Genomic DNA, 60948 nt, shown 5'->3' with positions numbered 1-60948 from the left:
TAAATGTGAATCAAACTCTATTTATCGATACAAGTGTTCAATTTAAATACTTCTCATAATAATTACTTAACTTTTAAGAAGTTCCAAAAGTTAAGTATTTTTGTCAATAAGGAGCGTTTGATTTACACTTTGATAAATACTTATTTCAAAAAGTAATTTTAAATTTTTTATAAAAATATATAATTTTTGAAAAGGTATATTTTTTTAAATAATAAGTATTTAATTGAGAAAATACTTATACTAAATAAATAAAAAAAAATTTTTAAATAAATATTTTTTAGATATTTTTTTAAAAAATATTTTTTATATAAGTAGTTTCAAATAATCTCTAAGGGTAGTATGACTTTATTAAAAAAAAAAAAAATCCTAGATCTTCCTCCCGAATTACTTTTACTAAATATAGAGTTGTAAGATAGCGTCTCTAATCAATAATCATCTTGTTAGGTCTTTTTTCACCTTGGATCAAATACGGGTCACAACCCATTACTACCCACCCGGTTTTTGACCCGAATGAACCCGTCCAAACCCCTCGCTTGCATCGGAAACGGCTAAACCCTCGTCGGAACACACCGTACAGGCCTGCTCGCTCAGCATCCCCACACACCCAAATCACGATTGCACAGTAGCGCACAGAGAAGCGTACGTGAAACTCTCCAAGCCCCAAGCATTTTCGGCGCATATCCTTTCTGAGCAGGGCAAAAATGTGAGTTTCTGTCTCCTATTTTGTTCTGTTTTCTTATTTTCTTATTTCTTTTGGGGGAAAGTTTGAAAATGGATTTGTTTGTTTGGCGAGAAACTGTTGGGAAGAAATTTAATTGAACTCTCTGTTTTTTTTAGGCTTGTAGTAATTGAGATATTGATTCAGCAAGTTCTCCGTTAATTGGGAGCTAAAACGGCTTAGAAGGATAACATTTAGCAAATTGTTTTTTTTTTTTTTTTAGGGCAGCTGAACAGCGGGTTTTTTTGTTTTGTTTTGTTTTGTTTGTTTTGTATGAGCAATTTTATGTGTATGTTTGTTTATTTTTTGCATGAATGAAGGTCTCGTATTTGCGTGAAGAATTTGCCGAAGTATGTGGCGGAGGATCGTCTCCGGGAAGTTTTTTCTCGGAAAGGAGAAATAACAGATGTCAAGCTCATGCGCACCAAGTAATCATACTGCTTTCTTCTGAAAATATGGCTCTTAGTTGTAATTATGAAGGTTTTTCATTTTTTTTTTTTGGGGTTATCAGCCTGTGCTTTTAAATTTGTGGGCTTGTTTCAGAGATGGGAAAAGCAGACAATTTGCCTTTATTGGGTTCCGCACTGAGCATGAAGCTGAAGAGGCTCTCAAATTCTTCAACAAGTCTTATCTCGATACTTGCAGACTTACTTGTGAGGTGTGCAGTTTGATTTCACAAATAAAGAAATAAATCATTTTTCTGTGTAATTTCTCTTATTATTATTATTATTATTATTATTATTGATTGTAAGTGGATGGGAAACACTATGTTGCAGTATCTTCTTAGATTGTACCGAGAGCCCAATAGACGATGACATGAACGTGAACTGAAGATAATGATTTAGTTTTTAACGAGAAGTTTACCCACTTGCTTACATTTTGATTCCTTGTAATATCGATTGTACCTGCACTTCTGCACTCCCAGTGAAGCTCACATTTGTAGATATTCCCAGGGGCAATGTGTTTAGCTGGTTATTTGAGGGTTAATAATTCCATTGGCTTATTTTTGTTGTATATTAAAGCTGATAACTACAGATGAAGAGAGATAATGACTTTTGAGATCAAATTGGGGACCAGTGGAAAATATGTTCTCTAGAAGGCAGTAAAATATCAATAGTGGATAGCACACAGTGATGTCCATAAATGTGCATGCAAGAGCAAGACTATGGCTTTAGCTTGAAACTAGGAACTTGTAAATTCTATTGCTTTCTTGCAGATTGCTCGCAAAATTGGGGATCCGAATATTCCTCGTCCGTGGAGTCGGCATTCCTTGAAGAAAGAAGGGAAGTTGATTGAAGAGGGGAAGAACATCGATAGTGGCAAAAGTTCAAGCCGGGCAGCCTCCAAAGGCGAGAAAATGAGTCTTAAAAAGGGCAACGAGAATGATGATCCTCGACTTCAAGAGTTTCTTCAGGTTATGCAGCCAAGGAGCAAGACAAAATTTTGGGCAAATGATGATACATTAGTACCTCCCCCTCTTGATCAGCAGAAAACTCAATCAAAGATTGTAAGGGAAGAACCAGCTCCTCTGAAGGCTGATTCAAATGAAATTGATGAAAATGAAAATGTATTAGACGATAATCGCGGGGCTCAAGTGTCACGCAATCTTGCTCATGATGATGTCATCTCAGATATGGATTACTTCAAGAGTAGAGTGAAGAAAGAGTGGTCAGACTCTGAGAGTAGTGGGGAGGATGATCATAATGAGGATAATAATAATGTCGATGACTCTGAGGTGGACGATGATGACAACAACGATGACGACGATGACAACAACGATGATGACGATGACGAAACTTTGAAGGAAAGCCTTGAGATAGAGCAGAAAGTAGATTCAAAGCGTGATATAAAAGATTTCCCCGACAAGATGGTTGAGATGGATGGAAAATTTAGTGGTGAAGTGATAGACTCAGGAAGCCCATCATCTAGCGAAGTCCAGAAAGATGTTCTTGAAACTGGGCGTCTTTTCATTCGCAACCTGCCATATACTGCCACGTAATCATTTTTCTCCTAATTTAAGTGGTATTCTGCTTTGTGTTTTCTGCCGACATATAAGAGGAATACTGTTGAGTTTCCCTAGTAATATGGCTCATTAGTTTTAAAAACTTGTTTTTTTGCTTTTAACCGTTTCTGATTGCTTTTACAATTTTCTTTAAATGTAATTTAGGGAGGATGAGCTGGAAGAGCTCTTTAGCAAATTTGGCGATGTTTCACAGGCCCATCTTGTTGTTGATAAAGAGACTAAACGATCCAAAGGAATTGCATATGTTCTTTACACTCTTCCAGAAGCTGCAGCAAGGTGCCTTTTTTTTGGCTTAAAATATAAATGAGTACTTTTGATATGGAGCCATTTTAGTAACATGTGGGATGAACTTTTTGTGTCATGAATTCCAAATTTGCACCTTGAGACCTGCTTTGAATTGAGGCCTTTAATGTAAAATATTTACATGCTCAATCTGTTGTTTACCATGGATTGACTACTTGCCTTGAGCTCTCTTTATATCTGATTTGAAATGAGCTAGGTTTCTCACCTAGGCACTATCTATTCACAACCTCTTCTTCTTATTCTTCTTCTGTTTTAACAAAATTGTGAACTAATGTAGAGGAGTTACATTTGAATATTTTATTTTTCCTTGAACCCTATAGTTTTCACAGCATGGCAGAATGTAGGTAGGATTCCTTCCTTTTTTCCCCTGAATCTTCTTTGCCTTATGTTTCTAATGTTACGTTGGTAACTTGGTAGTAAGGGAAGGAAAGGAAAGGGAGGGGAAGGAAGAAGTGCAATGGGGGAAAGGGAAGGAAGGAAAGTGCCCTTTCCATTTTATTTTTGTTTGATTGCAGGAAAATAGAAGGTAAGAACATATTAAAAGGTTATAGCAGTAATTTTAATCAACCAGATTAATGTGCAAATTGCTTTCCTTCAATTTTACTCCTGCTTTTGGAGGAATTTATTTTGAGAGGGAGAATTGCTTTTGTTATGCTTTCCTTCCTCAGTTCTTCACCATATCATGGACAAATGAAAGACTTACCATTCACTTTTCTTTCCTCCTAAATAGAATGTACATTATTGCCTTCTGGAATGTATGATGCTGCTAAAGCATGTCTTGGGTGTTGTGATTTTATGACTGATTTTCTTGAAAATGCTCTTTATGAAAATTAAAGTTCATTTGGTTTTTAATCAGGGCATTGGAAGAATTAGACAATACAATTTTTCAAGGCAGATTATTGCATATTATGCCAGCAAAGCAAAAAGGCTCTTCTGAGAAACAAGAGTAAGTAGGACTAAAATTTTATTACTGCCCTTTGCCTTCCAAGTATTATTTTTTTACATGGTTTCATAGCTCCAACTAATGTGATGATAAATTTTTATTTGTTTTTGTTCATGCTACAGGGCCAATACTTCTGTAATCCAATCATCAAAAACTTTTAGGCAAAAAAGGGAGGAAGAGAGGAAAGCATCTGAAGCTAGTGGAGATACAAGAGCATGGAACAGCTTATTTATGCGCCCTGATACAGTACGTATTAAGTCAGTAATGATAATATATAATCTTCTTTGCTTCTAATAATGATTAATTGTTCCCCCTATACACATTCCAGAGCAATATGAGAAGTAATTTTTCTTTTGTGATAAATCAGTACAACAACAACAACAAAACCAAGCCTTAAGTCCCACTAAGTGGGGTTGGCCATATGAATCATTTTTCACCAATTTATGTGATCATGAACCATTTTTTTTGACAGATTCAGGACTACTAAATCCTTACTCACTATATCATTCTAAGTTATTTTAGGTCTACTCCTACTCCTTCTATTGTCCCCCACAGTATCTAACTCACTCTTCCTCACTGGCGCCCTACAATGACTACTGGCAATTTTCTTTACGTAGGAATACGTTTCTAACAAGTTCAAGGTGTTTGGTACTGTTGGCAATTTTCTTGACAGTAGTAATATGTTTTTCTTACGGTTAATTGTTTGGATAGGGTGGATTTTATTTGGTTTGTCAACTGTTGGCAATATTCTTGATGGCAGGAACATGTTCGTATGGTTAATTTTTTGCGTAAGGTGGATTTTGTTTGGTTTGTCATATTTGTATTGATTTTCTTGCTATATTGTGTATGTTCTATAATCTTCAAAATGAAGAGTGTTGGCTATAATTATCTAAAAAAGTATAGAGTATAAAATTGGTCCTGCATTTGTATGGATGGCATATTTTCTTACGAGGGTGAGCCTTCACCCAAGGATAAGGGTGTTACAACCAAATTTGAAAGGTCAAATTATCTATCCAAGTGTGGTGGAGGTAAGACTGCATACAACACGTCCTCCCACAGCCCGACTTGCAATGGATCCTTGTGCACTAGGTGGTACATTTTCTTATTTCATATCAAATTAGAAAAATAGATGAACCTTCTTCTTAAATATTGCTTTGCATGTGAGGAATTGGTGTTGCAATAGGAGAAAATTGATAGTTAAAATCAAAAGCTACTCCTTCCATCTTGGCTAGTCAAAATATGTCTATCATTTTCTCATTACCATGATGTAGGACAAATGGTGATGGTGTCTAATGGTGTAAACCATGGCCAAAAGAATGGTTTTCTTGTATTCTGCAGCCAATGTAGTACCAATACTAGGAAAATGCAATTCAAATAAGAATAGGAGTGTTGAAAGCATGAAAGTTTTATACGATCAGCGTATGAAAATTTGTCCTTCATTATGTTTTGGACCATATGGTTATTAATATTTGTCCTTTTGGCTTCCAGAAAGGAAGGGCAGCTGAAAATCCATGATACAGTTAAAGGAGGAGCAAATAGCATAAGAGTACGGAAAAGTAAAAAGCCGTTTCCCAAAAATATTAAAATATTAACAATTGAGGAAATAGATGGCAAAGAGCAAAGAAGAATAAATTTTAGGGTCTGTTTGGTTAAGATTTTGGATTCAATTTTCTGTATCTCGGAAATGCGGGACATAGATAGATCACAAAATTTTTTGTGTTTGGTCAAGTGTTTTCTATAAATCATTTTGGTAAATGTGTCAAAAAATTACCCTAAAAAATGCAGGTTTTCAAGAAACCTTTTAAAGCTGTTCTCTATGTTTTCAGATATAGTTTTCTGGATACAATGAGGACATGGGTAACCCATTTCTTAAATAATAATAGTAATAATGATGATTGTTATTACTGTTATTATATTATTGTTAACAAATTGTCACTTGGATCAATGTTCAACCAAATGTAATTCCACTTTTTTCATTTTTGAGAACAATTTCGAGAACAGCAAAGCAAATGCACTTTTGAGTAAAAGAAAAAATACGTAAATCTTTTTTTTACATTTTCAAAACACAACAATATGTAACTCGTTATAATCCTTAACTAAGCGGGCTTTATGTTTCTTGTATATGGAGTTAAGTAATTGAGCCATAGGGAGTTGGTTCAAACTTTTTAATATTTGAAGTTGAAGACCCCCAATCCCACCATCTTGCCTTTGTCTCTGTTGCATATATGCATGCTTTCTGTCCAATTTTCTTTATTGGGTGATGGGGTGAAGATGTGGCACTCATATTTGTACTGTGGCGTACCATAGTTCTGCTTACATTTGTCCCTCTGGTGATCCACTATAACAACCTGCTTACCTTCATCATTGACTGCATCCTGGTTTTTTTATGATGTAGTGTCTGTTGTAAGTCTAACATTTATTTTCATTATAAGTAGATTAGTAGAGAGGCATTTTTTGGGTTCACTGCTTGTTTTAGCTATAAAATATCGGGATTATCACATTTGTAGAACATCATGAGAACTTGCCTGATCACCTCTAGGAGCCTTTCCTTGATATTTTGTGTTCCATGTTTTGTCTGGTAGTGGCAGCTACAAAGTGCTCTTTGCGAGTATTTCTGTCTGTTTAAGGCATGTTTTGAAATTTGGCCCTCATTTCTGCTGCTTCTATGTCAATAGGTTGTTGAAAATATTGCTAGGAAACATGGTGTAAGTAAAAGTGACTTACTTGACCGAGAGGCTGATGATCTTGCTGTGCGAATTGCTTTGGGAGAAACTCAAGTAATTGCAGAAACAAAAAATGCTCTTGTAAATGCTGGAGTAAATGTGGGCTCGTTAGAAAAATTTGCCGCTGGAAAAACTGATGGTATGAAAAGAAGCAACCACATTCTATTAGTGAAGAACTTGCCTTATGGTTCATCTGAAGGTGAATTAGCTAAAATGTTTGGGAACTTTGGAAGTTTGGACAAAATTATTCTCCCTTCAACAAAAGCATTGGCGTTGGTATGCATCACTTTTCCATTCTTTTGGTTGATTTTTGTTGAAATGCAAATGTGCAGCAGTTGATTTTAGCTCAGATTGATCATTATTCACAACTTTCTATTTTAAATTCCTTCTTCTTGGGCTAAACATCGTTTATCTTCCTGACGTTAGTGTATGTTTGAAGTTAAAGATCCTCCTACTAACTGGAATTTAAGATTGTCAAACTAAAACTGCAAATTATTTTCATGAAATGATCATGAGCTTGAAGTTGGTGCTCCTTTCGATCCTGAGTTCTAATATAGTTGAAATGATTTTGATAGATATCAGCCTTCATGAATGCTGCCATAAGGCTCTATGTGGCCATTGGATCTTGAGTCAAAGAGCATATTGGGGTGTAACAAATTGTCTGGTCTTTCTGTGCCTGTCATTCTGGGGCTTCATAATGGTTCAAAATGTAGAAAACTGGAACTTAGCTGCAGTTATCCCACACCCCCTCCCCCACCCGCAAAACCCAGCAGAAAGGGAATAAAGAAAAAGAAAATAACAAAATTGTCTGGCAAAACATCCTGTGCAGGCAATATTTTCTGCAAAAGAAATGGGGCCTTAGTATAGATTAATTCTGTGAAGGGTTTATTTATCTTGCTGTTCGGTTCTCCTTTTTCTGTTTATTTCTTTTTGAGAACAGATATATTTTCTGGGCTTATTTTTACTACCTTAAGCATTTTTATTAAGATAGAAAAAGATTTATCTTATTAATAGGTGCCACTGGTTGCCTTGATGATATCTGATTGTTTAATTTGTTTTAATATTATTAGTTATTGTTTTGTCTTGTAAAATTGCAGGCTGTTTTCCTTGAGCCAGCTGAAGCTCGTGCAGCTTTTAGAAATTTAGCATACAAGCGTTACAAGTACGTCATATTCCACTCCTCTGGTTTTTATTACTCTTAACACGAATTTTAATTGGAAAATTTGCATAGGTATATCATTTTAATAGTATTAGGCCTTGGGCCTGCCAGAGTTTTGATTTGAATTTTCAGGGTTTCGATTAATGCATTTTTTTTAACAATTTGATATTTTCTAGTATTGCATCTGACCTCAATGGTTTTGCGACTGATGCCCTCCTTTGGATCTGTTCTCACTTGGGTGGTATGCCTTCTTGTCATAGGCCAAACACTTCATACCATGCAAAGGTCTATGTGGCACTATTGTAGCATAGAAGCTTAACTAGGTAAGTAAAGTGCGAGTTCACCACAAGAACAAATTCATAACCATTGAATACAAAGTAAGTGGAAGCAGTAAGCAAATGTGAAGGCAATCACAAGTCAAGTGGTAAACATGTGAAGCAGCGCAATTCTTATTATAACACCTTTGTAGGCAATGTAGCTATAACAACAACACCAAAACCAAGCCTTAAGTCTTATTAGGTGGGTTCGACTATATGAATCATTTTTTGCCAATTTATGCGATCATGGATAATTTCTTTCGACTAATTCAAGGCTACTAAATCCTTACTCATTATCTCATTCCAAGTTATTTTAGATCTACCCCTACCCCTTCTACCATCCCTTACCATAACTAACTCATTCTTCCTCACTGGCGCATTATGTGGCCTATGTTGCAAGTGCTCAAACCATGTAAGTCGTCCCTTCCTTATCTTCTTCTATAGGATCTACGTCTAACTTACCGCAAATATGTTCATTTCTTAATTTTATCTTTCAATTTTATACCACTCATCCATCTAAGCATTCTCATCTTGGCAACTTTTACTTTTTGGGTATGTTGTTTCTTAGCACCTAACATTGTGATCCATATAGCATAATTGGCCTTATAGTTGTCCTATAATACTTCCTTTTTAATTTTAAGAGTATTTAACGATCACAAAGCACACTTGAAGCACTTCTCTATTTTACCCAACTTGCTTTAACTTTATGCATTATATCCTCTTCAATTTCTTCTTTAGCATGCATGATAGATCCAAGGTATCAAAATCTACTAGTGCTATTTATTTCTTCATCGTCAACTTTAATTTTGTTTCTAATATTCCTCCTATTATTATTGAAATTACATTTTATATATTTTGTCTTATTTATATTTATCCTAAAGCCTCTAGATAATAAACTTCTCTCCATAATTCCAAACTAGAATCTACTCTACCTCTAGTTTCATCAATTAATACAATATCATTTGCAAATAATGTATGCCATGGAACCTCATTTTGGATATTCCTAATCAATTGATTTATCACTAAAGCAAAAAGATGAGGACTCAAAGTAGATCCTTGATGTACACTTATTGTGATTGGAAATGCTCTAGTCTCTCCTCCTATAGTCCTTACACTTGTCATTACTCCATTGTACATATCATGACATCAGTATACCTATTACATACACCATTTTTTCTAGAACCCACCATAGAACTCCTTAGGTACCCTATTATATGCTTTCTCTAAGTCAATAAATACCATATGCAAGTCCCTATTCTTTTCCCTAAACTTTTCCATTAATCTTCTTAAAAGATATATAGCTTCTGTAGTAGATCTCCCAGGTATAAAGCCAAATTGATTTTCTAAGACCCTTGTTTCTAGCCTTAATCTTTGTTCAAACTACCTTTTTCCACAGTTTCATCGTATGACTCATAATTTAATTCCATAATAGTTATTACAATTTTGAATATCTCCTTTATTTTTGTATATAGGTATTAAAGTGCTTTTCCTTCATTCATTTGGCAATTTCTTAGTTTTCATAATTGTGTTAAATAAATTAGTTAATCATATAATTCAGTTTTCACCTAAGCATTTCCAAACTTCAATTGGGATGTTATTTGGTCCTATAGCTTTTATATTTTTCTTCTTTTTTAGCGCAAACTTAATTTCGTTAACTCTAATCTAGCAAATATATCTAATTTTATTTTTTAGTCTTTTCCTCATTTGTCAATTCTAAGTTTAAGCTTTGTATTTGGTTTTTATTAAATAGCTTACTAAAGTAACTTTGCCATATTTCTTTTATGCTGCCTTCCTTAACCAAGACAATATCATCCTCACTTTTTATACATTTTACATTACCTAAGTCCTTACCCTTTCTTTTTTTACCTCCAACAAGTTTAAATTTATCTCCCCTTTCTTTTGTATCTAATCTATCATACAAATTATTAAATGATCTATGTTTAGCTTCACTAACGGTCTTTTTTGCTTCTTTTCTCGCCCCTTTATACTTTTCAAAGTTATCCATGTTTCTACATTTTTGCCTTGTTTTATACCAAGTTCTTTCTGTCTTTTCGGATTTTTGGACATCTTGATCCCACCACCAACTTCCTTTGTTATTCAAGAATCTTCCTCTTGGATCACCTAAAATCTTTTTTGCTATATTTTTGATAGAGCTTGCCATCTTACTTCAAAGAGTATTTGTGTCTATACCATCCTCTATAGTCCAATCACCATCTTTGATAATTTATCTTTTAATTTTATTATATTTTCTCCTTTTAGGTTCCACTGCCTAGTTCTCTTACATTGGTTTATTTTATCTTTTTTCTTCCATTTTTTAATACATATATCTAATACTAAAATTCTATGTTGTGTGGTTAAGCTTTCACTTGGGATAACTTTATAATCCCTACATGATAAACGATCTACCATCCTAATTAAAAACAAATCTATTTGACTTTTATTTTGTCCATTTTTGAAGGTTGTTAAGTGTTCTTTACTTTTCTTAAAGCAAGTATTCATTGTAATAAAATCATATAACATAGCGAAGTCTATGATCATCTCCCCAGACTCATTTTTGTTTCCATATCCATATCCTCCATGTATCCTCTCATAACCTTGATTATCACTTCCAACGTGTCCATTTAGATATGCTCCTATGAATATTTTCTCAGTTCCTAATATGCCTTGTATAATACTGTCTATATCTTCCCAAAATCGTCTCTTAAGGTTTTCTGCTAAGCCTACTTGAGGAGCATAAGCACCAATGATATTTATTATCTCTTGGCCTGAGACCATGTTAATTTTTATAATTCTATCCCTACTCTATGTACATCTATAACGCTATCTTTTAAGTTTTTGTCTACAATAATTCTTACCCCGTTCTTATATTTTTCTTTTCCAGTGTAACAAAGTTTCAATCTTAATTGATCAATTTCTCTAGCTTTCTCCCCCACCCACTTAGTTTCTTGAAAGCTGATTATATTAATTTTTTGTCAAATCATTGTGTCTACAATTTCCATGCTTTTATTCGTAAGTGTACCTATATTCCAAGTTGCTAATCTAATTCTAGTCTCTTGAACTAACTTTTTTACCCGCCCATGTCCAAAATGATATGGGAACCCTTGCATATTTGACACCGTACCTAGGCTCCAACACGGCATGTCACTTCGGGGCGACAACCTTGCCCGCCCCCTCTCACTTTTTCCTACACCTGAGTGGTATAAGTGCAACTTGTTGCTCATAGGGGTGCCCTAGCGAATGTTCGGTAAGGATTCATATCATAATGATCTGACAAGTTTTACGTTGACTGTCAGCTACCTTACGCAACCCTCTTCCTTTACTCGGGCTTGAGACCGGTTGTGTGTGAAAAGATTAGGACATTAAGTGCATCATAGGTGGAGTTAATCATTTTATTACTATGATTATTGTTTTTTTTTCCTAATAAATGCTGTATTGAACTGTTGAGGATATTTGCTATTCTGAGTGTTTAATCAGGAAAATAAAACATATTTTCTTTACCTTAATTCAGGGATGCTCCTTTATATTTGGAATGGGCTCCTGGAGATATTCTCAGTCAAAGTCCAAAGCCGGATAGTGATCCAAAGGCTAGTGCTATAGTTGGTGAACACGATGCCAAGCGGGTTTTGTTAGAGCAAGGTGTGGAAGGAATATTAGATGTGGATATTGATCCAGATAGAGTTGAGGTTTGGCATTTTTTGAAAATCATTCTGTTCTTTATTATTTTTCTACTTCTCGTCTATAGTTGGTCTGTAGTTTTATCCATATGCTGTATTTTTTTTGCCTGTAAACTGTTTGGTAAGCCTAGCCATATGGAGGTAAGTATAAGGTAATTGGTCATGGACATAAGGTACCTTGAGACTTTATTGGTGGCAAGTCCATATGAGTTAATTTTACCATTTTCCTCTCTCTCTCTCCTCCCTCCTGTTATATTTTTCACCCTCTGCAGATTGTCTTGGCTAACGTAATGCTGCATGTGCACTGCATGCCTTCTTCTCTTGGTTTCTTTTGTTAAAAAAAGAAAAAAAGGAACCCAGTGCACAAGGCTATCATGCCACATCAATATGGCATACTATTGGAGCATTCTTTTTTGTCATAAAAATCTAATGCAAAAGAAATGATAGAAATGAAGGTGTGATATTTATATGCTGAGTGCGATAAATATGTAGTTGAAATGTGTAGGGAATTATTCATTTGTTACTATCAATTTAAATGTGTCACATTATGCATGTAATTGCTATATGTAGAAGTCACAATTTTGAATTTTTATGAATCACAGTTTTAAATTATTGAAAGCAGGATCTTAAGGTTTGAATAGCAGTTCTGAGGGCCTGTTTGCTATCATTTTCAAAAATGAAAAACAAAGAAATAAAATAATACAGAAAAAGCTTTTTGTTTGTGTTGTTTCTGTTTCTAGGTTTTGGTTTGCTTTTATTTCCTAAAAAAAAACTTGATACACGTTTGGAAATGCATTGCTATTGCTATATATTTCTAAAGCATAAGCATGTTTTGGTGCAGACGTATGTGTTGCCAAATGTGTTCAATTAATCAGGCTATAGAAAGTGGAAAGTGAAACAGAAACAAACAGCTAACTGGACACAGTTTTTTCAAGAATGAGTTTTATGTATGTTTGCTGCTTGTTTACATTTGTACCATAATGACAATCATATGTTTCTTGAATTATTTTGCTCTATATATAGTGGTAAAATGTTGTTTGCATGCTTATAAGTTCCTTAGATTGATATTGGATTATCAAAAAGTAAGGTTGTTCTTGAAATCATGTTAATTGCTCATTCTTCCTTTCTTCATGCTGCAGTCACGATCTCTATTTGTCAAGAATCTCAATTTTAAGACATCTGATGAGAATTTGAAGACGCATTTTATTTACCACACAAAGGAAGGAAGAATCTTGAGTGTCAGGGTAATTCTTTTACATTGAATTTAGTTCTCAGAATAAAGTAGAAATGGGATAGCTAGTCTATTGAGATATAATAGTTTTCAAATAGAGACAATGCCACCCTAAGACAAATTATCACGTCAAAGTTGATGTTATTCCAGCCAACATTGAATAGCATGGAAATAGATATTGCTCCTTTGGTGAGATTTGGGAATGGTCATTCCTTATCTATCCCATTTTGGTTTGAATAAGACTAACTTTTACAGAGTCATTAATATAGGCACCACCTTCTTCTTCGTAAACTCCTATATCCCTTTTCAATAGCTATTCCATTCTGACCCCTTTCCATTCTGCAAATTAAACATAACCTGGTCCCTAAAATCTGTAAAATGCATAATTTGAGTGCTTTCTTCTCTCATGTTATAATTCTGTTCTATCCATGTGCAGGTAAAAAAGCACTTGAAAAATGGGAAGAATGTTTCTATGGGTTTTGGTTTTATAGAGTTTGATTCTGTGGAAACAGCTGCTAATATCTGCAGGGATTTACAGGTGAAATGCCATGTTAGCCATTGATTTCTATCAACATCATTTGCATATGCTATAGTGTTTGGAGTCTAACTAATTTAACTTTTCTTTTCATCAGAAAAACTAATTTAACTTTTCTATTCTAGGGGACTATTTTGGATGGGCATGCTCTTATCTTGCAACTTTGTCATGCCAAGAAGGATGAACAAGTTCAGAAAAGAGTTGAAAAGGATAAGAGTTCAACAAAATTAATAGTGAGAAATGTAGCTTTTGAGGCGACAGAGAAAGATCTAAGACAACTGTTTAGTCCATTTGGTCAGGTATTGACTAGTTTCTGCTATTGCAAGTTAAATATGTACTACTATTAGAGCACTTATCAAAATTATAAAATTACGTACTACTTGTAAATTAGTGTCTAGAATTATATAATAATAGTAATTAATGTCTTGAGTGTAGGCTTTTGGTTCAATGGTGCATCTCCTGGCACCCCAGAGGGTGGCGGCTTTGACTATGCTTAAGGGTAGTTTGGTGTGTTTTCAGTTGCATGTGTTCTTTACCTTGGGAAAAACAAAAAGAGTGAAACTCTCTTTTCAGGAGGTGTTGTTGCTGGAATAACTTAGCGTTGGATTGTATCTTTCAAATAACTTATAGAGATTGAACTGCCTGCCGAAGAGAATGTCTTACTTGGGATTTGGGAATGTCTAAAGCAGTCCAAAGAAAGTTTTTTTATGAAGATTTTATCATAAGGATCTGTTGTTGCTGTTATAAAACTTCTGAGGTTCATCTTGATTCTATGGAAACATGACCACCTTCGAATATCTTTTCTTTTTGGGATAAAAAAATAAATTTCATTTAGAGAAAATAAATTAAAGAATACACAATGCTGAGGATAAAAAATCCTCTCAAAGAACAAAAAAATACAATTAAAAAGAAGGAAGTAAAAGTCATGCCAAAACAGCCTGCCTATCACATTGGAAGTCTGAGAAAGAAGTCCCCACAATGCAACCGGCTGAAAAAGGCCTGAAGAGAATGGAACCAGATCCTATACCAGTGCAAAAATTCTGAAAAACCATTACCATTAAAGACAGACATCACTCTCCAAACCAAATCCCCACAGAATGGAAAAAACCATACACTTCCACATACAAATAGCGTTGTTACTCCTCCCAACGTCTCTAAAAGAAATAAGAGCAACCCCTACTGATTATGGATTTATCCAATTCTCTCCAAACCCCTACACTGATACTGGTTATATCCAATTCTCTCCAAACAAATATGACATAAAACATGCTCGTTAAGGGACAAATATGAGTAGGGGTCTCACTGCCATGACATAAAACGTGCACATTAAGGGACAATTCCTTATAGGGCCTCTTACTCTCCGACAGATTGTGTGTGTCAACTCTATTATGTGGTCACCTTTGCTAGTAATGGTCCTTTATATAGCTTTCCCATTTGTTATTTTAATCAGTTAAAGAGTCACAAGGCATTCACCAAGGGCACCAAGGAGGTGCCAACCCATGTACAGAGCATAGATGGCTCATTATGGAATGTGAATGATTGATCCAGTGGCACTTCTACAACAAAAGAAAAAAAAAAGAAGCTATTGGATCAATCGGTAAAAAGGTTTTGGTTTGATGCATGACGAAAAAATCAATAAAATCAATTACATAATGCATTCCTACTATATTATTTCCCACTAAACCAAAACCTTTGAATCTGTAGCTATCAATTTTAACAGTTAGCCATGAAGTTTCCTCACTCAAAAAAATTCCTAGTCCTCCCTTTCCACAACAACTAAAACATAGTGCGAGTGATAGATCCAATAGCTCCCCCCCTCCAACCTCAAAAAAACACTCATGTTCTTCTCCATACCACAGGGGATGCCCACTCCTTCAACAGACCTGAAACCCACCACTTTACTCTCATGATGGAGAGATCCAGAATCCATGTCTTGTCCACAACAAATCAGAAACAAATGTCGTGTGGTTTCTACTGAATGTTTATGCAGGGAACATCTATTCACAAGATGTCCCCTTCTTCAAAGATTGTAAAAAAATTGCCCTCTAAGGGGATATTTTTTTGAGAAAAAAAGAAAATTTATTAAGAGATAAGAATGTACACAGTAGGGGATAAGAAATCCTCCAAAAATGTTTATGATTAGAATGAAAATCACATCAAAATAGCCTGCAAACATGCTTGAAATCAGAAAAACAAATCACTTTAAAGCAACCAGCTGTGTCCAGAAACAAGTTCTGTCACAGAGCTATGATGAGGATAAACCCTTTCCATGAAAAACACGCACATTTCTTTCCATCCAAAAGTCCCCACAAAAAGCAAAAGCCACATGTCTCCACAATCAACTAGCATCGTTACTCTTTCCAAATGCTTTCCAACCAACTAACTTAATCCTCCACCACATTTTTGTTTTTCTGTTTTCCTATAATAATTGAAGCTAATTTATAATAAAGAGAGAAAGTACAGTATTTGGAGAACATGTCATTCTCCTATCAGTACAAAAAGGCAGCTCTCGAACCACTTTGCAAATAGACCAAGAAATGCTCCAAAACATCCCTGAAACAAAGTGACCAGAGGAAGAGAAAAATAGCTCTGTTCCATAACAAAAACAGGAAGATATTCTCTTTTTACTTGAAATTCTTGCATTCCTCCAAATCCACCATGTCCAAAAATCAGTAAGCAGATCACATCTCCAGCAAATTTTACCTTCTTGCTCCTGTCAAAACCTCGTAAGTTTACCAACATGAAGGCATTTACTGCTTGTGGGGTTACCCACGTCTCATCAACCATGGAGAAAAGTGTTACCCATAGTTGTTTAGCCACCTGGCAATGTCGAAAAAAATATGTATTTGTCTTATTAGAATCTAAACACTTCATGCGATATCTGGACTCTAGTCGGTCTCCTCACCTGCATTAAGTCCTTCATATTAATCCTACTGTGAGTCAACATCCAAGTAAATGCTTTAATCATAAAAGGAACCTTAGCCTTCCATATAACATTATTCCAACCATGGAGAAAAGTGTTACCCATAGTTGTTTAGACACCTGGCAATGTCGAAAATTTGTGTATTTGTCTTTTTAGATTCTAAACGCTTAATGCGAATATCTGGACTAATATAGTGGGTCTTCTCACCTGCATTAGGTCCTTCATTTTAATCCTGTTGTGAGTCAACATCCAAGTAAATGCTTTAATCATAAAAGGAATCTTAGCCTTCCATATAACATTATTCAAGAGGCAAAGGATATAAGTCAAATATTTCAGTCTAGGAAGAACTGATACCAACACTAGACACAGATATGACACAACACTGACACGCAATATGGGAAATTTTTAAAAAATGTGGATACAACATGGGAGGGATATATTAATATATATATATATATATATATATATATACGTAAGCATGTTTTTTCTCTTGGATGACATATTGTTGTAATTTTGACTTAAAAAGAAATATAATCACCATTTTTGCAAAATTATCAATTATTTATTTTACAAACTATGCTTATTCAATCATCTACTGCCTTCATATTATAGAGTATTGGACAAACAATAAAAAACAACTCAAGGGCATGGCTGATGGTGGGCAATACGGATAGCTCCTCAATATTTTTTTTTTTTTATTTTTAATTTTTAAAAAACATATTAACAGAGGGTGGCAAACTGGCAATGGCTTTAGAGAAGTGGTGGGAGATTTTGGGGGCTTGGAGATACAATGGTGCTCTACAAGGCTGGCACAGTGGCACTAGGGCTCCAAGGTCCAACCACTCCAATGTGAAAAATCTTGTCTCTCAGTCTCTCAACTCTGCTCTGTTTCAGTGCGATAAATGTCGCAGAGGTGTCCTCACTGTGTCAGAAGTGTTGGGAAGTGTCTCAGCCATGTCAAAACATAAAATAAATTAATTAGTTTCTGACATATGTCAGATACATGTCAGGCAGGTGTCAGTATCTGCCATGTTAGGCTTCCAGAAGTGTGTTTCCTAGATTTCAATTACTTGGATTAAAAAAGAAAATCTAGAGAAGAAATTAGAATTATCCCCTAATCAAATGCGTGAATCACTCATCAATTAAGGAACAAATGAATCCAGAACCCTGAACAAATTAGCTAGTTCATTAACCTCTTTCATTTAGATTCTGAAAAATGGAAATCCCAGTAAAGAGTTCTTTTCTAAAGAATAAAACGAGGTGACTAGAGCATTATGAAAGCCTAAAAAGGCAAGGCACCAGTGCTTCCAAAGAAATATCATCCTCATGGATCTTCTCAAAACTGAATATTTTTAGCTCTATCCCCCTTGAAATGGGTAAAAGGGGAAAATGAGCAATTCGAGAAACAAATTTCTAGGGTCTTGCATGAGAACCATTGCTGCATACCTGTGACATCCTGCCCATTCCAATGAATAATATACTTGTTCGTAACCTTTTGCCATAGGGAATCGACTTTTAAGGGGAATCTCCATAATTATTTCCCACCAGATTGATGTTTTTAGACACCAAATTTCTAAGCCCGAAGCCCATTTTGACATAGGAGAACATCCCAGCTAACAAGATGGTCTCTCTTAGTATCATGCATACAATATTTTAAAATATCCCACATAATCCTCTGCAGTCTCTCAGCAGCACTAATTGGAAATTCTAAAAAGGAACAAAAAATAAATGAGGATATTAGAAAGACAAGCTCTAATAAGAGTAATACGACTCCCTAAGGACAAGTAAGCTCCCTTCCAACCCATTAATCATCTATCCACTCTCCCAGTAACCAGAGCCCAAAAGGTCACAAAATATATATATATATATATATATTTTCACTCCATTTGTGTTGCACTTTAGAGTTTTCTACACAACCCATCCCAAGCTTGGGTAAAAGCTTGGGTGGAGCGTAAGGGTTGTATTACGTAATTGACAGCATAGTAAAATTTGTTAGATACATCGTGTCTATTATGTAAGTTGAAAGAAGAAATTGAAGAAGAAGTGATGCATACAGTTAAAGGGTTGGAATGGATAGGTACTTTGGGCCTCTTTTGTGATTGTAGAATACCTTAAAATTTTAAATGGAAGTTTTGTAGGATGATTATAACACCAGCTATGTTATGAGGATTAGAATGCTTGACAACTAAGAAACAAAAAGCCAGTTGGACCAGTGGGTCAAACTGGTGAAATGATATTATGTGTGTTTTACGAAGAGGTTCTAGTGATTATTATTATTATTTTTAAAAGCTGAATAAATGTTAAATAATAGTGCAACAGGATTTGATTCAATAAAAAAAATTTTAAATGATAAAAAGTTTGATTCATTAATATAATAAATAGTGGTACGTGTTTAGATTAGATTAAAATGAATGACCTAACTTGAAGATAAGTCTTTTCCTCAATTTATGATACAAATTAAATACATTCTAATGACAATAATATCCTTACTAACTCTCTAATGACTATATTATCCTTATAACTCTCACTAATTAACATACTAACACACTCAATAATAATAATACTACAAGACATATATAACCTCTAACACTCCCTGCTGGGGCATAAATGTCATATGCTCCTAGCTTGTTACAAATGAATTTAACACGGGCACCCCCCAATGCTTTGGTAAACAAATCAGCAAGCTGCATGTCTGACTTTACATAAGTGGTTGTAATGAGCTTTTGCACAAGTTTCTCCTGAATAAAGTGGCGATCAACTTCAATGTTCTTCGTCTACTCATGAAAGACCGGGTTGGAGGCAATATGTAGAGCAACTTGATTATCATACATCAATTTCATAAGCTGAGAATGCGAAAAACCGAATTCCTCCAACATGTTCTTCAACCAAACAAGTTCACAAGTAGTGTGAGCCATAACTCTATATTCTAATTCAACACTTGACCTTGTCATCGCAGTTTGTTTCTTACTCTTCCAAGAAACCAAATTACCACAACCAAGATACAGTACCTGGTGGTGGATCTTTGATCAGAAGGCGATCCAAACCAATCTGCATCTGTATATCCATGGATATGAGTGTGACCTTGATCATGACATAAAAGACCTTTCTGAGGTGCACCTTTGAGATATCTCAAGATACGAATTACTGCATCCCAATGACTTGTCCTCAAAGAATCTAGAAATTGACTCAAAACACTTGTTGCAAAAGATATATTCGGGCAAGTAATTGTGAGATAATTCAGCTTTTCCAACAAATCTTTGGTATTGTCTAGGATTGGGTAGCAAATCACCCATATTTGACATTAACTTGTTGTTAGGATTCATGGGTGTATCAACCGGTTTAGATCCCAACAAGCCAGTTTCATCCAAGTAATCAAGAACATACTTCCTCTGTGACATAACAGTTTTGATACGAGATCCAGATACTTATATACCCAATAAGTATTTCAACGGTCCCAAATCTTTGGCCTGAAACTTAGTTTGTAGAAAACGTTTGAGACTCTGGATACCTTTATCATCATCACTTGTAATAACAATATCATCCACATAAACAACTAGAAGGATCCTACCTGATGAAGTATGACAATAAAACACAGAATGATCCACAACACACCGTTGAAGAAAACCATGCTCTGGGAGATTGTTTTAAACCATATAAAGCCTTCTTAAGCCGACACACTAAGCCAGACTCCCTCTGAGCAACTGACCTAGGTGGTTGCTCCATTTAAACCTCCTCCTCAAGGGCACCATGCAAGAAGACATTTTTCACATCTAGTTGATGCAGAGGCTAGTGACAAGTAGTAGTCAAGGAGATGAACACGACTGCTATAAGTTTGGCAATCGGAGAAAAAGTTTCAGAATAATCCATACGTATCCCTTAGCAACAAGACGAGCCTTTAGATGAGCCACGTAATCATCGGTGTTGACTTTCACAATGTAAATCTAGCAATAAAGAACCATAGACTTGTCAGTAGAAGAGGTACCAAGTCCCAAGTACCACAGTCATGTAAAGCGTTCATCTCTTCAATCATAGCAGCCCTCCACCCAGAATGGACTAAGGGTTTCGAAATAGATTTAGGAACGGTAGTAGATGATAGAGCATTAACAAAACAATATGAGGAGGATGATAAGGAATTATAAGAAACATAGTTGGAAATGGGGTGTTGAGCACATGTGCGTTTTACCTTTCTGAACAACAATAGGAGGATCAACATCATGGGAAGTATGATCATCAGAGAAGGAAACCAAATGCGTGGTAGTAGAATCTAGAGGGGATTCTCTTCCTTGGAGCCACCATCATGAATACACCTACAAATTAGGATGGTCAAGACGAGGAGGAGGACTCAAATTACATGGAGACTAATATGGTTGGTTGGGCAAGGACAACAATGTAGAATCTAGAAGATTAGTCAAAGGAAGAGATTCATTGAGCTTAGAAGCACTCAGTGATTGGGTGTAGTAAGGTGTAGGCTTAAAGAAGGTTACAACAGTAGAAACAAAGAAGCTATGCAGCACAGGACAGTAACAACGACATCCCTTTTGAGAATATAAGTAGCTAAAAAAGACACATTTTATAGCATGGGGATCCAACTTATCCACCCTAGGAGTTTGTTGATGAACAAAGGACACACACCCAAATATACAAGGAGGAAGAGAAAATAAAGGTGAATTAGGAAAGAGAATGGAGTAAGGAATTTTAACACTAAGGATAGATGGTGGCATTCTGTTGATAAGATAACAAGCAGTAAGTACAACATCACTCCAAAACACTTTAGGTACATGCATTTGATAAAGTAAGGTGTGAGTGATTTCAAGAAGATGTCTATTTTTCCGCTCTATAACCCAATTTTGTTGAGGAGTGTGGACACAAGATGATTGATGAACAATACCAAACTGAGTCATATAAGTAGTGAATTGTGCAAAACGCTTTAGCATTATCACTTTGAAGTATTCAAACTAGCAAACCGAATTGAGTTCTTTATTTCAGATCAAAAGGCACAAAATACATGAAATAACTTAGAATGGTCTTTTATTAAATATAACCAAGTCATTCTTGAATAATCATCCGCAAAGGTTACAAAGTACCGGAAACCCAACTAGGACAAGACCCTACTAGGACCTTAAACGTTTGAATGAACTAACATAAAAGGGCTTTCAGCCCATTTATTGACTTAGGAAGCGAAAGAAACATGATGGTGCTTTCCCAACTAACAAGACTCACAATCGAGACTAGACACAGAACGCAAACTAGGAACAAGACATTTTAACTTTTCCAATGAAGGATGACCCAAACAATAATGAATTTGGAAAGGTGTGGCAGCAGCAGTGCAGGCGGTAGAAGGAGATAGCAGCTCAAAGTGATAGAGTTCACCAGTTTCATGCCCTCCGTCAATTGTCTTCCTCGTCTTCAAGTCCTGAATTACCACAGAATCAGGGAAGAATGTCACTATACAATTCATGGATTTAGTAATTTTTCTAACTGACGTAAGATTGAAAGGAAATTTGGAAATATATAAAACTGAAGGAAGAGAAATAGAAGAAGTGGGATTTACAGCCCCAATTCCCTTGACTGCAGTGGTGGATCCATCAGAAAAAGTAACACAAGGTAAATTTGCAGGATATTGAAGAGTGGAGAAAAAGCTAGGTATGCTTGTGACTTGATCAGTGGCAGCAGAGTCTATGATCCAAGGACTAGGATGAGAGGTACTAGATGACAGGCATACTGTGTGATTACCTGTTTAGGCAAGAGATGCAATGGAAGAGAAGCTTGTTGTGACGCTTGATATTGCTGAAACTTGGAATACTCTTCCTTTTACATAGATACAATACGTTGCCCTCCACTCAACTCCAAAGATGAGGGGTTGAGGGTGGCTGCATTGGCTGCCCCCAAAGGTGTGAAGTCAGTGCTGGCTGCATTGGCAACATGTGGAAGTCTGCCGTGAAGATCCCAACACTGCTCCATAGTATGATTATTCCGTCCACAATAAGCACACTTGCGAGGAGTACCTCTGCCTTGTCTGTCTCTACCACTATGACAGTTTGTACCACCACAATAAATTTTGCGATTGTTTGGTAGAGAACTAGAAACACCCTGTGTAGCAAAGGCTGTCCTCTCAGAGCTAGATGCAAGAGCAGGAACATGTGTGCTAAAGGAAGCACGAAGGACACGAGAATAAACATTGGCAAATGATGGCAGCTTGGTACTACTGAGTAACTGGGACTGAACAGCCTCAAACTCAGGTCTTAAGCCTGCTAGAACATGAAGAATTGTCATTTTCTCGCTATGCCTCTGCATCTCACGAACTTCAGCAATTGTAGGTTGCACAACGTTAAGCTCCTCATGAATACGCTTCACCCATCCAAAATAATCTGCAATACTCCTATCTCTTTGTTGTAACTGAAATTACTCTTGGGATAAATCATATATATGTGTAATTTTACTGGAGTATAGAACTTTGACATGATCCCAAATCTCCTTGCACGTATCTAGATGCATGCACATCTGTGCAATCTGTGGCTCCATTGAATTCCATAAAAGGGAAATAAGGCATCTTCTTGAACCTACATGTCTTTTCTCTTCTCATAAGAAGAAGCAGATTGGAGCAAGTGGTCAGATTTCCCTAATCCTGCTAAATAAATCCGAACAGCTTTAGGTCATTGAACATAGTTCTTTCCTTCCAACTTTTGAGTCGTTATTTGTGGCAGCGATGTAGGGAACAAATTTTTGGGATTCATTGATTCCATCCCTACACTCACAAATCAGAAACCACACCAAAACAAGTAAAACTAATTGGGACAATTGCATACTATGTGAAACACCGACACAACGAAGACAAGGGGAGAGGGATATAGCACTGCCCCAGCACTTTCAAACCAGCGACCACACAGAAAACAAGAAGAACAATCAACAATTGGGACAATCACAAATTATGTGGAGCACCGACACAACCATGGACGAGGTGAACAACTCTCCGATGGATATAGCACTGCCACAGCCTTAGAACTGAACATACAAATGCTGCCAGGGTTCCAAAAAAATCACAAAGAAGCCTTCACAAACTCTGAACAGGAATTAACAGAATACCGTGAGTGCATGGTAAAAAAAGGTTGAATTTTTGAGCAAAAAACTGGCATAACAGCTTGATTATATATAGTCTAAATATGGAATCAGATGATGGCAGAGGGGAAAAAAAGTTGTCCAGAACTTCACCCATGAGCCGGCGCATGGGGTTGGCCCTGCCAGCATTTGGCTGGCATGTGGGAGCGCGTGGGCTGTTCTCCAGCAATGGGGTTTTGTGGGGTGGGTTGTCAGTGGGGTTTGTTTATGGTTGAATATGGTTTTGTGAAATAATATGGGATGGAGGTGGGTCTGGGAAGGACAACTGCGGGAATGGTGTTTTTTTGACGACGGCCGAGGGGAATAGGGTTTAGGTTGGATTACGCTCTGGTACCATATTAAGATTGGATTAAAATGAATGGCATAACTTGAAGATAGGTCTCTTCCTCTATTTATAGTACAAATTTAATACATTCTAATGAAAATAATACTCTTACTAACTCTCACTATTAACATACTAACACCCTCAATAATAATAATACTAAAAGACATATATAACCTTTAACAGTAGGTAAAGTACTTTCCCAATTAACTACCTTGGGCCACCTCTCGACGCCAAATTCAAAGATCAAAGGAGTTTGGGATCTCATTATTGAAAAATTTGAAAAAAGTTGGATGGATGGAAGAGGAATTTTCAAAAGGTTCTCATTAAGATCACCTTGAAAAATCTCCATATTTACTTCATGTCTCTCCTTCCCCTACCAACTTTAGTTGCCAAGAGACTTGAAGGAATTCAAAGGAATTCAGTAGCCAACAGATGTCCCCTTTGCATGGCTGCCGCTGAATCTGTTTAGCACATACTCCTTCACTGCACTTGGACAAGGAATCTCTTGAATATGGAGCTGACTCTGATTGGACAAAGGTGGGTTATCACTAACTCTTTGGGAGGGGAACTCTGGGCCTGGAAAGGGATTCAGGCAACAAACGAGAAGAGCTGCAATTTTCTGGTGCGTTTGGAAGGAGAGGAATAGGCGAGTGTTTAAAAATTCAACTTCAGCAATCCAAAATGGCAAAGAATATTGGTTTACTGCGGTCAATGGCTGGCATAGTGGGACTGTTAATGATTATGATGTAATATTTGATTCGTGTGACACCCTTCAGGGTGCTTGATTTACTGTACCATGGGTTGGCATCCCCTTGATGCCTTTTCAATGAAGTTTCCTTTCCTTATAAAAAAAAATAGTTCAGCAATTTATTTGGGTTCCACTTGAATCAAGTATTTTGTCATAGGAGAGGAAATGAAAACAAAAAATAAGATGTTAATAATATGTAAACTAAAAATTTTATTCACTGATTTGATAGATATTTTATTTTCTCTCTTCCCGTCATGAGCAAATATGAAAATTTTGTATTCCTTCATATTTTCTAAGGCTCCAAATAGTTCCTTAAGCTGAACGAGTTTAGAATTTGATGAACTTATACATACATTTCTATATCCTCTATTTATGTATATACCCACACACATTATATGTATATTCACACATATTAGGTGCATAAGTTTTATACACACACACACACACACACACACACATATATAGTGTTCAACTACCATCAAACTCACTGCGGGCACGGACTCAGTGGTACGACTCCTTTACTCAGCTGTATGGCAGAGGTCGCTGGATCAAATACCCCTCCCTGTGACATGCGTCAATGTATTAATTTATTTATTAAATTAGGTGGGTCAACACAGCTGGTTCACTCGATTTAGCCAGGGTAGACTGAATCGGCTGGGATTGACCCTAGTTTGCTTCAATTCCGGTTTGAACACCTTATCTGGACCGGTACGGTGGCCTGTTCTAGTGCAACCAAGTCAGACTTGCTGGTCCAGTTTTCAAAACCATAACTTGCAGGAAATGAGAACAGTAAAATGGACCGGGAACCTTTGGAACATGACCTTCTTCTTGACCAGGCAGCAGGGGCCACTGGTTGCTCTGTGGGGAAGGAGTTATTGGCTTGGAAATGTATTAGAGCCACCAAATAGAAGCGGAAAGCCTTGACAGTCATCCCCCTTACCATTCTTTTGATATGCTTGGAAGAAAAGAACCTTCAAAGGTTCAGCTACACCCCTACAGATTAGTAAAGCTCAGTGGTTTGCTACTGTTACCTGCTGGCACAGTAGGCAGCTTTTGAATGATCTTTGTGTAATTCTTGATTTTGTGACATTGTAGGGTGGGTGATCCTTTTTTTGTATGTTGTGCTGGGTTGACAATCACTTGATTCCCATTTAATAAAATTCTATTTGCTGATTAAAAAATGGATGAATTGTAGAACTCTAGACAATAATGCAGCGAATGAATGCATCTGTATTAGTAATGTATATAACTGTAGACAATAAGACGAGGGAAGGTTGGCTTTGATGGTTTGGGCACTTGCAACATAGACCTAATAATGCTCTGATTAGGAAGGATGTTTTGGTGACTCTTAGAGGTAAGAAGAGGAGTAGGGTAGGCCTACTTGGACCGCCTAGAATAACTTGTATTAAGTATGGATTTGATAGCACTTCAGTTGTTTGAGGATATTGCCCTTGATCGTGAGAAATGGTGGAAAGGAATTCATATAGCTGACCCCACCCTGCAGGACATAAGACTCAATTGTTGTTTATTGACTTGAGAAAATGTCACAACTTTGGTGCACGTGAATTTTCGAAGTCGATCAAATTACAGTAAAAAAAAATGGATATAGGAAAAGTAGAGCTTGTAGCCTTGTACAAATAGGAAACAGGATGATGACACAAAGGGTAGTCATCCACATTGCCAATCACTGTCAACACCATTGCCTCTGTCATCATCACCATCATTTGTCAGTTCCAACCCATGCACATCACTATTGCGCCACTACTTAAACCACTGTCGCTGCCAAACTGTCACCACTCCCCCATTTTGCCCCCAACCTGACCACTACAACCACCACAAAACCACAACTGTTGCTGCACCATGGCATGATCACTACCACTGTTTATATCCAATTGTGGAATTGTCATTGCTACCATTTCTACTTCAACTTCCACTATGCCACTCTTTTGCATTTATCGATATAAACACCAGTTTATTACGATTACCACTCCACTATATGACCTCCAATCACAACAGTCAATTCAATCATTTGTGCTCATCACAATCAATGTTACCCTATGTGCTATTATGTGTCTTTTAAAACACGTTTTGCCTCTGGTAATCAAGCATATATAGTGTTTCATGTATTTTTGTAGTGGCAGAATGGTCTATTGCATGAGACGAAAATGAAGCTGGTGGTAGTTGGACTCTCAATTTAATGTTAAAAGACTTTTCTTCTTGTATACACTACATAAGTAGTTTAGGCCGCTGCTTTTGGTACTCTCTCTCTCTCCTCTCTCTCTCCTTGATTTTGTGTAAGATGTGCAGGGACACCTGTGTCAAGCAATAGTATCAATTTAGCACTACATCCAAATTTATGCTTGAAATTGTGTTGGTTTGATTCCTTGGGAGAGAGTGCTGGGTGCATTGTTGGAGCAGTTCCAACTCACTAACAAATGCAAGTGTCCTGTGTGTGTGTGGCTGTGTGCGCACATGAGTGCGTGCTTGTGTGTACTATTTCGAGTTGTATTGTAATTTTGATAACATTCAATTTCATGGACAGCGGGTGGTAATTCTTCAAATCATAAAGGTAGTAATTGTAGATGGTGTGTTACCCATTAGGCTGTTGGCAATCATATCAGTTGCTTTTCTTCTCCCACTCCTGAGGTAGATGTCAAATTTATCATTTAGATTTTACCCATTTTACGCGAAGTCTTGATTATGTAGTTAATTAATCTGTCAAATTATAGACCTTCTGACTTGCTATATTTACGTCTGTCATTCATCAGCCTAATTAATTAAAGATAATCTTGCAAAAGAGTGCACTAAATGAATAACATGATCTTTAGAATTCACATGCATGTAATGTAAACACGCACACATGTGCAGTTGAGTGTGAATAAAATTGGGATAGGGTTGGATATAATGCGCGCATGACAAATTGTGAGTCTAGATATGATTCCATCCAGGGGAGACATGGTGGCTCTATGGGCAGAACAAGAATTGCCATTCCTACATTAAAAAAAAAAAAAAAAAGAAAAAAGAAAAAAGAACTCTGTGCAAATAGTTGTGATTTTTTATTTTTCCCAGTTTGAATCAATTTTGAGCCAGTCATGTGATTGAGTTTGATCGCACTAAAGTTCAATTTTATTGTGGTGTGCAGATTAAGAGCTTGAGGCTGCCAAAGAAGTTTGGGAACCATAGAGGCTTTGCATTTGTGGAGTATGTTACAAAGCAGGAGGCACAAAATGCGCTTCAAGCTCTTTCAAGTACCCATCTGTATGGTCGACATTTGGTAAGTGTTCTACTAGCCCTTCTCGGCATCTATATTAGTAGGCACGGGAAAAAAGAAGAAACACCTATCTTATCCACCCCATGTAATCTTCAGGTTTTGGAGAGGGCGAAGGAGGGTGAGAGTTTGGAAGAATTACGAGCTCGAACAGCTGCGCAGTTTCCAGTTGAGCAAAACGGTTTTCAAAATCCAACAAAGGTGTCCAAAAAAAGGAAGCATATAGGGATCTTGGACGAAGGCACAGTTAAGTTTGACAGAATCGCGGATTAGTGCTTCCAATGATGATGTTATGTATTATAGCAAGAAATGAGTTAAAATTGAGAAAATTACAGAGTGAAAATTTCTTTTTTACAATATAATGCTGGTCCCATTTTTCCATGTTTGGGGCTAGTAATTGTTCATAAGCATTTCTTGGCAGTTTGTAAAAGATGATGGTGGATATTATTATTATTATTATTATTTTCTTGCATTAAATTAGTTTGCATTGTATGGTAAGAGAATTTTTATGCTATTGTGTAATGCATGAACTAAAAGTTAAGATTCAGCACACCATTATTGTGCACTCGTGCAGGTTAAAAACTAATTCCTACACACTTGGAACAATTCTCCATTGGTCTATGAATGGGTATAAAGCAAAATCGATGAATATTAATATAGTAATGTGACACATTTTAAGTTTCTTGGAGCTCGATCGATGACAAAATCACAAGAATAGCTTGCTGAGGAATTCGGTTGGTGTAGTTCATCTTGTGTGAATCATTTGCTTCCCAAATTGGCCCCCTCTCATCTTCAAGGAAGGGTCTTCTTGTGTATTTTTGTATGGAGTCGTCTTTGGTAGCATGATGTCCCATATGAGAAAATACCATCAAGACAATGTGTTCAATGAGTAAAGGTATTTTTAAAATATGAAGTTAGTCTTTAATTTTCTTGATTGAGTCAAGGAAAGTGCTATTTTTAAATGTCATCCCATGTTTTATTTAGTGTTATGTATTCATTATTTCTTCTTTTATGTGTGAATATATATATATATATATATATAAATATATATATATTGTATTATTAACATATTTGTTTTATTTACTACACATTGATTCTATTTTATTCAGTAGTAATTACTTATTTCTTTTATATTTCAATGTTTCTAACATATAATGTATATGTGTCTGTGTGTGTCTCTATATATATAATAGCTAAGGGGAAAATATAAAGTTAATAAGCCAAACATATGGGCGATTAATAGAAATTAAAATTTAAAAATTAAAAGAGATGCAAAAATGCATCAAAATTTGGACTTACAAGAACATTCAAACTTAATTGTATGTGAAGATGTATTGAAAGTGAGAAACATACTAGAATAGTGCGGTTGATTTTCTTCCTAAAGAAGGAGAAATGAGAAATAATGTAATCTACGAAGAACAACACCTTTTACCACGTTATTTAAAAAGTATTTTTCGGATGGATAGGTGGGGTCTTGTTTCCGTTCGTCATTAGTTCAACTCTAGAGTTTTGTTTGGTGTAAAAAAAAAAAAAAAAGTGAGAAACATACTAGAATATGTTGAGATGCATTGATATATATATATGTATGCATGTATGTATTTCACTTTCTATACATCTTAATAAGGACTAAATATTTTTTATAACTGTATTTTATATAACTTATTTTACGTATCAATGCATCTCAACATATTCTAGCATGTTTCTCATTTTCTATATATCTTTTCATACTATCAAGTTTGAATATGTTTGTCAGTCCAAATTTCGATATATCTTTGCATTTCTCTCATAATTTTTAAATTCTAACTTCTATTAATCACTTGTATGTTTAGCTTATTAACTTTGTATTTTCCCATTAGCTATTATGTTTTTCATATTTAAATGTATTTCTCCTTATGTACACAGATATTCTTTCATGTGACTATAAATAATTGAGAGATAACGGAATTTAATACGACAATGATGACTAAGGAATAGTAATTACGATTATTTGTGCCATGATACTAACCTATTAATAGAGAGAGATGTCAATATGATGACTTTTCGGTAGAAGATATTTATTTATGATAGCGTCCTATGTTGATCAATAAATCAAAGGGAGAGAGGTAGAATGATTTATATTTTATTTTTTGATTTTTTTTCCCTTCCTCACATCTCACTTTCCCTTCAAATTACAAATGAAATTATAACTTTGGATTTTCGATGTTAAATAATTTCATTTAAAAAATTTTGCTATAAGAAGTTTGTTAAAAATCAAAATGCCTTTGGTAATTATTGTTTTATATTTATCATTGTTTTCTTTCTTTGAGTGAGAACTTTGTTATGATTTTTTAAACTTATTTTTGAGATAAAGATATTAATTTTAAATTTTAATTTTTTGGAGCTACAATTTTAGATAATTGTACTGGAAATTAATAATTTCGTAAAAATTGAATGTCAGTTCAAAATGTGTGACATAAAAAATTGCATTTAGAACTTTTTGCATTTAAAAGATTTGATCATCTATAAAAAAAATCTATGATTGCATACTAAAAAAGGGAATAAGGCATGGTCAATAGTATTATTAATATATATAGATATATGTATATTTTAACTCTTGAAGTAAAATTTTTAAAGATTATTTTTTTAAATTTTAAATAAAAATTAATATTTTTGTGTATAACTTTTTTAAATATCTGTGTTGGTAAAACTAATATTTTTGGGGGGTAAAATTTAGTAGATGTTAGTATATTTTGACTTAAAAATAAAATAAAAAATTATTCGGTACCTGAGCATGCGGTAAAGCCAAATTCAACATAATGAAATACTTAAAAATTTTGAGTTGGAAACTCAGTTCTAGCTTGAACAATCTCAACCTCGATTTGAATTTGATTCATTTATACTTATTTTAACTATAAAATAGTATTAAATACATACATAAAATGTATATATAAAAGTTAAATATATATTACATCATATATAATAAAAAAATAAAAATAGAAATCCTCAATTAGGCTCTTTAACTATTTACCTGAACTTTAACGACCTGTACCGATGGAACCGTATATAACCTATACCGAGGTGCTCCCGAGTTTTTCCTTTCTCTCGCTTTCTCCCTGGAGTCTGCTCCTCGCTGAAGAAGACTCAGAAGAGCTCCACTCAGTCATGCCTGCGGGCGTTCACAGCCGTCTGATCTAGGGCTCATCGGCTACCGGATGCTGCTCCCACTCTTCATTTCAAGCAACAGGTATTTAATTGCTCTCTAACGCTGATTTGTAGTGTGGATACGCTGAAAGTTCTTCATTCAATGTCCAGTTGGTTCCGGGAAAACTTTGGGAAAGGACAGAATAGAAAATCTAGAAATCAGAATCCCTCGGTTATCTCTTGAATATATATATATATATTTAAGATAGCTTTATAGATTTCGAGTTGTATTTTTTTTCCCCCTGTTTTCGAACTTCTGGGGTTAGGCCATTGCTGAATTCGTTGAATGTAAATACAGCTTGAAATATTCTGAACTTTAAAATCTGTTTTGATTTTGTGATCCAAATAAGCATCCAACCCAAAACCAATTGGCAATGGGTGAAGGATTTACATGTAACAGGGGTTCCGTGGAAGATTTACAAAACACCAATCTTGTTGTCATGCTTCACTCTTTTTTTTAATTTTAGTGGGCCCACATTGTTTTTGCAAATAGGTCTCACTTACATGAAAAGTGTTAATGCAGTACAGTAGGATTGGTGCATTGTAAATCTTACTTGGTGCCCTGTTCATGTAAATTTTTCTCTGTTGTTACACAAGATACCATTTGGTTCACGACCTCAGCCACTCAAAAGAGGCTTCACTTTATTGACATTGTCCTGATGGTGACACCTTCTAGTTGAGAAAAACTTGCATGTGTTGGGCCACTGGGCGGTGGATCCAGGTTCTTTGGTTAGTGGAGGCGATCATGTGCAAAATGCAGCTTAAAATTTTATTTTATTTTTTCATTTTTTAAGATTAAGTTTTTAATAGGATTTGTTTATCATCATAGACTATCATATATTAACTTATACATAGCATTTGAGGACTAATAATTACAAAAAAAGAAATGGAGTTTTCACCACATTCATTTAAATAAAGATACATCTTACAATTGCTTTCAATGGATTTCAAGCTTTAAATTGTTCAATAATCAACTCATGCAATATTATTAAAAGTATCTCTCTAAAGATAAATGACTAATCCAACCATCTCCATCCAATTATTCAATTGATTTTTACAAGCTTCATTGCCAAAAAATGTCCTCTCGATGATTTTAGTTGTAAACTTATAAAATCAGTGCTAATTTGACAAGAAAATAAACAAATGGGTGAAAGACATCGTTTCTTGTCTCTAATAGAAAAAAAAAAAAAGACATTGTTTCTTGTCTCAGCCAACTTCACTGCAAGGTTACCACTTCTTTTAAGTTCAAGAACTCGATGCTAGTATGCATATGAATGAAGTAAGTCTTAACATTCAAGTTTAGAATCGAGTGCCATGATATTAATCTAAGGAAATTCATATGAGTAAAAATGAGTAATACAATTTAACTTTTCTAGTTAAAAGCAAAGAAAGCATCATCTGGTGTCACGGGCCGAATATTTCACACCTTTGTGAAGAACTGTGTGGCACCTGGTATTAGAGCTCGTTTAATTGCGACATGAATTCAGTTGCCTTCATTGTGGGATTGGGAAAGCTTGGGTAAGTGACCATGCCGACCAATGCTGAGAGAATTGGTGTGTTAGAAGCACAGGCTGAGACAATAGCCAACAATGTGGCCATTGAGATGGCTTGACTTACAGAAAGTGCTAATGTATTGGAAGGATCACAAAAACATCAACAAGGTTCCATGGTGGCTTTGTTAGAGGACCTTCACCATGCTGTAGTGACCTTGCAGGCTGACATTATTAATCTAATTGTAAAGGTGAATGTGATGATTCTTGCTATGGGAAAATCTAACACTCTGGGTTTAGCAAGACCAAGATACCCAAATCCGCAACGTATGGGGGTGCCCGTGATGCCAAGGAGTTGGAAAAAATTTTGTTTGATATGGAGTAGTACTTTCGTGCTATGAGGACAAACTCATAACTAGTGAAAGTGAATAATGCAACCATGTACTTGGTTGGTGACGCTAAGCTATGGTGGTGTACCAAATACGATGAAATAGAGAATGGACGCTGTGTTATTGATTGTTGAGCTGACTTAAAGAGAGAGCTCAAGGCCCAATTCTTTCCTAAAAACTTGAGTACAATGCTAGAAGAAAGTTGAGAGACCTCAAGCATATTAGGTCAGGGAATATGTGAAACAGCTTTTTGCTCTGATGTTGGATATCTGGGACATGTTGGAGAAAGATAAGTTATTCTATTTTCTTGAGGGGTTGAAATCGCGGGCAAGAATCGAACTTCATAGACAAAGAGCTCAAGACTTGTCTATCGCACAAGCCGCTGTGAAACGCTTGATTGACTATACTAGAGAAAATTCTGCTTTGTCCAGAGAGAGTGGCGTGGGTGGAAGCAATGGAAAGTCTTTCAAGAAGGGCAAACCTAAAAGTAGGACAGCTAACAATAAGATGTCAACTTCAAAATAAGCTCATTGCCTTGAGGGTGCAACACACCCAATGTTAAGGGCAAAATTTCATGCTTCTTATGTTGAGACGCCTTTTATAGGACAAACCCGTGAGGCTAGTGGGCCAAAGCGGATGATATCTCATCGGAGTTGGGCCCAAGACCGTTATATCTGGTGAAACATGCTACATGAAGAAGTAACTTAGTATTCTCCGCAATGACTTATTTGTTTACCTCTACATATTTACAGTAGTATAAAATAATTCAAAGTAATAGTAATGTAAACTTGCAAGCTATTGAGCTTCACGTTGTGGTCATCCTTTTACAACAAAAATGCTCACACTATAGCTGTTGCTAAATAAGGAGACTTCATCTAATAAAGCTTCCCCCACTTTATCTATCGTTGTCTCTAGTTGCTCCCTGGAGATTTGAAGACTAGTTTTATGGAATTGATGATATGAGATGTTGTGCCTTTTCTTTGTGAAGCTTGTTGATGATTCATTTTTTATTACCAACACATACTTCATCAAATGTAAAAGCCCTTGCAAAATCAAATGAATGTATTGAATCTAATAGGTCTTTGACTCCAGCTCTTTGCAAGTTCATTATTGAACAATTATGGGAGCCCTAATGTGTATCACTGTTTAAGACATGTATCTTGACTCAGGCCTTGTCCACCGAGAACTTCCCAATTTCCTTATGCTTCTATAATTTTAGCAATTTGATTCTCACAAAGAATGTCATGATATTTACACAGCAACATTCAACAAAATAACAATCAAGTTGAAAATGATGCATGTTTTATGTGATTCTTAATAATAGCAACAATTGTAAGCATTGGCATAGAAGTAGAGGGATTTTCCCTCAAAAATCAAACTTTTGAGACCACTAAGCTCACCTCGCCTACACACACAAACACATACACATATATTGTCAGCAAAGAAAGAATTTCATTGAAGTGCATCAGGGGGATGCTGCCCAAATACAATCAAACAAAGAAAATCATCTGCATTGCTGATTGTAAAAAAAAATTAAAATTACAAGAGAGTCAACCATAAATAAATCACTATGCCATCTGGTCACAATAGTAGTCCATTGGTCTTTAGTAATATGTATGGGTGTGGCTGATCCTTCAAAAAGCTCTCTTATTTCTTTCCCTCCATACAAACCAAAAGATGGCATGGCGAAGAGGGACGAAGCTTTCTTCCTCTTCTTGCTAGAACAGATACATTTACAGGCCCACAAATCTTCTTTCACTGTTCTGGCAGTAACTCATTGCTGTCTTGCCAGAGAAGCAGTCAAATCCCAAGGGATCTGCCCAGGACCAGTGTAAGAGGATGTGGTCATTCAGCACTTTCCAAACACAATAAAAACATTTTAACATGAGGCAGCCCCCCTTTTCTGCGGTTATTCACATGCAAAGAAACAACTTCTGTGGGGGCTGTTGTTTTCCAAGTGCACTTTCAGGGAAAGTTGCTGCAGGTTTCTGCGTGTGGAGTGAGTTTCCTATAATAAGATCTAGTTTTAAATCTTCCGTTATTGGCTAGGATCCACTTAGGATCACTAGTAGGGTTCCGCACTTGGGTTTTGCAGAAGTTGCCATAAAAATATGTAAGATGGTCAATTTTTCCATTCAAAAGCATTTCTTATCAAGGGAACGTTCTTGAAAATCCCTTGTTTAGAAATTTACAGATGATTACTGACAAGGGTAACCTTATTGCAAGCAGAGTTGAAAATGGAAGGGAATTTAATGCAAAGGGGAGAGTGACTGCACACATGTCGTCAAAAAAGAATGTTGTGCCCATTCTCCATTTGGAAGAAGATGAGGGAGAAAAAAATCATCCCACCCTTTCTTGATGTATTTCCAAACCCCAACGCCCCATCCTCCTCTCCCAGCTTTAGTGTGATCCGACCATTGTTCTGATAACCATATTTTGAAGCGATAATTCCCCTCCAAAGTTGTTCCTTCTCTTTCATGAATCCCCAAAGCCATTTCCCTAGAAGGGCTTTGTCGAAAGTAGAGAGAGATTAGATTCCTAAGCCTCCATATCTCGTAGGTTGTTTAACAGCCACTACCCCTATAGGTTGTGCTTCTTGCCTTGCATTCCTTAACACCATCATAACCTTGACCACATGGCTTGTTATGCTCAATCCATATTTGCAAAAATAATCATTGAATTCTTGCATAAGTTATGAAGCACATTCAACACCAGGAAACGCTTACCCCTTATATGGTTTACAGAATTAGGCTTAGAATATAATCAAATTTTAGGAATGGAATCATATTCCAGTGTTTGGTTTGTGGAATGAAGGGCAGAATCATATTCCATCAATTTTGCGAATGGAAGAATCGTGATTCTAGTCCAGATGGGCTGGAGTCTATCTTTATTCCTTGGAATCAAACTCATTTTATAGTAAAAATGTTTAAAAACAACAAATAATAATATTAATTATTATTACTATTACAATAAAAATAATAATAACTAATAATAATTGCAATATCAATAATTTCATTATTATAAAAAATAATAATTATTTAAGTATAATAATTATTATATCATAATAAAATAATAATAACAACTAATAATAATTACATAGCAATAGTATTTATTATTCTAAAATAATATTAATAACAAGAACAACAATTATTGTAAAAACTCAAAAATAATAATAATTATTATAAAATAATAAAATATTAATAAAAATAAAAATAATAACACTAATAATAATCATTAGTATAAAGAAAAAATAATAATTATAAAAATAAATAATTATGCATTCGAGGCATTAAAAATTACTTATTTTTCATTCCATTAGAAGCTATTGAAAAATACTAAATGTTGATAAGGAATAGAAACTGAGATTCCTACTGTCATTCCATCTTACTAACCAAACGCAGCAATTGTATTCCAAAAGCAATTCCATTCTTGCCTTGATTCCATTCCTCCCTCGACTCCTTTCTTGCTTCAATTACATTTTGTAAATCAAACGGGGGGTTTGTGATACTTTCCCTTTTATCCATTTTCTGCATAGCAAAAATCATTTGCTCTTTATTAGATATATCATGTAACTCATCAACTATATTGGCAAATGATTTATTCCCCATATCATTAATTATTGCAACAATGGTCTCATTTTCTAATACATTTGTGATATTCTTTGAATATCTTGCATAGTTAGCTAATGATTCTCAATAGTATTGTGTAGAAATTGTTGTTTGCTTCATTGTGATTAGTAAGAAATGTGAGAAATTTAAGGAAATTATCTTGATTTGTAGTTCATGATGACTGCTAAAAGCCAATGATTAGCACAACAAGAACTGAATGCAATCAACTGATTTCAATTGGCGTTCTTGGTATATGCTCTACTTGGTTGGATTGTTTACAAAAAGCAACTAGGATGTGTTTGACTTTGATTCATAAACTTTTGTCATTTCTTCAAAGCTTGATGCAAGCACCACTTGGTTTGTGAAATAAAGCGTAGAATGAAGAGAAAAATTCTAGCCTTGAGTCCTATTCTACCATTTCGTTTTCTTAAATAAAGATAAATTGCATTATGATGGATTGCTAATTCCTTCATTTACTACAAGTTTGATATGTAGGAATTGAATGGAATCAAGTGGCATGGAATAAAATTTACAACTTGATTTCGTCATGCTTCTCGTCCATTCGCAAACCAAACATGATGTTATTGGAATTGTGATTCCATCCCCTCACTCATAGGATCCCCAGTTATGCTTGAATGACTAAGTGGGTCTTAGTAAAGTTGATTCTAAGTGACAAGCCCTAATAAGTTAATTCACTAAAGCATTTGATCTATTGATGGTTATATTAGTCATTTAGCATTATTAGTATGTTAGTGTTATGTTAATAAGTGAGAGATAGTCGGGGTATTATGGTCATCGGTATGTACTTCAACATATATTATAAATAAAAGGAGAGATCTATCACTATGATTAGGTCTTCCATTTTACCCAGTTATTCAACATGGTATCGGAGCTGGTTACCAAAGAGGTCTTGGGTTCAAGTCTTGTTGCCTGCTTTTATTATGTGGTGTTTAATAAAAAAAAAAAAAATATTGTATTCCCTGTAATGGGTGTTATTTATTGTGTGTATCTATCCACGTGCTATTGGGCTGCACATGCGAGGGAGTGTTAGAGTTTGATATACATTGTTCGTCCACAACCTAATAGCTTAAGATTTTTGGTCAAGTGCTTGCTTAACATGGTATTAGAGCTATAGTACTTGAGTTTGGTCTTTGAAAGTGTGTGGTAGATCATTTTGTGTTTTATTGTCATACTTCATTCGAAAGGATTTTACTTATTGTGTATGTGGATGATATTGTCATTACTAGTGATATAATCAAGTTATCCAGAGGAGCCTCAAGCATTTCCTGCAAACTATGTTTTTGACAAAGGATTTTGGACCATTGAAGTACTTCTTGGGTATAGAAGTATTGAGATCTCATATGGAAATCTTCTTGTCATAAAGGATGTATATTCTTGATCTTTTAGACGAGACTAGACTATTGCGATCCAAATTGTTGATGCACCTATGGATCCTAACAGTAAGCTAGTGTCAGATATGGGTGATTTGTTGCCTAACCCAAGATGATATTAGAGACTTGTTGGAAAACTAAATTATCTCACGTTCATTCCTCGTGGAATTATATATCGCAACAAGTGTCGCGAGTTAGTTTCTTGATTCTTCGAGAATAAGTCATTGTGATGTAGTGATTCGCCTCTTGAGATATCTTGAAGGTGCACCTAGGAGAGGTCTCTTATATCAGGACCGAAGTCGTACTCACTTCTGGGATATACTGATGTAGATTGGGCCAACTCACTTTCTGATGGAAAAACCACAATCATATACTATATCTTTTTTGGTGGAAATTTGGTTTCTTGGAGGAGTAAGAAACAAAGTGGCCAGGTCAAGTGCAAAGTCAGAGTATTGGACCATGGTTCACACTACATGTGAAGTATTGCTAAAGAATATTTTGGAAGAACTGGGTTTTCCACATTCTCAATCTTTGGAGTTGATGTGTGATAATCAAGTTGTCATTCATATTGCCTCCGACCCGGTCTTTCATGAGCGAACAAGACACATTGAATTTGATTGCCACTTTGTTCGGGAGAAACTTGTGCAAAAGCTCATTACCACCACACATGTGAAGTTTGATTTGCCACTTTCTGATTTATTTACTAAAGCCTTGGGGGGGGGGGGGGTGGGTGCTTGTGTTAGATTCCTTTCAACAAGCTAGGAGCATATGAAATATATGCTCCAGCTTGAGGTGGAGTGTTGATGGTTATCTTAGTCATTTAGCATTATTAGTGTGTTAGTGTTATGTTAGTAAGTGAGGGTTAGTAAAGATATTATGGTCATTGTTATGTACTTCATCATATATTATAAATAGAGGGCTATACCTATCATTGTAATTAGGTTTTCCATTTTACCCAATCATTCAACATGATCTATTAAATTTGATTATCCTTATAAGGTTTCTTTTAGTGTAGTTTTTTACTCTTAGAGAATCTTGTTAGAAGGTAAATTAGGGTTGCTTTTCAGTTAGGCAAATGTCATGTCAAGAATAAGTTGTATTTTATAATGCTTTAGAGTCTGCAGAAGCTCCATGAAGAGTGTCTGTTGAAGTGAGGTCTAACCTCTCTCTCAGTGTCTTCCTCATGGAGTGGTCCAATTGTTTCAAATTTTCTGGTGTGTCTTCTCTATGTAATATTCTATGTCTTCAATAAATTATGTATGCCAGTGTTCTTATTCTATTAATTTGTCATTGAATTCCTGTGTAGAAAGCTGAATGCAGGTAGTTGTCACGAGTTCTAGCACGTTTAATGAAATGATTATTCCAGTTTGTTTATCTAATTAAGTTGTCATTGTGTTCTTGTATCCCTTTGGAAATGGTATCAGAACAGCCCAACTAATCGGGGAGTTTTCACTTGTCCCAACAACTCTCTTGTTGCCGTCCTCTTGGAGTGGCCCAATTTGTTAGGCGATTCTCTATGAAAAGTCAAAGACATGGCTTCATTTTTATGAGTGGATACAACACCTATGGAGTTGACTGGGAATTATTTCAGATTTTATGATTCTTTGGGAAATTCCTAAACTCAAGTAATTCAATGTCCACTACTTGATACAGAACCTATGGAGTTAATGACTTTCTTGTTCTTTGGATTCATCGGGGGAGAGAGTTTCAGAACAAAGATCTTCTAGGGACATTGTTTGAACTGAAGAAGACCAGGCTGGTTCTCCTTTCCTCTCTTAATATATCTTATTATTCTATCTAAAAAAGGGGAAAAAGAAAGAGGAGAAAACTGTAAGAATTCTTCAAGCTGGCAGTGTTGTACTGTAGTTTACCAGGTAAGGTTCCTGTGGCATCATGGACTCTCTAGCATCATGAACCTGAAATTCCAAGCAAGATACCCCTATTTGAAGTTTGAACATATTCCAAATTCCATCATTCTATGAGTTGACAAGGAAGCCAGGTCTCTTTATGTAATATCTTTTGAGTTATACAAAATTGGCTTCATCTTTGATGCCCTGACTCTTTCTGCCTGCCTTTTCCAGAGACAAGTTAATCCAACCATGACGACATCTTAGTTAAATATCTATAAATTGATATCTTTATCCCTTTCCCTGAGTGAATTCATTTCCCCTCATCACATTCCATTATCCTGAAGATTTCATCTACAATTCTAGAAGCAGCTTCTGTCCAGACAAAGATCAGAGCTATGTGGCTCATAATCCTTGTGTCAATGTGGAACTATGGTTATGACATCTGTGGCCCAGATAGGCTTGATGCCATTGATTGCTACCTGACCAGAGCATAGTTATGAGCTCAATGGACAAGACCTAAGCTTGATTCCTGCAGAGGTTTTGACTAGAAAAAAAAATCAATGGGTGGCCTTCAGTGAGCACTGTAATAGTCTGGACATATTTGATGGAACCAACCCTATAGTGATATTTTGACAGAATGATGACTATCCATAGCCCCACGAGCTTAATGATTATGATGCTGACTGTTCGTGATAAAGCCGAGTTGAAGTGATGAGTCATAATAAAGTAATTTTATTGCAGCACTTGAATGTCATGTCAAGAATAAGTTGTATTTGATAATATTTTGGAGTCTGTGGAAACCTATATAAAGGGGTAGTATCTGTTGAAGTAAGGCATAACCAGCGAAAATCGATTGTTTCCATTCTTTCTCAGGGAGCATGATACTCTATTGCATCACCAGTGTGGAATTGTTCCAATAACTTCTTATAATCTTGAGTGTCCGTAGAGAAAAGGAGGATGTCAGCTATGTAGATCAGAGAGTTTGGATGGTGGGTAAAGCCCTGGCCCAGCCACAGCTGTTGAAAGTATCTAGGAAGGATAATGAGATAAATGTCTAACAATAAGAGCCTGGAATTTGGAACTTATCAAACTTGGAGGCTTGGACATACTCTTTTACTTGTTTGTGGAGGAAGGAACAACATGCTTTTTACTGTTTGAGTGGAGGAGGAAACAGAACCATGGGCAAAGACAGTGTAGGCATTTATTACAGGAAAGTGGGTTATGGGGACTTAAGAAATAGAATTCCTAGCAAATCCCTTTGTATTTTCCAGTCAGAAGGTGTTTGCTGGTTCTCATGCTGATCATTTTGGTCAATATAAAACTAATGCTTCAGTGGATGATAGATTTTTCTAGTCATCCCCAGAATGAGGTGTTGCTAGAGTCATTTCTCAGTGTCACAGGTGCTGATTAGCCAAGGCAAGACACTAGGTTGTACACTCCACTCCACTCCCACAGACACCATGGAAAGGCCTTAGCATGGAGTTTTTCTTGGCCTGTAGAGGGTCAGGAGAGGGCACGATTCAGTCTTCATTGCTGTTGGTAGGTACTAAGTCACGACTAGATATGGTAAACTGTTCCTTAGGAAGTTTGCTGGGCTCTATTATTTGCCCAGTACTATAATGTGATTCAATGGAAAATTTAGTAACTATTTTTATAAGATTCTTTGGAAGCCTTTTGGAACCTGTTTGAAAATTTCATTTTCTTTCCACCGCTAATCTAGTGCACAGATTGAGGGGTTAAGTATAATTTGGGTGACCAACATAGCCGCATAGATGGGGATAATCAGGTACATGGACAATCTACTGTGTACTTTAGAATTTGTCCACAATAGTTCACTGATCAGTCCTTTAAATATTTTTGAAAGGGTTTTTTCACGACAGCTTATTCCTTTTGTGACTTGATGCTCATCCTTATGACTTTTTTGTCCTTCATGCTGTTGTTAGGCAAGAGACTGCATTGAACAGTGAAAAGTATGAACTTGCTTGTGATGCTTACTGTAGGCATATAGAATGTAATGATGGTGACTGATGTTTCACATTTATTATAAGCAAAGCCTGATGAACTCCTATAAGAAACTGCATGCTCAAGCCCCTGTTCCTTTTCATATCCTTTATAGGCTTGGCCTAATGACTAATTACTTGAACTATCTTCAGGTATGATTAGTCTGGTTCTCATTTTTATGGACTTGTCTCTTTATCAAGGCACATACACGCCTCCACTCACAGATGCAAGTATTTCTAGTTGTTGAGGAGCTCCTTCTTCAGCACTGGTGTTTGCTCTTCCTTCTCTTGTGCTTACAGGTATTAATTTCTCAAGAGGACTGGATATACGTCTAGATATTTTAAACTTGTATTCATATTTATATGATGTTGTGAATATGCCAGAAGATTAGATTTTAGCATCTTCACATAGCTTTTTCCAATGGTTCCTGCTAAAGTGAAAGGATTATTATATTTTTTATGTCTCACGGTTGCTAAAGTGGGGATCATGATTGTTTTTTGATAGGAGTTTCACTTGTATCGCAGTTGTAAGCATGATCTAGGAAAGCGGAAATTGAGTCTCTCTTTTTTTTTTTGTCTTATTTATAAAGGTTTTGGTTGTGAGAAATGACTTAAATCTGGGTAAAGGAAAAATTGCCGCCTATAAAAGGGCTTTATGGTGTAACTTTGGGGCATTGCTGATTGATTGAGAACTCAAACCCTAATTGAGTTTTAGCTTTGTTTAACCTTGTTATATATATATATATATATATATATATATATTTTAAACATTGGGGCTAGGCCAAGGATCTGACATGGCTTAGTGCCATTCTTGTTGGGGCTGGATGCCTAGCTTTGGGATATTACATTGGTACACGTTATCCTGCTTGCTTATTTGTTTCACCTAAAATAGCTAAAAGCACTGCAGCAGTTGAAGGTAACAACAATAAGAGTCGGCTCAAGCAGCCTCTTGAGATTGAGAAGCTAGCTGACATTCTTTAAGATTTTAAAATGGTTTGCTTTTTCCTCACTCCCTCCCCCTTCTCTCTCTCTCTCTCTCTCTCTCTCTCTCTCTCTCTCTCTCTCTCTATTTCTACCTCTCTAAGTGAAGCGGAAATTGAGTCTCTTTTTTTCTGTCTTATTTCTAAAGGTTTTGGTTGTGAGAAATGACTTAAAAATGGGTAAAGGAAAAATTCCCGCCTATAAAAGGGCTTTACGGTGTAACTTTGGGGCATAGCTGATTGATCGAGAACTCAAACCCTAATTGAGTTTTACCTTTGTTTAACGTTGTTAATTTTATTTTATATATATATATATATATATATATATATATATATATATATATTTTAAACAATGGGGCTAGGCCAAGGACGAAAGCCAAACAAGCCAGGCTAGAACATAGCCTAGACACTGCAAAATAAAATACAAGATAGAAAATGATACAAAAACAATAGGAAATAACCAGCTAACACAAGTCTAGCCATCTGAATTTAACATCCTGAAGTATTTATCCTCTTCTTATTTCTTGCTTGTCAATTGCTTCTACATTAAAGCATTTGAACATTGTTAAACCAAAACCGTATCACCCAACTTTCTAAAATTCCTTATTGTAGTAGGGACTATAGAAACTTTATTTTGTGATTGATCGTTAATGCAATTTTATGTTGTTACAATTTTGATTTGCCTCTTCTAGGTAGTATTTTGATTGGGCGTTGTCAAAACTTCCTTCTGTTTCTGGCGTGATTGTAGCTGGTACTGAATGCAGCTTGGCCTGTTGGTTTTGGTTTTAGATATGATGGATCTGACATGGCTTAGTGCCATTCTTGTTGGGGCTGGATGCCTAGCTTTGGGATATTACATTGGTACACGTTATCCTGCTTGCTTATTTGTTTCACCTAAAATAGCTAAAAGCACTGCAGCAGTTGAAGGTAACAACAATAAGAGTCGGCTCAAGCAGCCTCTTGAGATTGAGAAGCTAGCTGACATTCTTGAAGATTTTAAAATGGTTTGCTTTTTCCTCACTCCCTCTCTCTCTCTCTCTCTTTCTCTCTCTCTACCTCTCTAAGTGAAGCGGAAATTGAGTCTCTCTTTTTTTCTGTCTTATTTCTAAAGGTTTTGGTTGTGAGAAATGACTTAAAAATGGGTAAAGGAAAAATTGCCGCCCAATGCAGGTAGTTACTAATTTCTTCATGCCTTGAATTTGAGATGTGCCCTTTCTTTTTTCTCTTTATTTTTGTGGAGTGTCTGTTTGTTTTGGATACCAACCTGAAAAAGTTGGGGCGCCACTTGCCAATTGAGTTGAATTTCTGATTTGAACTTACGGAATTGGTTGTCTGGTTTTATGTTTGACAAAATAACTAATTATATGTCATTTAAGAAACACAACAATAATAGAAGTTTTTTCTTTTTCCTTTATTTTGGGTTGTGATATGCCACAACAGAATGATTCTCACTATAAGCTATTTTTTTGGGGATGATGATTGTGTAACGTGATCAATTCAATACTTTCCCTCCCTTTTTTTGATAGCCAAAGAACAATATTCACTAAAGAGGGTGCAGTCCTAGCACAAAAACAAAGATTACAAGGAGAAAGAATCAACAGAATCAAGGCCAGCCTGAGTATTAACAAAATGCTGCTTATTGACCTAAATTCTAGAAATACAAGGTGCTTTTTTATTCAGAAGCAGTGATTGACCATTGTAAAGCCCCTTTTCTGAAGGTTATGCACAGTCAAAATTTCACAATGGTTCCCATGTGAGAGCAATTTTGGGAGGAGCTGAAGTCTTCCAAATAACTTCCAGGGGAAAATGTTCAGGCCACTTCTGCAATTCTCATTGTTAATGATCTGATTGAAGGATTTCGGTCAAAAAGGGAAAAAAAATCTGATTGAAGGATTTCACTTAAAATGTGCCACTCCTAGGTCTCTTCCATCTTACTACATCCTTCCTACCTTGGATGACCAATCTCTCATATAAGAAGTCAAAAAGAAAAAAAAAATAAACTCTTCATTTGCAATCTTGAGTCTCCTAAGTCACATTCCACACACTCCGTCTGGCAGAGTTATAATAATTAGAGTTAACCAACACTTCCCTGCTCCTTGCCAGGTGAAACAGATCTGGGAGTTGTGTCTTAAGAGGGATATCCCCGCACCAGCAATCTTTCGAGAAAAGAATCAATTCACCCCTTCTAACCTCAAACGGTGAAGAACAGATCTGGTCAAGGAAGCAATTCAATACTTACATTTTTTTCATGCTTTCATCTCGTGATCCTCTAGGCCGCTGTGACTTGTCATCCATCCATTATGCTTCTGTTCATATTTAGCCTCCGGCACCTTCTTCAAATTTTGATCCTTCTCAGCCATAAATTCCAAAGCCATTTACTCAGTAAGGCTTTATTTAAGTCAACATGGCTGCTGAACCCCAGCCTCTTTGACAAAGTTTCATTTCACCACTCTGTGAAAACTGCCTCTGTACTACCTCAGAGGTATCTCTTCTGGATGTTCTCCAATCCTTTTTTGCCATTGTTTAATGTGCATGAAAGAAAGACAGAGAATGCACAGTGCAGTTGGATAGTGTTTTTGATGAGATTGATCCCCTAGGAAAATTCTTTTCCATCTCGCTAGCTTTTTTTTCAAACCTGTCTGCCACTCAATCACATATATCCTTCTGCCTGAATTTTGCTCCAGGAGGAAGACCCAAAGGTAGGGTGGAGTTTTCCGACCTTGCACCCGATTGCTTTGACTATGAATTCCTTCCGTACCTCTTTCTGAATGTGTATGCAGCTCACCCTTCCTCAAATTCACCTTCAATCCCACCACTGCAACGTGCCTACTTACATGCTCCTACCCACTGAAAACCCGTAAATGAAGGTATTATAACATCTTACTGAGAACTTCAATCATGAAATGGGAAGGAAAGGGGAAAGGAGACCCCCTTGCCTCTAAATTCTTGAGGATTTGAAAATTGAAAAAACTATAAGGTGCCATTAAATGAGAATGGAAAACATGGGTGAAGATTTGCACTTTCTGATCCATTTCCTCCGCCCAGGCCCAAACCCACCTTTTTCAAACATGGAAAAAGATCTCCAGAGAGACGTGATATTCTGCTTTCACCTTGTCCATTTTACAAATCAACCTGTTACAGCCTTCCTTCAGTTTATCATTGTCTACTCCATTAGGAACAGGCCACATCAAGGATTTGACGATCCTCCATAAAGGCATTTTGGCATATAGTCCCATGCCTTTACCATCACTTCCTTTAATATGTTAGCCAAGACCTTGGCTATTAATTTGTGGATGCATCCCATAGGACTGATAGGCCTAAAGTCCTTAATGTTGACCACCCCATTTTCCCATGATATCAAGACTATAAGGGTATTATTAACAATTTAACACAGTTCACAATATGTTCTACACTATAAGGGTATTATTAACAATTTAACACAGTTCACAATATGTTCTATGACTTATGTTTTATTCCATATTCTATATCTTGGTGTTGAATTCCATTTTGTTCTTACTCATGTTTGAAAGTTTTGTCTCCATTGGTCAGTCATGCAACTTTGGGTCTCTATAAAAAGCTCCTTCATCGGGCTCCAAAAGCTTTAAACAGGTATATTCTTGTACTTGTTAGAATTTTGACCATATTGAACCTTGCAGTTGTTGATGTGCTTTGCTCTCTATCCTTCCCTTTTGACCAAGTTTTGATATGCAGGTGGGAGATGTGTGGGCAGGTTAAGGTGGTTGTAAAAATAGAGAGTGAGGAAGATCTGCTTATTCTACAAGTAAGTATGGTTCGAAATTTATTGTTATGGTTTAAAGCTAAAATTTTTTGTTCTTAATGCCAATATTCCATCGAATATTATCATCCATGCATTCACATGCTGTTAGTCTCACATAAAACTCAACTTTTCAACTTAAAAAAACAGAATTATAAATTAAAAAATTGTTTCAAATCAATGCAATAGATGACAAGAGTCTCCCTTATGGCCGGACAGGGATCATATGAGCACCAAGTGACCTTTCAACACATATGAAACAAACAAATTATGGCCATAAAATACCCAATTGAGAAAAACCAGGATTTATCAATTAATGGTCAATTTCACATTCAAATTTTCACTCCCATTATATTATTTTAGTTAACAATTCCTAATTCTACTAAATCAGCTGTTTTGTGCTTATAAGCTCTCTATTGTGCCCATGTTAGAAGGTGACATGTTGCTTACATGAGCCATGAATTGAAGGTCAGAGTTTGCTTTCCTTCTATTATTTCAGTGAGAAAACCCTAGTTTTACTAAATTGGTTATTCTATGATTGGTGCTTGAAATAGATGTTCACATGCTTCTAACATGAGCCCTAGAAGGTTAGGGTTTGATTTTTTTTTTTTTTCAAATTTGCTAACTTCAGTTCTGGATATTATGCGCTAAAACTGAATAGTGTGGGTTTAACGCGAAACTGACCTCGAACTAGAGGATTTAAAATATAATGGATCCTTTTTTTTAGTATAAATAGGTTGTTTTTTAATATTTTAAGTCAATTACTAAAATACAAAATGCTAAGTGGGCACATTTTCAATTATTTACACTGCTTAAGAAAAACACTCAACTAAAGAATACCATTTTTGTTTTTAACTAGCACTTCTGCGTAACCACCACCCCCATCATATCTGGAATGACTTTTTTTTTTGGTCTCCCTGTAAGGTTACACATCCCAAATAGTTAGGTAGAAGGACCCCGATACTGTATTGGTGCACCAAATTAGAGCATACTATGGCCTTGGATCAATGGTAAGGTTGTTCTTTTGTGATCTGTTGGTCACGGGGTTGAGTCCAAGGAAACAGCCTCCTTGCATAAAAAGCAGGGGTAAGGCTGCGTACACTGTAACGACCCTCCCCCTACCCTCGCAAAGCAGGGAGCCTTGTGGCCCTGGGACGGTCTTTTATTCTTTAGGTCCCACTGGGTGGGCTTGGCCCAGAATCATTCTCTCGTCACTTATAATATTGCATAGGCCAATTCAAATCCAATTCAATGCTCTTAACACTGGGAGAAATGAACTTTTTCTGCGCATTAACTGCAAAATTTCCTCTTTACTTGTGATTAAGGGAAAGTAATAAGTAAACTCAAGTCTTAGGTCTCTGCTCCACATTAGATGTATTTTGTTCAGACTTTGTCATGGAGTGCGGGAGACCCATACTTTCTTTCTTATCAATCTAACAGTTGGAAAGTGATAAGTAAACTCAAGTCTTAGGTCTCAGCCCTACATCAAATGTATTTTGTTCAGACTTTGTCATGGAGTGTGGGAGACCAATGCTTTCTTTCTTATCAATCTACAATCTTTGTAGTTCTGATAAATGAAGCAGTGTTTTTGTTTCTATATTTTTGTTTTATGTGATTGGACAAACCTTCTGTCCATATCAATTCCCTATTGTATTGTCTTAGAGCTCTCATTCTAATATTTATGTCAAATACAACATTGTTATGCCTTTTTTTCTTCTTACAGTTTACCTTTGCCCTTGTGTGTAATCAAGTTCCTTATTGACTTTGACAGGAAAGGGCAAAATCTATTAAGCTACCAACCCATATTACTATTGATGCTGGGAGAACACAAATCGCACCAAGTGAGTTGCAAGTTGATTCTGCGTTATTCTTTTCTTGTAATGCCCACATGGTTCCTAGGGACACTGTAATTTCTTACTCATAATTGTAAGTTTCTATGGTTTTCTTGTAGTAGACTTATGATTTCCAACTTCGTACAAGGTTAGGACTTATTCAGAGTCGTTGTCAAACTGTCCTTGAGAATGATAAAGTGACCTGTTTTTGAGAGTTAGGTGGACAGGTCCTCTGGTTGTAATTCAATATTGGCAGATTGGGAAGATGATTCTGTTTAGGTGGAAAGGACCTCTGGCTGTAATTCAATATTGGCAGATGGGAAGATGATTCTTTGCTAAGTGATGAGTGCTTTTTAGATTTGATTTGTTGACCTAGTCAAAAGACTTGCACCAGGCCAGGACACAGGAGACCATATATCGGTCCTGTTAACTCTTGTGCAGCAGATTTTGGGTCCAAATTCATTGATATTTGTACATGCAAGCTGATCAGAGTCAGATTTCGTTGAAGAATGTTTCCAGAGCTTGGCCAGCACGATTGTCAAATGTTGAGTGCTTTAGAGCTTGAATTGTGATTGTGGGACTTATTTGTAGTTTATAGCCTAACCTAATACACGGTGCATCTTGAAATTCACCCCGAAGTGGGTACACTAAATGGAGGTGCACTTGTGATGAGAATTAAGACGATCCCTTTGGAAGTATGGACACTGTAGTTGTAGCAAATGCTTTTTGGATAACAGAGTTATTCAACAGTGTAGTATTAGGCAGTGAAGGAGAAGGAAGAGAAGCTTGGGGTGCATTAGGCAAGTGTATGGTGAACACCTGTCTTCCATGCTAGTCTTGGAGAATAGTATCAAAGTGTTATTAGTACATGTCATGGTCTTAAATTTCCACGAAACTGTCGAAATTTCCATCGAAATTTCCGATTTCCGTCACCTTCGAAATTGAAATGGCAGTCGATTTCTATCTTGCATAATTTCCGTCGAAATCTCAACGAATCATTCGAAATTTATCAAAACCTCGAAATTTGTCGAAACCTCGAGAGTGAAGTGAAATTTCTCTTTTAATTTATTTTATTGAAACAAAAGGTTATCACAAGTGCTTTTGAAATTATATGAAAAAATAAACTTATAGCAATATTTTATTTAAGCATTCATGTCTAAATTATCAATATTTGTATAATAAATAATATTTAAATGATTTATGAATTTCATTTGCATTAACTGAATATGTTTAATGTACATTATCTTACAAACATATTTGATACACATACTATTTTACAGCTTTTCCACCTCATACAAAACATAGATGTATTTAATTTGTAATATTTTAATTTTAAAACTTATATTTTTATGTTTGTTAACCATTTCTAAAGTTTCACAAAGAATTCCATGCTTTACTACTAGTTTCCATTATTTTTTCAAATTGAAATCGAAATTTCCGTTGAAATTTCCGTACTTTTGGAGCTTCGAAATTTGAGCCGAAATCGAAATTTAAGACCTTACTTATTACAGCCTTGGAAAATCTTTGCAATCACCAAAAGTTCCTTGGACTAGAAGAACAGGAGAAAATCCTTTGTTCATCTTGTGACCGTCCTCGACTCCAAATTGTGTGGGAAGGAAGAAATTCTTGGAAAAACATCATCATTGTTGCAGATGGAAAGGCAAGCACCATCGTTCCCCTCTTTTCTCAAAGAACAAATGGAAGTTTTAAAAAAGGAGTTATGAGGATACAAAAAAAAATTGATCATTGCTACTTTTGTAAGAGGCATTTTGCAAAATAGTGTCCCCAAAGAGAGAAAAAAGACAGTATGGTAGCATGTTGCATTCTGCGATGGAGTAACTTAGTTACTTTTAGGTTTAGAAGAGGCCAAGAGGCTTTCATAAGCCTAAGCAAGATGAGAAAGCTTACTTAAAGTGTTTACAGATTTGCTGCACAACCGTCATCCATAAAATCTTATCTTAGTTTGGGATATGTCTAGCATCTAGGATGTTTTTATCTCTAAGAAACTACAAGATAACCAAAGGTTATATATGATGAGAACAATGTAAGTGCCAAGGGCCATCTATGAGTAATGTTTAGGAACTGGCAAGTGGGAAGCATTTATCTATAACTATATAAATAATACACCAAAACACAACAACTTCAACCACCAACAATGTTTAAGCTCCACTAGGTGGGGTTGGCTACATGGATCAACCAGTGCCATTAAGCATAATCTAGGGCAATATCCTATGGTAGTGGCGAGTGTTGTCAAATCTGTACTAACTATTTCAGTCCAAGTTATTTTAGGTCTGCCTGTCTCATTTCTATTGCTGCTAACATTAATTCACTCCTTACTTGTGCATTGTTTGGCACTTTGGTCTATGGTGCAAGAGCCCAAACTATCTTAACCTTCCTTACCTTATCTTGTGCAAATGCCATGGGTCACGGACCCCCAAAATGGGACTCAAGTAAGGGCCGTGTGGCACTCGTTGAGAGCTCACCCTCGACAAGTCAGCCAACTCTCACACGTTCAAGCCTGCAAGCACGAGCACCAGGTGAGTCTCAATACTCAAGGAAACCAAGGAACAATAGGATTTCACATGAGCAATATATTCTTATACATCGAATAAGACTATAACAATCAGAGACATCACAATCCAAGGCAACAAAACACCACAATGACAAAAACTACTTGTATTATTCATCTACAAGAGAATCACCATACAAGCGATAACACAGATATTCATATATTCATTCTAAATCCCTGAAGAATACAATTATAGCAGTATCTCACTCCCCTTTTTCCCCATTACATTGTCACACCCTAACATCCTCCCCCGCTCATTTTATCGACGTCCTCGTCGATGTGTTGTAGAAGGCCTTCTCACTCTTCTGATGTCGAAGTAGATGTCGTTGACTACGAATTTATGAAATCTTCAATCTTCTCTATGGTATGCTGAAGGTTGTCTGCTGTTTCCCAACTATTCTCTTCTTCCCCCAGTCCTCACCACTGAACCAGAAATTGTTGTTGTTGACGACCTTCTAGATTGACGACTCTGTCTGCAATGATCTCCTGGACTTCTTTGGTGACAGGCTGCCTTCTGGAAATTGTTGATCTCCTTAATTATTGTCGGTGCGGATCTGCTTCATCTGTGTGGAATGACTTTAAATTGCTTACATGAAACACGGGATGGACTGGACGTCTCTGGCTTTTCATCCACTCGGGTTGCTCAAGCCGATAAGATGCATGACCCACCTTTTTGATTACTCTGATTGGACCTTCGTAACAATGTAACAACCTTTTAGTCGCAGAAGATTTCATAGAGTTAAAACAGAATTGTGCCGTGTCCAGTAAAGTAACCCAATTCTTCTGATTGGAGTGAACAAAATGTCGCAAGTATTCTTCCAGCATCCCATTAAAACGTTCAGTTTGACCATTTGTCTGTGGGTGATAGTTCGTGGAAAGATTAAGGTTTGAACCCATCAAGCAAAAGAGTTCACCCCAAAATCCCCCCGTGAATCTAACATCCCTATCACTAATTAAGCTTTTTGGAACACCCAATATTTCACCACATGCTTGAAGAATAACTGAACTGTCTTCTCTGCTGAACGCGTCTTTGAGACTGGTACGAAAGTTGCATACTTTGAGAACCGGTCAATCACCACCAAAATTGTGTCAAACTCCTCTACTTTTGGCAACAAGGAAATGAAATCCAAAGAGACACTCTCCCATGGCTTGGCAGGAACTAGCAATGGCTCCAATAAACCTAAGGTCTTCTTTCTTTCTACCTTGTCTTGTTGACAGATCAAGCACGTTTTGGTATAACTCATCACATCATCTTGCATATTCGGCCAATAATACCCCTGTGTAATCAAAGCATGAGTTCTTCGCCATCCCAGATGACCAGCCCACAACGTATCATGACACTCTTTCAGTAAGGTTTTCCTCAAGTTTCCAGATTTGGGCACATAGACTCTCCTGCCTTTAGTCATTATCAGTCCATCTTCTACCCAGAATTGTCGTGTCTTCCCTTCTTCTATTTGTTTGCTTAGTGACTGCGCCTGCTGGTCTGTACTTAAATGTTCCTTGATAAGATTCTTCAAAGGTAGCGCCACCCTACTAGTTGATAGATGACTGATGATTTTCAATGCTGCCAATTCTGTTGTTCTTCTGGGGCAGTTTTTGGGGCTTCGGTTTCCCCTTGAAGGGCCTTTGTAGCATTCAAAACCTTACGTTCAGGGCACTTTGCCACTCGATGCGGACCCATGCAAAGAAAACATGAGATCGGCACTTGACGCTCTCCACCCCCCGTTCGTCCGCCCCTACACTCCCTATTCATGGGCGCTCTTTTATCTTTCCAAGAACTATTTGTCTTCCCATCCTTTCCCCCATTTGTGGGCTTATACACTTTATTGGGACGGGAATCATTATTGGCGGATGTAGGGAAATTTCGCTTCCCAGAATTATCTGAAAAAGTCATCCAACCATTCAGCAGCAGCGAGGGCAGAAGAGAGATCACCAGCACCTTGCCGACGTATTTCATTTCTTGGCCATGTCTTCAAACCCCGAAGAAAATGAATCAGTTTATCTGATTCAGTCATGTCTACAATGTCCAACATCAAGGCTTGGTATTCCCTTACATAACTCCTTAATGAGCCCGTCTGTTGCAATTCCATTACTTTGCACTTTGCTATATACTCCACATTTTTTGGATAGAATTGGGCCTTCAACGCCTGTTTCAACCCCTCCCATGTGTTAATGACACATTTATTGTGCTGAATATCATTCCATTTAGTTCTCCACCACAATTTTGCATCCCCAACCAGGTATACTTTTGCCATATTGACCCGGTCCACTTCTAAATCCGCTCGGGAGCACGTGAAGTAGTGTTCCATATCAAAGAAGAAATTGTCTAGCTCCTTTGCATCTCGTGTACCCCCAAAACTTTTAGGTTCCGGTACCTTCCATCGAGAATTCTCATTTGGATCTGCAGCTGGCCATCGGGCTAACTGTGCCACTGCATTCACTTTCGCAGTGATCTCTTGTAAATCCCTCTAGACTTGGACCACCGCACTTTGGACATTGCCCATCTCCTTCAAATCTTCCTTCAAAGCAGTAATGGACACTTTAACATCTTCTGTAAGGAAATCAAGATTATCAGTTAGCTCCCGTAAGGAGGCCTCAAGTTCTATTGGCTCTCCCCGTTGGGACGAAAGAGATGGCAATATGCCCTCAATATGTTGTAGCCTGCTCTCAAAGGCTTCCAACTGCTCGATACTCTTCTGGAAGGCCTCAAGCTCTCTTGGCCGTTTCTCTAGGGATTTCACACTTGGAATGAATTTTTCAAGTTCCTCAAGTCTCTCTACGACTTTTGATACCCCATAGAGATTTTCTCTAAGGTTTTCTTCGGCGGCCTCAAGCTCTGTTGGCACGCCTTTCTCTTTTATCAATGTTGCCACCAATCCTTGGAGGTCACCGCACGTCGTCTCTAGGGTTACAAGTTTTGTCTCAAGCGCCTCAATGCGCTTCACTCTTCCTGACTTATTTCTCATATTCCCACGCATGGTGCTCGCACACACTGTGCTCTGATACCAACTGTCATGGACCCCCAAAATAGGACTCAAGTAAGGGCCGTGTGGCACTCGTTGAGAGCTCTCCCTCGACAAGTCAGCCAACTCTCACACGTTCAAGCCTGCAAGCACGAGCACCAGGTGAGTCTCAATACTCAAGGAAACCAAGGAACAATAGGATTTCACATGAGCAATATATTCTTATACACCGAATAAGACTATAAGAATCAGAGAGATCACAATCCAAGACAACAAAACACCACAATGACAAGAACTACTTGTATTATTCATCTACAAGACAATCACCATACAAGCGATAACACAGATATTCATATATTCATTCTAAATCCCTGAAGAATACAATTATAGCAGTATCTCACTCCCCCTTTTCCCCATTACATTGTCACACCCTAACACCATGCCTAACTTATCACGAACGACTTCCACTTTAGTATTCTCATATTGGAAACAATTACTTTTTGGATATATTGTTTGTTAGTTGCCCAACATTTTGATCCATATATCATAACTGGTGTTATACCCGTTCTATATAGCTTGTAATTTTTACAATCAATGTAGCCAAATAACTTCTGCACTATCCATCTTGCTTTAGCTATGTAATGCATATTCTTTAAGTTATTCAGCTTGTTTAATAGATCCAAGATATTGAACATTGGTGCTACTGTGCTAAGTATTTCTTAATCATTAAGCTTAATATTTTCTCCAATGTTGCTGTTAAAATGACAAAAATTACAGATAATATATTCTGCCTTATTTCTACTTATCTTAAAATCTTTAGATTCTAAAATTTCTTTCATTAATTTAAACTTAGATTGTAGTCCACCTCTAGTTTTATTGTTAGGACAACATCATCTGCAAACAAAATACACGATCTCATTTCGGATATTCTTAGTTAGTGCATCTCTCACTAACTCAAGAAGATATGGATTCAAAGCAAACCCTTAACAGGTACCTATTGTTAATGGGAATTCCCTACTCTAAACATGTAGTCCTAACACTGTTTATTACTCTATTTCACATATTCTTAAAGAGATCTATGTACATAGTACATACTTCCATTTTTCCTAGAACCCACCATAGAACTTCCATAACTATCATATCTTAGGCTTTCTCAGGTCAATAAAAAATATGTGCAAGTCTCTCTTCTTTTCCCCAAACTTCTTAATAGATATATAACTTATGTAAGCTTAAAACCAAATGAATTTTCTGAAAGACATGTTTTTATCCTTAATCTTTGTTTAATTATCTTTTTTTCAAAGTTTTATTGTATGACTCATAAGTTTAATTCCATGATTATAATGAGATTTTTGTAAAAAATCACAAGAAAGAAAGTTCCCCTCCAAATAATAAAAACATTAATCAGGGCATTATAAGTAGAAGATGGTTTGAAAAACGAGTTACCAAAGATTCCTATGCAGCCTCACCTACTCAAATATCCTCCCAAAGCCGAATGATATTCCCATTTCCAACTTGGAAACAAGTTAAGAGGGTAGAATTAGCGAACAATTTGAGAAATGAATTCTTAAGGGCTCACATGTGAAGCATTGCCATTATCTCTAGTATCTAAACCATTCCGATGCAAAGCATGCTTGCTTCTAATTCCGAGGGGAACGTCCACAGTGATTTCCCAACTTGAGAAAGGTTCTTAGAAACCACATCTCATCCTCTTTCAGACTTGGGTCTTCTAACCCTATCCCAATAAACAAGATGGTCCCTCTTCCCCTCTTCTACTCCTAATCACATAAACTCTCTCATAAGCCTCTCCAGAACAGCAGCCACCCCACTGGAATTAAAAGGAAAAAAATAAATGGGAATAATAGAAAGAGCAGCATTGATGAGAGTAATGCGACTTCCAAAGATAGATATGCTTCTTCCGATCCTCCAACCTACTTCCCACTCTCTCCACCACCAGGTCCCGAAAGGTGGAGGAATTAGGATTGCGTCCAAGAGGAAGATCCAAATAAGTCAAAGGCCAATCGATATTGGTACAACCAGCTGAATCAACATGCCAAAGACGGACCCCAAAAAATGATGTGTATGAAAATGAGATATCATAACAATAAAATGTTGTTTCTTTAAATTTGTTGATGCTGCTTTCTTTTCCTCTTTTTTTTTTTCCGGATAAGTGATAAATAGTGAGATCTGAACCTGTGGGCAGTGCTTTGAAATGGTGCTATAGTACCACTTAAATCAAGGCACCAGTTGAACACTGATTACTTCTTGGTTAACAATTTTTTTTGTTCATTATAGGGACACTTGCAAATATAACACATGCAACCCTAGTACAGTTAAAAATTTGTTCCTTGAAAATTTTATTTTTTAATGGGCTTCTTGCTTACCTTACTCGTTAATTTTTCAGATTCAAGGACAGTGATGGCTATTCTTGGTGAGTTGACCTCTTTCCCTTACCCACATGCGTGGAAGCCTTTAGTTTGTCTTTTAAGAGTTTTTTATGAAATTATTAAGAAAAAAAAAAATGAAAATACACAAATATGTACGGGTGGGGGAAAATTTACAGAAATAAACCCAACCGACTTTTGGAAGGTTGGTCGGCTATTTTTTATTTTATTTTATTTTTTATTTTAAAAGTAAAGAAAACACAATCGATTTTCCAAAAGTCGGTTTTGTGTCATCTAGACTGGGACTAACGCACTGACCGTCTGCACACACAAGTTTTTGTTTTTTTTTAAATTGGCATAACCAACTTTTGGAAAGTTGGTTCTACACGTGGGCTTAGCAGTTAGCACCCTCCCGGCTTCAGCAGAATCAGCACCCTCACCACCTCCATCAACACCGTCATCCTCTCTGCTGTCGCTGCAGCCATCCGCTGGCCCATCTCCTTCCCCACCCTGTGCACGTCGCACCCTCACCACCTCCATCAACACCATCATCCTTTCCGCTGTTGCCGCAGCTGTCTGCTGCCCTATCTCCTTGCACAGCTCCCATAGGTATCGCACCTGCGCTGGCAGGAGCGGGAACATATGGTGACACGAGACGTGGCAAATGTGAACTGTGAAATGCTGTGTGAATGGTCGTGCGAGATTTGGGTTCCCCCATGTACTCATAGACCAATGGGCAATACTCTGTAAACTATCCAAAATCATCCTCCTGGCAGTGGGAACCTCGCCAGAGATGCAGTGGTTGTAGGTGATGTTGAGCTTCGTTAGGTCTGTCAAGTCTCATTAGGAAATTGTTGAAAAAGTTGCTGGAGAATAAGTCGGTGAGACTCCGCTAGAGAGAGGGAATTGCAGAAGCTTGCTATGGCTAAATCTCGCCAACAATCAACTTTCCCATAAGATCCCTGCAAATTAGTGCTCATCAGAAAAAATCCATCACCAATGTTTCCATCGAATAAGGGGAATGATCAGATTCTTGTGGGCCTTTGTGAGTGCTTGGCAATGATGAGATGGGTTCCAACAACCAATTACATAACATAATTATGTACATATCTAAATCAACAAAGAGATGGGGCAGCGGATGTCTGCGGCGATGGCGGAGAGGATGATGGTGTTGATGGTGGTGGTGAGGGTGCGCCGTGCAGAGGGTGGGGAGGAGATGGGGTAGCAGACAGCTGTGGCGACGGCGGAGAGATTGACGGTGTTGATGGAGGTGGTGAGGGTGCTGATTGTGCTGAAGCCGGGAGGGTGCTAAGCCCACGTGCAGAACCAACTTTCCAAAAGTCGGTTCTGTCAATTTTATTTTATTTTTTAATTTTTTTTCTGTACAGACTGTCAATGTGTTAGTCCCGGTCTAGGCGGCAGGGAACTGACTTTCGGAAAGTCGGTTCTGTGTTTTCTTTGCTTTTTGTTTTTTTTTAAATAGCCAACCAACTTTCCAAAAGTCGTAGATTTATTTCCGTAAGTTTTCTACATATTTGTGTTTTTTCAATTTTTTTCTTAATAATTTAGTAAAAAACTCTATTAAGCCCTGTGTATCAAATAGGAAATTCCTCATTTCCCCCTTTCTGAAAAGATATAGATGCGCACAGACGCTCATGCCTACTCTTGTACCTACTAGGTGTGTTGTATATATCACTGCAGTTGCCTTGGTTTTCTCTAATTGCCACATGCTTGCAGGACCTGCTGATTTGGTCGACGATGTAACAGGTGGATTAAAGCTTTTGTGATGGCTTCTCCACTCAAAGGGTGTGCTAATTTTATGAACTGCCAAGCATTTGGAAGGCATGACAAATTAATTTGGTCGACGATATAACAGGTGGATTAAAGCTTTTGTGATGGCTTCTCCACTCAAAAGGTGTGCTAATTTTATGGACCGCCAAGCATTTGGAAGGCATGACAAATTAATTTGAGGGGGATCAATTGGACCACATATGAGGAATCCCCCTTGTATGCAAAGCCTCGACTTTGAAAGACATTCAGTTTTCTTAATCAACTCATGAGCTTTGCTGATATGTCTGGCTCATTCATGTACTTCCATTCCTGACAATGATGAAAAATATTTTAAGGACCCCATACATGATGAAATTGAGCCATTACCAGCATACTAATCGCCAAGATTCAAGCTTCGCAAACAAGCCCCTAGTGTGTCGCATGCTACGCTCCAATGTGTAATCTATTTGAAATTTGACTTGCATGATTTATACAAAGAGAAACATTAAACGTCTGATCTAACTCAACAATTGCTAATCTTCACTCTCATGCCAGTCAATCCTCACTCATACTGGGGAATGTAAACAACCCTAAACTATTGTTGATCATCCCAAATTTGGTTTGGTTTGGTTTGATATAAGCAGGCTCGATTGCAGTTTGGAACATGAAAAATAATCAAATTATATGTTCTTAGGTCAAAACAAACGATATCCCATAATAATTGGATTGAGGTACGTGCAATGAGAGTGCGAATATATCATCGTGGCCTATGAAAGCAAACCATGATACCAACATTGCACAAAGTCAAATTTCTATCATCTTTTCGAAGAAAAACAAAGGCATATGGCACGGGCTACATCTGCTGTGGGCTTTGTCTCAGTTGGGTGTGTGTGTGTGTGTATGAGAGAGAGAGAGAGAGAGAGAGAGAGAGAGAGAGAGAGAGAGATCTGCAATGGGTATGGAACCTATAGGGTAGGTCTGCGGTGGGTATGGGATCTAAAGTAGCTTTTGCCCTTTGGCCACTTCTCAGGCACCATGGACTGTCAATAAAAAGAGATGAGAAAGAGCCGAAGAGGGTATTGCATTAATTAGGGCAATTTTGCCTCCTACCTAATGGTAAAGCATGGTGGGGGCAATAGAGACCTGTATAGTGTCCACTGTCTACTGCCCTTCTTTTTCTTTTTCAGCATGTGCATCGCTTTGTTGGGGCGTTGAAGATGAATGTGTTTGAATATTTGTAGTAGTAGTAGTAGTAGTTTAATTCCATCTCAACCATATAAAATCTGCACGTTGAAGAGATTTGATTTGTGGGATGTGGAATTGGATTGCGCTAATGATTAAAAAACAATTTCCATCTCGAGTCAATTGTCCATGTTCATTGCCCTTTGAGAAGTGATTCCCAACTTGTGTGTCCTGAAGATGAGGATCATCATGCCAACCTTGAGAAGCCCAAGGGCCCCATGTGCAATTTCTTTGTTTTGTTTTGTTGTTGTCGGCTGAAAATCAGTATGCTTAATATTAAATTTTGTTTACTATGCTCTTTGAGTTTTTAATTTTTTTTTTTGTTTATTTTTAAAAAAAAGCATTTTTGAGACTTTAGAGAAAAAAAAAAGAATGCTCCAAGGGCTACTTATAAAAAATATTCTGTTTAAAATTTTTAATAATTATAATAATTTCTTCTTATACTTTAGTTTTTAAAATTTGTACACCAAAGTTGAAACACACGTCTTTTTCTTTTCTTTTTTTTTTAAAAAAAAAAATCTAAAAAAAATCTAAAAAATTGAAAAGAAAGGTGATATTTTTGTAGTTATTTGAAAACCGAAAATAAAAGAAGTTTTTTTATGACTAAAAACGTCTGAATTTTATGATTTTTTTATTTTATTTCATTTTATGTGTGCTAACCACCTTAAACTTTTTTTGGAACTGACAAGAAGTTGATTTAGGTTATTAAAAATTGTCATATATATATAGAGCACTTTGAAAGAAAATATTAATTTTAATGATGTATTTTGATTAAGAATTTTGTCTAGGAAAAGTAAAGGAAATAAAAATAAGGAGAAAATTAATTTTTACTATATTTTCCTTATATATATTAAATTCTTTTAAAAATGAAAGTTTGTTTTTATATGACTAAAAATTAAGAAAAATTAAATATTAATGGTGTAAAATCAAAGTTTTGTTCATGAATTTGATATATATTTTATTTTTTCTCTTACTTTTCTTGATAACCAAACATGAAAATAAAGACTCCTTGATATTTTCCTTCTATTTCCCTAATATTTTTCAAAATCTGAACAAAGCGTAAGTATTTGAAGAAAGAGCTGTAAACTAATTAATATATTCAAAATGATAATGATATACTATTTGAGAAGTGTAACTATAATGTAGATAACTAAGTAATATTAAAAAAATAAAAATAAAAGAACTGATGGGAAAAAGTTGATTTAGGTTATAGAAATTCTTTATATATATATATATATATATATATATATATATATATATATATTTATATAAGGAGCATGTAAAAGGAAATATCAATTCTTCTCTTGAGATCAATAAATATGGACGAAATATGAATCTCAAGGGCTCTGTCATAGAAGTCCTTCTTCTCGAAGAATCTCAAGGATTTTGTCATAGATCCATAAGGGCTTAGGTTTTAGATCTGGATGCCGGATTCCTATCCATGGATTGCTTGGGTCATCAGATTTTCTGTGAGGAGAAAAGAGTTTACAGGATGGTTTGGTTTCTCTTTGGTGAGATTGTC

General features: G+C 36.4%; 2 protein-coding genes across 12 annotated transcripts; both read left to right on the top strand.

The window, feature by feature from the left end:
• The first annotated feature begins 492 nt into the window (after positions 1-492).
• LOC131159655 (multiple RNA-binding domain-containing protein 1) lies at positions 493-28483 on the top strand. 2 transcript variants are annotated; one of them, XM_058114714.1, is made up of 15 exons: positions 493-703; positions 1039-1146; positions 1262-1376; positions 1935-2713; positions 2886-3017; positions 3901-3990; positions 4110-4233; positions 6663-6986; positions 7808-7872; positions 11695-11869; positions 13000-13104; positions 13528-13629; positions 13752-13925; positions 27881-28012; positions 28106-28483. In XM_058114714.1, coding segments are annotated over exons 1-15 (2601 nt in total). In that variant the 5' UTR covers positions 493-701; the 3' UTR covers positions 28280-28483. The 2 variants fall into 2 exon arrangements, with proteins under 2 accessions (XP_057970697.1, XP_057970696.1); XM_058114713.1 differs by having other exon boundaries at positions 27881-28483.
• Positions 28484-31060: 2577 nt separating this feature from the next.
• Positions 31061-58699, top strand: LOC131159693 (uncharacterized). 10 transcript variants are annotated; one of them, XM_058114794.1, is made up of 9 exons: positions 31062-31229; positions 42156-42214; positions 43684-43898; positions 44006-44064; positions 46444-46503; positions 46606-46675; positions 48441-48510; positions 56435-56461; positions 58152-58699. In XM_058114794.1, the coding sequence occupies exons 3-9, from the start codon at positions 43686-43688 to the stop codon at positions 58199-58201; spliced, it is 549 nt and encodes a 182-aa protein (XP_057970777.1). In that variant the 5' UTR covers positions 31062-31229; positions 42156-42214; positions 43684-43685; the 3' UTR covers positions 58202-58699. The 10 variants fall into 10 exon arrangements, with proteins under 10 accessions (XP_057970779.1, XP_057970777.1, XP_057970774.1 ...); XM_058114791.1 differs by having other exon boundaries at positions 31064-31229; positions 43587-43898; XM_058114790.1 differs by having other exon boundaries at positions 31197-31229; positions 42116-42214; positions 43587-43898.
• The last annotated feature ends 2249 nt before the right edge of the window (positions 58700-60948 follow it).

This window comes from Malania oleifera, chromosome 7 (assembly GCF_029873635.1).
Source record: "Malania oleifera isolate guangnan ecotype guangnan chromosome 7, ASM2987363v1, whole genome shotgun sequence".
Lineage (NCBI taxonomy): Eukaryota > Viridiplantae > Streptophyta > Magnoliopsida > Santalales > Ximeniaceae > Malania > Malania oleifera.
The sequence above is the reverse complement of the archived record's forward strand: the minus strand, read 5'-3'. Positions and strand labels throughout refer to the sequence as shown.

Bases quoted from the DNA above. Each gene is read 5' to 3' on its own strand.
- LOC131159655 (XM_058114713.1), top strand. The intron at 4,234-6,662 runs GTACGTATTAAG...CTATGTCAATAG, and splicing joins TATTTATGCGCCCTGATACA to GTTGTTGAAAATATTGCTAG. The intron at 7,873-11,694 runs GTACGTCATATT...ACCTTAATTCAG, and splicing joins TTAGCATACAAGCGTTACAA to GGATGCTCCTTTATATTTGG.
- LOC131159693 (XM_058114791.1), top strand. From the start codon at position 43,653: ATGCAGCTTGGCCTGTTGGTTTTGGTTTTAGATATGATGGATCTGACA. The intron at 44,065-46,443 runs GTAGTTACTAAT...TCCATTGGTCAG, and splicing joins AAAATTGCCGCCCAATGCAG to TCATGCAACTTTGGGTCTCT. The intron at 56,462-58,151 runs GTGAGTTGACCT...ACATGCTTGCAG, and splicing joins GACAGTGATGGCTATTCTTG to GACCTGCTGATTTGGTCGAC.